The 63,668-nt window shown below is 40.0% G+C and overlaps 1 long non-coding RNA gene across 1 annotated transcript; it reads left to right on the top strand.

The window, feature by feature from the left end:
* Positions 1 to 11,778: 11,778 nt before the first annotated feature.
* On the top strand, positions 11,779 to 37,387 carry LOC122558439. Its single transcript, XR_006314142.1, has 3 exons — positions 11,779 to 13,808; positions 35,557 to 35,674; positions 36,990 to 37,387. It is a non-coding gene; the product is annotated as an uncharacterized LOC122558439 (long non-coding RNA).
* Positions 37,388 to 63,668: the final 26,281 nt, after the last annotated feature.

The raw sequence follows: 63,668 nt of genomic DNA, 5'->3' as shown, positions 1-63,668 counted from the left end.
TGGGTTGGTTGGTGCGGGTGTCCCAGAGGTGTTCTCTGAAATGTTCCGCAAGTAGGCGGCCTGTCTCCCCAATGTAGAGGAGGCCACATCGGGTGCAGCGGATACAGTAAATGATGTGTGTGGAGGTGCAGGTGAATTTCTGATGGATATGGAAGGAAATCTTGGGGCCTTGGAGGGAAGTGAGGGTGGAGGTGTGGACGCAAGTTTTGCATTTCTTGCGGTTGCAGGGGAAGGTGCCGGGAGTGGAGGTTGGGTTGGTGGGGGGTGTGGATCTGACAAGGGAGTCGCAGAGGGAGTGGTCTTTCCAGAACGCTGATAGGGGTGGGGAGGGAAATATATCCTTGGTGGTGGGGTCTGTTTGGAGGTGGCAGAAATGACGAAGAATGATACGATGTATCTGGAGGTTGGTGAGGTGGTAGGGAGGATCAGTGGGGTTCTGTCCTGGTGGCGATTGGAGAGGCGGGGTTCAAGGGCGGAGGAGCGAGAAGTGGATGAGATGCGGTGGAGAGCATCATCAACCACGTCTGAGGGGAAATTGCGGTCTTTGAAGAAGGAGGCCATCTGGGTTGTTCGGTATTGGAAACGGTCCTCCTGGGAGCAGATGCGGCGAAGGCAAAGGAATTGGGAATATGGGATGACGTTTTTACAGGGGGCAGGGTGGGAAGAGGTGTAATCTAGGTAGCTGTGCGAATCAGTCGGTTTATAGTAAACGTCCGTGTTGAGTTGGTCGTCCGAGATAGAAATGGAGAGGTCTAGGAAGGGGAGGGAGGAGTCTGAGACGGTCCAGGTAAATTTAAGGTCGGGGTGGAAGGTGTTAGTAAAGTGGATGAACTGTTCAACCTCCTCGTGGGAGCACGAGGTAGCACCGATACAGTCATCGATGAAGCGGAGGAAAAGGTGGGGTGTGGTGCCAGTGTAGCTGTGGAAGGTGGACTGTTCCACAGATCCAACGAAGAGGCAGGCATAGCTGGGGCCCATGCGGGTGCCCATGGTAACTCCCTTGGTTTGGAGGAAGTGGGAGGATTGGAAAGAGAAGTTGTTCAGAGTGAGGACCAGTTCAGTCAGTCGAAGGAGGGTGTCAGTGGAAGGGTACTGGTTGGTTCGGCGGGAAAGGAAGAAGCGGAGGGCTTTGAGGCCTTTGTGATGGGGGATGGAGGTGTATAGGGACTGGATGTCCATGGTGAAGATAAGGCGTTGGGGGCCAGGGAAGCGAAAATCATGGAGGAGCTGGAGGGTGTGGGTGGTGTCCTGAACATAGGGAGGGAGTTCTTGGACCTCCACTCCCAGCACCTTCCCCTGCAACCGCAAGAAATGCAAAACGTGCACCCACACCTCCCCCCTTACTTCCACACACATCATTTACTGCATCCACTACACCCGATGTGGCCTCCTATACTTTGGGGAGACAGGCCGCCTACTTGCGGAACATTTCAGAGAACTCCTCTGGGACACCAGCACCAACGAACCCAACCGCCCCGTGGCTGAAAACTTTAACTCCCCCGCCTCATCTTCTGCCTAGGAGCCCTCCAACCACAAGGGATGAATGCAGATTTCTCCAGCTTCCTCATTTCCCGTCCCCCCCACCTTTTCTCAGTCCCAACCCTCAGACTCAGCACCGCCTTCTTGACCTGCAATCTTCTTCCCGACCTCTCCGCCCCCACCTCCCTCTCCGGCCTACCACCCTCACCTTAACCTCCTTGCATCTATCGTATTCCCAACGCCCCTCCCCCAAGTCCCTCCTCCCTACCTTTTATCTTAGCCTGCTTGGCACACCTTCCTCATTCCTAAAGAAGGGCTTATGCCCAAAACGTCGATTCTACTGTTCCTTGAATGCTGCCTGACCTGCTGCATTTTTCCAGCAGCACATTTTTCAGCTATGAATAACATCAGCATATCTCCCTCAGCAAAAGAAAATAAAGCTTTCACCAACATTGATAAAATTTACATCAATACATTCCGGTGCTTTGAATTGGTAGGAAGTCACAGATGGAGTAAAGGGAAGGCCTTTTAGAACGGAGAAAAAGAGGAACGTCTTTAACCAGGGAGTGGTGAATCTATGGAATTGATTGCCACAGAAGGCTGTGGAGGCCAGGCCATTGCGTATATTTAAGATGGATATAGATAGGTTCTTGATTGTCAAGAGGATCAAGGATTATAGGGAGAAAGCGGGAGAATTGTGTTGAGAAACGTATCAGCCATGTTTGAACGACAGAGCAGATTCGATACGTTGAATGGCCTAATTTCTGCCCCGATGTCTTATGGTCATATGGTTTTATAGATAAAGTATATTGTTCAATGGTTTTCCCACTTCTCTATTACACTTTGTTATTACTAAATCAGACTTGCTATTTGTAGGCATTTTGGAATTCATTCTTAAATGGGAGCACCACACAAAATATTTTCTCCTTTTACTTTTTCATGCGATGTGGGTGTCACTGGCTTGGCAAACATTTAATGCCAATTTGTAATTGTCAGACAGCAGTTCAGCTTTAACCACATTGCTGTGGGTTCAATAAAATTCAACAAAATCTGCAATGGAAAAATAAGTCAGTCTAATGGTGACTATGTAATCATTGTCGAGAGTAGGGTGCTGGAAAAGCACAGCAGCTCAGGCAGCATCTGAGGAACAGGAGAATCGACTTTTCAGGCTGTTGCCTGACCTGCTGTGCTTTTCCAGCACTCCACTCTCAACTCTGATCTCCAGCATCTGCAGTCCTCACTTTCTCCTACTATATAATCATTGTCAATTATTATGAAATTCATCTGGTTCACTAATGCCCTTTTGTGAACATGATCTACTGGCCTGACCTTCACGTGATTCTGCAGCAGAATGATTTTTTAAAATTGCAGACTTTTATTAAATTTAAATTCCACCAGTTTCCATGGTAAAATTTGAACCAATGTTTCCAGAACATTAAAATGAATGTTCTGAAGAAGAGTCATTGGATCCAAAATGTTACATCTGATTTCTCTCCCTAGATGCTGCCAGGCCTGCTGAGCTTTTCCAGCAACTTCTGTTTTTGTTTGTGACATTAAAATGAGGCTTTGGATTACTGGTCCAGTGATATTAGCACAATGTCATTGCCTCCCTGCCCTTGAGAATGTGGTGCATATCACAAAATATTTACGGGGAATTTGTGAATGAACTATGTAAGATTTTATCACTGCAATCAGAATTGAAGGACAAAGATTTGCATGTGCCCTTATGTAACTTCAAGTTTTCCAATAATTAAAACAAATGGGTAGAAAAGCAGGCATACTGCAAACTGAACAGATTTATTCCTGCAATGTGTTCCCATTGAAAAATCTATGTAATAGGAATCAAGTCTTACAAAAGGGACCTGTGGTGCATGTGGAGGAGGAGGGAGCTGAACTTTGAGCAAGGGCTGGGCAGAGGCCAAAAGAAAACTTGCTTTGTACCAATTTGGGGGCAGAAGTTTCTATTTTCCACAACTGCTCACCTGTTAGATAGGGTTTGTGGGGCTATCTACTTAGTTTCCTGTCTGAAGTCTTGTTTCCAAAGCACTCCCCCACCACCCCTACCTCATGTTTCCCACTCACACACACACACACACCTTTGTTCTGTCTCACTTCTGAAATATTATGAACATATTTATCTAACTAGGACAGAATGGTGTGACTGAATCAAATGCAAATACACTATTTATTGATGATGGATTAAAATTAAATCAAACCAATAACAAGTAAGCATCAGATTTGGGTGATTAATGTCTTTTTTAATTCCTACAGTAATAGTCTTTTACAGTCTGATAAAAGATGACCTCCAGAGCTGGAACTGAATACTATGCAAGTTGAACTACAAAGTTTGGCATGCCTAAGTGACACTTTAAAATACAGTATATGATCTGTAATCCAGTAAGAATGCTAATATGATCTTTCCCACATCATTCTTCCATTATTTAGCTGTGATTCCCAGTGAACCTTTGTCCCCTAAGCTTAGATTGTAGGAAAACAGAAATAAATCATTTGCTTTCAAAAAGAACACTGCAGTACATTTTAAGCAAATTTGACTAGCCTATCCACGTTCCTTATGGAAATATATTTTACAGATGAAATATCATTTAATGAAAACCTCATGGAAAAACTAAAATGTAATAGCTTAGGTTTTGTGGTGAGCAGCGAAATGATGGTGTTCCCCACTGAACTGACTGAAAAGTGTCAACAAGATTCTCGTGACCTCTGTGGGACGGACATTAATTTTATTCTTATATACGCAATAGCAATTTTTCTGCATCCAAAAACAATGATGTGTTCAACAACATTAAGCAACCAGTCACATTGAAGGAATCTAATAGACAGCAAACCAGGAAGCATTATATTTTACGTATACACGTAGGAAGAAGCTGAAATAACATGAAATAATTAAAGAAAGATGAAAAATCTATGCAATTTTGATCAAAATGCAGGAATTTAGCATTCCACAAACACCCAATCAGTTTTTGCAGAGCCATAGTGCTTATTCTGAAGTAATTATAGCTTTGAATGCTGAAAAATACAATGTTACACTTTAATGATTTTGACAGTGATACTGAAAATATAAAAAGTAGGAGTTCTCCAAAACTTGAGTGTAGTTTTTTTAACAATGCACTCTGTGGTAGGGCAAGGAATCACTGCCATTAAACTTTGGGTTTCTCCATATAACTGCACGTGGATGACCGATAGAAGTTGCTGTCAGTTGGACAGTTGCAATGAAAACAAATGGCTGACAGTTTTTCAATGATTACAAAGCAAAATCTGAAATCTGGAAAATGAAATTTCTTTCTCACCTCATTTAATTTCCTCCCACAGTCCCACATTCCTAAAGACTAAATAAATATTGGCAGAGAATGACCACATGGGATGCAAATGAACACTTGGATTTAGCTGAAACTTGTATTCACAGGCAAGGATCTGCCAACTAGTTAAATGTGAGTGTTGTCAACCACATCACTTGCTCAAAATAGAGTTTGTTTAGAGAGAGAGAGAGAGGGGAGGAATAAGTGGGAAGAGATATTAATGTAATGAGCTCCTTTAGACAAATTGCGTAGAATTGACTATCATTTTTTTCATGACTTTAGCACTTAAAAGGAGGACTCTTCTATTTCTTGAAATGCCAAAAACCGTGAACAATATGGTTTAATGGGTTTATAATTTGAGACAATAAGACAAAGTCCAAATAGGGTAGATCTTATTTTTCCAATGCTCATTTTTTCTCACATTACATGGTTTTAGGCTTCCTCTCTTTGTTATTCGTAGCTTTCTTTCTGAAATACATCTTGCTTTCGGCTGACAAAAGTAATCCACTTTACCTTTGAATCACTGAATAAATGCAATACTATAGTTCTTTTTTTTGAGAAGGAAAATCTGTTATTTAGGTCAATTACATTCCACAGAATTGGCTAATCTCAATTCTCGCCCGTTCAGATTATTTGATGGTTTTGCCAAAAGTTGCAACACATTTTCAGTTAGGCCAGGAAATTGTTGTCTATCACTTGATGCCCAGTTCCATAAATCTAACCACAAGAAAAAAGTTTAATTCCTTGTAGAATTGTAAATCTCTCGAGTTGTGTATAATCATATCCAGCAGTTCTGCAAGTCAAGGCAACTATTTGTCTCGTATGGTCTTAAGAACTTGTTAGGCTGGTTATCATACCTCCGTCAGTGAGCACAGGGTTAGAACAAAAATGCACTACACCTGTTCATCAGATATACCTTGGGCCACTGTTTGATGCTTTTTATAAAGTTACAATAATCCCTGCTTGTGTGTAAAGCATTATGGACTAGACTTTGACACCTCGAGGAGCCAATCTTTGGCACAGTTATCCTGTTATTTGGCAGGAAAAAATCCATTGCAGACACCTTTATTTTTCCAAATGACACTGTTTTAATAACTGCTACAGTATGTGGAAAATACTAAAGGAAAGAAAATAAATGACTCTACTCACTGAGACCTTGATAAAAAATCTTTGATTGTAATTATTTGACAGCAATTGGATGAAAGTTGAACATGTCCTTTTAAGAGTGAGCAATCAGCCCTGGAATATTATTGTCCAGGTGATAAACTTGAGAAGTATGCATATCATTTGAAGCATAAGTGTAAAAGCTTTGTTACTCATGTTTAGGTATTTAATCTTTACCATACTCTGACTTTTGTAGCTCTCAGAAATTGGTTAATGTTTTCTGTACTATGCATTCTAACACACCTCCTTTCTTAACAAACTAAAATTAGCAGGAAACATGTACTTGCCTTTATTATATCGAGGCTTGAATTCTAACTCTGTTCAAATTGACATATTCCTTTCAAGCAAATAAAATCAAATTACTTAAGACATTTGAGCTGAATAAAATGGAGCTGTTCAAATGAATTAGCCTTCAAGTGCCAAGAACAAGAAATAAATCCTATAATCCTTTCATAGCTATTTTGTAATATTTCTTTAATTATATTTTAGATCTGACAATCTTCTCATGTTCTTTGTTTACTTTCCAGGTCCTGTCTCTGGCCTTTATTTGCAAGACAAAATTGGATGGAAAATTATGTGAATAACTACAGAGAAAAGGGAAGTTTCCAAAATAAATTTTTAAGTATCTGTTAAAGTTTAAAAAAATCTTTTGAATAGATGTATCGCTTAGTGTGAATAATTTAAAGATACTTGAAGGGCAACTGAAGCCTAATTGTGTTTGAAGTTACAAAGAATATTTCCATGGTTAGAAACAGTTTGAAATTTACCTGCAGTTTAAGAGCCTAGCATAATAACAGCACATTCACTTCTGAGAAGGTCATTTGCTTTTGACAGACTTATTAAAGTAGAATTCCCTGGTAACATTATTGGTAATACTTCTTGCCAATTTCCACATATCTTGAAGCTGTGCTATTTTAATTAAAACAGTACTTCACTTTTTTTAAAAGGAAAGCAAAATTTCTGGTATTTCTTGAAGAAATATTTTTGTCTCAGTTTGTGTCTCTTCTCTCTGCCAGTGAGGGAGGATGGTCAAGGGGTCACAAGCTTCTTTCAGTTCTCCTCAGTATTGATTTTCTAACACCAGGAGAGATTCTCAAAGGGAAAGTCATAGAGAGTTTTTTTTTTCCATTCTGCCTTTTCATTGGCTTACCTGAAAACTAGTGTAAGCTCTATGACTGAATGTTTCAATACTAAAGAGCTTGGAGATTAAGGGTCAGATCTTGGCATGGTATCAAGCAGGAGGAAATTTGATAACTGGAGTATGGATTTAACATCCTGCTCCCAATTCTCCCTTTCACTACCTTCAGCAGAGCAAGAAAGGTGGAAGTTTGGGAACCCCATTCCCTCCTATAAGAAAGTTGCCAGTGCCATTCTGGAAGCAGAGATTTCAGAACTTTGACAATTTTCAGCGAGGTCACCATATTTTAGAGGCTTTCATAACTTACATCTGATGAATGGAAATGTTAGGGATGAGAATTGGAAAGAGTCTGAAAGATAAGTCAAAAAAGTGTTTCCCATTTTACAATTCATCATGAAATACAGTAGCCAGGGTTATATCTCTGTTTGGTAAAGCAAGTGATGACAGGACCATGGCTGGCAAAGGCAAGTGACCATTAAGTAATGAGGTTGTCAGACTGTTCCAAGTGACAACTGACAAGATGTCTGTGAAAGGACAGCATTGTAAGAGTAGCAAAATCTTTGGATGCATTACGATAGATCATCCACTGAATTAAGTACTATTTCACAAAGTGCAATGTGGAAAACATAGCTGAATATGAGATCAATGGTTACGTTCTAACACAGTACCCATGGTTTTACAAAACAATTTTGTTTGCTGTTTGAAAACGTAGAAAGATATTTGAGGTATTAGCTGTCTTCAAATGTGCTAATGGATTGTGAATGCATGGCTTGTTTATGTAGCTGTCCTGGGGAGTGTACAGTTGTTTATTTTGAAAAGTTTATAATTCCTAAGAAGATGCTCATTTTTCTAATGCCTGAGGAAGTGATGGTTTTCATTTTGACAGATTTATTGGCATTCATATGTCATAATAGGTTCATGAGTTATGTTTATAAAGTGGATATTGGATGAATGGTCTCAGGTAAGGGGGTTTGGAGTTGGAGGGGTTAAGGGGTGTTGAAAGGTGATGAAACAGGGAAAACGGTTGAGGAGTGAGAGGCTGAAAGGGGATATGAGAATCTGTGCAAGGTGAGGAGGAGTGAAGGATTTGAGGCACTTGGGGAGGTGAGGGCATGAAAGGATGGAGCAAACAGATGGAGGCTTAAGGGAGTGAGTGGATTTGAAGTGAGAATGACCATAGTAAGGGGCCATGACGTGATGGGATTTGATACTGATCTGTACAAACTGGGTTGATATTTCTTCAGATGAAGTGGGAGTCTTGCAGATCTGATTCCAGGTTATATTTGTAACTTGTGGGTAAAAATACCACCAGCCAGCAAGATCATGAAGTCAGGAAATTTCTAAACTTCCAATTCCACCTTCTGATGACAAGCATGCCCTAAAGTCCAGTACTATAACCCATTCTGACTTTTGTTGAAAGACAAGAATAGCAAATGCAGGGGAATGCCAGCATCTCCAAATTCCTCTCTGACTTGGAATATAATGAAGCTCCTTCACTGTCACTGGGTCACAATCCTGGAATGAGCACTATACATCCCAAAGACTGCAGCAGTTTAAGAAAACACTCAAGTCCACCTTACTCAGGACAAACAGGGATGGATAATGAATGCTGGCTAGGCAGACAGCATATTCCATACAAATACCTTTGGAAAATATTGGTCTCTCATTTTGTGATATCAAAGCAAAAGGGGATAAATACCTTTATTTGAACATTATATATATGCAGTGCATTACATTGTAATAGTATTGCACTGTATGTCTGATATTGTAATCTCTAAAGTGCAAAGCAGAGCTGCTAAAGTTTGCATTGTATTGTGGACTGTGACTTGGAGCTCATCCGCCAGAAAAAAAATGAAAACATGTATGTAGTTGCAGCACGCACAAAGTTTCACTCCCCCAGCAACAGTTTAGGCTATCAGCCCAGACTAGAAAGCACCAACTAACTTCTAAAAATTATTGGGAGCTATCTTTCTGAAAGGGTTGAGCATATTTTACCATCTGGCTTTTCACTGAACTTGAATTTAGAAGAGTGAGGAGTGATATATGTGACCCTGAATCATCTTGACAAGATGGATGCAGAAAAGACCAATCCTTTTGTGGGTTTGTCCAGTACTAGGGAACACTGTTTTAAAATGAAGAATCACATTTTTAGAATAGAACTGCAGACAAATATTTTTGCTGAGGATTGTGAAACTTTGGAACTCTGCCTCAGAATGTAATGCACGCAGGACCATTGAAATTTTTAAGGCAGAAGTAGATAGATTATTGTTAGGCAATGGAATCAATAGGTTTTGTAGGTAACTGGGAATATGAAATTTGAAAGACAACCACACCAGCCATATTCTAACTGAATGGCAAAGTTGGCTATAGGAGTTGAATAATCCACTTCTGTTCCTATTTCATGTGCTCACATATGCACATCCTAAGATACCTTTTACATTGTCTGCAAAGTGAAGATAGCTGCACACCACCTACAGATTCATTTTCAGGCCAATGCTCACTACTGAAATGGCCCCTGTTGCTGCGGATCTTGTGTCTCTGCAGGCTGGACCACAGCCTGTTCCTGCTGTTGTTGCGCTTGCTGCTGCCTTCTTCTGTACTGGGTCTTCCACAAGTACAAGAGAGTCAGGTGAAAGGCAAGGTGCTGTTTGCCACTGTGCTTTCAGTTTCAGGAGATTTGTGAAGACAGTTCATTGATGCATACAGTCATCATTCTCTTTGAGGTTTGCCAATCCAACCTTCCTCACGAGCTCTTGGTAGGTTCCTCATCTGGCCTCCTCCTGAAACAGCATGCTCACCATGGTAAGACGCAGTCTGCTCAGTGCCAGTGGACAGCACTTTGCAACTAAACATTTATTTGCATGAAGTTGTTACACATTTATCATACATGGAAAGCACGTCAATATACCTTCTGGTGCACAATCGACAGCTGCTCTTCAGGGAGGTTGCAACAGGACAGTTTTAAGCTGGCATAATAAAGTTGCTAACAACGAAGACGGTGTGATTTACGTAAGTTGTTCAAACAGATGTACTTGACTCCCCTTGTCACCTACCAAGATCCTACCATTCTTTTATTTCCAGATTCCCTGTTGTCCTGTTTATCTTTAAACATTTCCCAGCCAGCACCCACACTTTCTGCCAATCCCATAGATGTTTATGTTGGCTTTCCACTTTTGCCTCTGGAAACTCAATCATCCAGGTCTTAGTGTCACTCCTTACCCAGAACTTTGCATCCTCAAAACTGCCTGCACCATGACCTATCTTAAAGTCCCAACCCCCACCTATGAAACTGTACTCTTCTCAACCATGATCTCCTATCTCTCACCCTACCACAGCCCATTCTGACTGTCAGCATACCCTCTGTGACCTAGAACCACCAGCAACATCCCCAGACGTGAGCCATGCCCTAGACACCAACTCCCTGTGTCTTTTTTGTCAGGAGTCACCCTACAATTATTCAAGGTCCATTTTTTTCACCCTCTGGGTGGACTGTGCTCCGTTCTTTCCCCACAGAACCTCCTTCCCTTTTGCTACTTTTCAGATAGTTTATAAAGACAATGTGTTACAAGGATGGATGTGTTGGCTGACTAATGGCTGGAGTGTGGGGGCAAATCATCATGATCTCTCCAAGAATACATTTAGTCATAGCTGGCAACCCTATTCTGGTGTAAATAGTCTTAGCATCTTCTCCAGTGTCTCTGTATCCTTTATCTGATATGAGCAGAACTATGCACAATGCTCTAAATGTCTACTTTGTTTCTCTTCAATCACTTTTTTGTTATCATTTCTTGATGCTTAAATATCTTGTGATTTCATCTTCCAATTTAATCACTACACGTTGAGTATTCAGGACTAACAGATTCCAATACCATAATAGCCATCTGAAATCCCACTCCAAATGTGGAAGGACATAACACCCGTGTTTCAGATGCAACTTTGATTTGGGGTTGCAAAAGGCAGCAGATACATGTAGCATCGCATAATTGTTCTACCCACGTAATTTGTTCTATTACAAGGTTACATTGTGGCAATGCAAATTTGAGGGATTTAATCAGTTCTTCCAATGTTACAATATGTCGTGGCTACATTGTGCAATTCATAACATATTTTGTCAAAATGACATCATCAAAATGTGTGCAACCTTACATTGATACTGTTCAAAGGGAATGTCCGTTCATTCACAGCTGCTTTCATTGGCCATGGATGCTACGCAGTAGCTTAAATAAAACAGTACAAAGCAGGTTCAATATGATTCACCTCCTCCGGTACACCTCATTAAACCATAGGATATTTTATCATTGAACAGGGTAGTTTTGACCACTTCTCCATGTTAGCTGTCTGCTCTAGAAAGCTAAGAGAAACATTACTTAAATTAAACATTGGCCCATTGAGAAATACTACCCTTTTTTTACCATTCTCCTTTCAAAATGATATTGTATTTGTGTTCTTATTGTTTCAAATAAGGTAGCCTCTTAGAATGTTTGCAGCTAATCCAGCAATCTTGCTCCATTTTAATTTTGATCATGAAATTGGCCATGTAGTGTATATGAGGAGCCCTCCTGAAGAAGGGCTCATGCCCGAATCGTCAATTTCCTGAAGAAGGGCTCATGCCCAAAACGTCGATTTTCCTGCTCCTTGGATGCTGCCTGACCTGCTGCGCCTTTCCAGCAACACATTTTCAGCCATGTAGTGTATATGATCTGTTTTCAAATTTTTTTTTGACTTATGTAAATCTGGGCTGAAAGCAATTAGTTTTAGCTTGCATAAATCAAGGTTATGAAATGCATTTCTCATGCTGAAACCTTCAGTTCCTGAACTGAAAAATTGAAAAAGTGGAAAGTTGTTCGCAAAAATGATAGTCCGTGCCATAAAATTAATATCAAGCCACAGTATCTACTGTTATTTATTAATTTATTTTTAAAACAGAATACTGATAGCTTGTTTTTGTTGCAAGTGTTAGATAAATAAATTGATATAAATTATTCATCAACCAATAAATGACACGCTTTTCATGATATAAACAATCTGACCAAGAGAAAGGAACTGAAAGTGTTTCTATTTAAAAAAATAATGTCCAAATAGAAACAAAATTACAGCTGCTCTTTAAAACCTCCAACATTTATTTAAGGTTCAGTTAAGCCTTTGGCAAAACTACAATACAAACTACAGCTGTGACAGTAAGTGAGATTCACTATTAATTCTATTAAACTCCTGCATCGTTTATTCTGGAAACTACAAACACAAAATGTTTTGTTTGCTTGCAGCCAGAACAAAATAGAAAAAAAAATGATTGGAGTTGTATAAACATTTGTATTTCCACACTAATAATAAATACCGTGTCAAGAGTTACAGGGATAAGGCAGGAAAATGGGATTGCGAAACTTATCAGCCAGGATTGAGTGGCAAAGCTGACTCAATGGGGAAAAATCCTCTAATTCTGCTCCTACATCTTATCGTCTTAGAGTCTAATGGTCTAAATAGCCCTCAAAAGAAGAAAGCCACATCTGAGAAATTCTTTAGTGCTGCATCTATTTCACAGACATGAACTCAATTCCCAAGTATTGAGTATGGTAGTTGACAGTCATGTATAATATGCTTGAAGTGAATGTTTCATCTTCTGGTTGGTGCAGTAGGGACTTTTGTTGTCTGTCAAATGTTTAGGTACATTTTAATAACAACTGCTTATTTACATACTAACATTGTATACAGTTATTGATCTACACTAGCTCAGAGTCTCTCCTCCATGAGATCTTTCCCTCTTAGGAGAAAGTGAGGTCTGCAGATGCTGGAGATCAGAACAACACATTTCCAGCATCTTTCCCTCTTAGTCATATAATGTTACATCATCATTACACCACAATTCCATAGGCTCATGCTGTTAAACCATGTTAGACCACACTACATTTCACCCTTCCCCATTCTTATTTCTTGTTATTTTCAATATGGTCCCAGAAGATTCAAAGAGACAGTTTAATAGCTTTCACCAATCTGATTTATATTGGCATCTGAGGTTCATGGTCTGTTGCACTCCTCCTTAACTCTGTTTGAGTGGCTCTTCCTTGGGCTTGCGTGGAGCTTTCAGAGATTCCTCTGTCTTCTTCAGGATCAAAGTAGTTTGACCCTGTTTGTACTGTTCTCTCTTAGGACAGTTTCTCCTTACATCATCTGATGATGATTTCATCAATGATCTTGGCTATTCCATCTCCTTAACAGCAATTCCTTATTTGCCGTAGGTCTTGGATTCTACTGCTTTTCTGGCTGAAGAATTGATACTTCTCTTGCTTGACGGCAATGATGGAAGTTCCTGGTGTTTCACTCTTTGAACTTCTTCTTGTCTCACTTTATCATGGCCTTCCTCGGTAATATGAGGTTTTGATTTCTTGGACAATGTTCCAAACTGCACTTGTGGACTTCTCCCCATTAATAATTCTTCTGGCAATAATTGATCTTGCAATGGTGACAATCTATGACTCAATAGAGCCAATTATTCTTCTTCAGAAATTTTACTATGGGTCTGACTCCTCCTTTTGCTTCACCATTTGGTTGTGGGTAATTTGCTGAAATTATTATGTGCCTGCATCTATGTTCCCACGGAAATTCTGTAAATAGCTCATTTGTGAATTGTTGTTCATTGTCAGATACCCCCATGTCAGGACTATTGTGAGTCACTCACTCACCAGACCAGAAATGAAGAAAAGTCAACTCCAAGGGTGAGTCAACAGAATTTTATTACCAACTACACCAAAAAAAATTGTAGGATGTTAAAATAAATATACATCAGTCATAAGTAAGGAACTTACAAAAGGAGGGGTGGGATGAAGATGTTTTGGGTAAAGACAGGAAGACAATTATTTTTGCACTGGAGTAGACAAAGTTAAAAATTATACAACACCAGGTTATAGTCCAACAGGTTTATTTGAAAATACTATATTTGGAGCGCTGCTCCTTTATCAGGTAGTTGTGGTGCAGGATCATAAGACACAGAATTTATAGCAAAAGATCACAGTGTCCTGCATGCAACCGATCCGATACATTGAACAAACCTAGATTTCTGTTAAGTCTTTCAACTTTTAGAATGGGTTGCAGGTTTCAGCTCATTAATATGTAAATCCCAGAACTTCTTTCAAATTACATTCTCAAGATAACTTGTATTTTATATAAAAAAAAGGACACCTTAGCTCAGACAATGCATTAAAAGTGTGATGTTAGAGTCTGTCTGCATCTCAAACTTGAGTTAGACTGGTTCTGTTTCCAAAATAGGAATTTATAAAATGTTACATCGATTAACTGCCTACATTGACTGCCGACAGATTGTATGCTTTTTGTAATTGCAGATACATTCTATTTTGTTCAAAAAGCACACAATCTGCAGGCAGTTAATCCATGTAACATTTTATAAATTCCTACTTTGAAAATAGAACCAGTCTGACTCAAGATTGAGTATTGACTCAAGATGTAGATGATGCATTCAGTCCTATTATTGTTGGTAATGGTGGGCTGTAATGTGCTAGTATCTTTGAGGAAGTTAAAACATAGTTAATGTTTTCAAAATAATTTATTCGATCAACTTTCCAGCACCACTGTTGGGCTTGTCTCAACAGCTCATTGATTGCTGGGGGTGGGGGAAGAATTAATTTTGCTGCTTGATTGATCATTCCTGACAATCTTTGCATCTCTGCCATTTTCTTTGTTTGAGGAGATTCTCTGATCACATTCATTTTCCATGTATCAAACCTTATGCTTATAGTTTACAATATATGATCTAATAATTTAATTATGTGTTTCACAAATTCACACTTGTCATTTAGTATTGAGCCTGTTTTCTCTAATGTTTTCAGAACGTCTCTAACTCTAAAATTGTGTTTTTGCTGAACCATGTATGAGGAGATCATCCATATGGCACACTATTCCTTCCTGCCTTGGATTGTATTAGACTTGCTCTTCTGAGTATATTAGGTGCTGTTGCTATTCCAAATGGCAGTGAAATAAAACAATACCTCCTGAATAATGTTATAAGAGTGGTTAACAATCTTGACTTCTGGTCTAATGATTCTTGTTAGAATTCATGGCTTGTATCTGATTTGGTGAACAGTATGCTCTTTGTCAATGTTGCTAAGCTGAAGTTGTAAGAAGATCTGTGCAGATTCAGACATTCCTATTTGGCTGAGGAACAGTGACCATACCTGAGAACAACTTAGTGTGTACTGCGATTGCTGAAATTACCATTTGATGCTGTACTCTTTCAATTCCTTCACATAATCCACTTGTAGATATGGCTGCCACGTAATGTGGTACTAATTTTTCAGATTATTCAGTCCTGAAAGTAAATTAGGAAATTATTTTTTAAACTCTGTATTGCTATCACCTTTAGCAACTCGGTCTTTTCAATGATCACCCTTAATCTTGAGCATGCTGATGGGCGAGAAGTGAATCTTTAGGATTCTGTAAAATATAAATTCTGATTCTGAGGTGATTCTGTTATTTTTGTGCATTTACACTTTAATCTTGCCATGAGTTCACTTTTGACTTTCAAACTTGTTCTTCCTGCAACTTGCTACTTGATTGAAGAAAGTTTAACTTGATCTGTTTTAACCATTTCAACTGATCAGATAAGGTACCACACCTTGCACAGTGTCTAATTTATATCAAGACTTTTTTTTTTCTTTAATAACTCCGTGGGGAGGCATGGTGGCTCAGTGGTTAGCACTGCTGCCTCACAGTGCCAGGAACCCAGGTTCAATTCCAGCCTTGGGTGACCATCTGTGTGGAGTTTGCACATTCTCTCTCTGTCTACATGGGTTTCCTCCAACAGTCCAAAGATATGCAGGTCAGGTGAATTGATCATTCTAAAATTGCCCATAGTGTTGGGTGCATTAGTCAGAGGGAAATGGGTCTGGGTGGGTTACTCTTTGGAGGGTTGATGTGGACTTGTTGGGCTGAAGGGCCCATTTCCATACTGTAGGGAATCTAAAAAAAATTTACTGTCTGAGTCATTGATCTCTCCTAGGATGTCCAATGTTTCTTGTTTTGATTCTCCTACTTGTTGGAACTTATTTTAAATTTGGCTATTGTTTATTTTTGTCACTTGAAGATTTAGAATGATAGCATCTCTTAAAATGACCACATTTATCTGAACTGTGGCATTCAGTTCACTCTTCTGTTGTGTAGGAGGAGAAAGTGAGGTCTGCAGATGCTGGAGATCAAAGTTGAAACTTTATTGCTGGAACAGCACAGCAGGTCAGGCAGCATCCAGGGAACAGGAGATTTGACAGGCCCTTCTGTTGTGTCTCAGTTCTGCTTTCTTCCCACAGGTGCTGCCAGACCTGCTGAGTTTTGCCAGCCGTTTCTGTTTTTGGTTCAGGTCTCCAGCATCTGCAGTTCCTTGTTTAATTTTATGTAAAGCTTGAAGTTAGGTTGTATTGTCAAAGCAGATGAAAGGATTTGCTTTCTTCTGTAACTAATTAAGATGCTAACAGAATGCAATAAAACGTGAAAATTAATATCTTACTTAGCAATTCTATGTTATAAACACCAAAGTCATTTTAAAAAAGCATTAAACATTTTGGAATAAAAATAGATGCCACATTTAGTGTAGTATTCACAAATAGCAATGTGTCGCCTCAATATCCAGTCTCCTTTTCAGTCGAAATGGGAGGATGATTACACTTTTATCTCAGGTGGAATTTGAACTCAGTGCTGCAGCAAGCAATGGTTATGTACAAGATGGAAGTATTTTCTATGCCAGCCACAAAGGCCGCTGAAGAATTATGTGCAGGAATGCTTTGTTCAGATTTAATGGTTCAGCCAGTGCTTCACATGCCGTCTTTATGTTGCAAAGTTGATGCTGGGTTTACAGACGTAAATTTATAATGTAAAAGCAGAAGAACACATTGTCTGTTGTGAATAGCTCTTAATGAGTTATTAGTCACTCTTAAACCTTTACTGTTGTGGAGGTTGAAATGCTAACAAATTCAGGGCATTGAACCTTTCAAGGATGCAGCATTAGTTTGTAACAATTGCAAATATGACTAAAACGGGGAACTGCATCACTATGCTCCTGAGAAGATAAACAGGGCTGATATGTGCGAGCGGTGCTGAGGAAGGGTTGATGTGCCATCTCCTGGAGAGTCAAAGTCATTTGGCAGAATGCCTCATCACCAGAACTTTCAATAAAGCACCAAGACATGGCTTGGCTGGTGGTGAGAAGAGCTCTGCCGGTGAGATCCTTTCCGCATGCCCGGACTCTCAGCTCCACAGCACGCTGCCCTCGAAGCAGCTATGGAGGGGATGAGAGTGTCACACACCTCCTTCTGGAATGTGCCTATGCAAAAAAAAGCCTGGAGAAGTGTTTGTCAAGGTTCGTCCGAGCAGCTCTGTGACGCGGGACTCCGTGCTCTACAGTCTGTTCCCTGGGACGCACACCGAGACGAATATCAACTGTGCCTGGAGGATCATCAACTTGGTGAAAGATGGTCTTTGGTCTGTCCGAAACCTGTTGATCTTCCAGCTGAAGGAGTTGACCCCGATTGAGTGTTGTGGACTGGCACATTCCAAGGTGCAGGACGATGTGCTGAGGGACAAGCTGAAGCTTGGGGCAACTGCCGCCAAGACACGGTGGGGAAAGACCACCGTGTAACGTCTACCTGCCTAGGAAGAACAGGGGGCCCACCCAGTAGTTGGGCTCCACTGACGCCTCAGCAGAATATCTGGATAGTCAATGTACAGACTTGTATACACAAATGATTAATTCCAATCTCTGTATGTAAAGAAATGGAATGTATATGTATGTATGACTTCACCAATTGTATAGATATAAAAATAATTTTTATGAATGAAGTATATTTTTGAAATATAAAAAAAATCTCTTGAGAGAGTTGTTAGACTGAGGCCTTGACTGTCTGATCAGCTGGGCATAAAAGATCTTGTGCTTTCTTCAAAGTATATGCTTATCTCAACCATCACAACCAAAAAATAGTCTACTGCTCAACCACACTGTTTGCTCTTTGTTGGGCCTCACTTTCTGTAAAAGTGGCTGTCACTATTACTAATACAAAATGATAAACTCCTTGGCTGTGAAGTGTTTTGGGACATCTTGACAACAATATGCTACTGCAAAATTCCAGTTCTTCTTCCAGAAAAATTCTATACATGCCTGAGAGCAAGGCTCCTCTTCTGTCACAGGCTGAGACAGATTCTCTTCATCATTTGTTTGATAACACAGAACTCATTGCAGGGTAAGGCTACATATGACAAGCAGCAGATACTTACATTATTTTACACAGCTGTTATTTCTTCAGAACCTAGCAGTAGAGTCTGGAATGCCTAATCACATAACCCCAATGCATAAATGACACTTGGGATGCATCTATAAGAGGTTGTGCACAGCTTTCTGTGCAGAAACGCAACAGCACTTTGAAAGAAATGTTGAAATAACTGACTCGACATTTGTTTGATGAATTACAATGCAGGAGCCAGGATCAACATAGCTGAATAGTCCAATAACCCAGCACCCTTATTTACTGCTACAGCCAAGTTCAAAAGGAAGGAATTAAATCCTTTTCCCTCCACCATGAGGTCGGTTACAAACAGTTTGACTTCTGTTATAAAAAGATAGGACTTTTTCCGATTCATTATGAACTAGACGATGCAAAGCTATGATGAAACAAGTCAGCCATATCTTAGAATAACAAAAATGAGGAGTTATTTTTAATTGTAAAACCCTACTCATGTAAATTATTAGGATTATTAGAAAGATAAAACAAATCCCACATCCATGATATGCACATACATGCTAGCATGCAAAACCAGAACACGTTAGAAGCAGGAGCTAGGAAAATAAAGGGTAAAGTTCACAGGTAAAAAGAATTATATGTTTTGATTAATTCAGAGACGTTAAAGTTCTGGTGGTGTTGTGGTGTGTGCCATGGAGTTAATGGTTAGCACTGCTGCCTCACAGCACTAGGGACCCGGGTTCCATTCCACTCTTGGATGACTGTCCGTGTGGAGTTTACACATTCTCCCTGTGTCTGCATGGGTTTCCTCTGGGTATTCCAGTTTCCTCCCACAGTCCAAAGATGTGTAGGTTAGGTCATGCTAAATTTCCCATAATGTCTAGAGATGCATAGGACATGCTTGGTTAGCCAAGGGGCAGGGTAGACTGGTGGGTTTGGGTGCGATAGTCCTTGGAGTATCTGTGTAGATTTGAAGGGCCAAATAGCATGTTTCTACACTATGGGGATTCTATGAAAAGAAAAGTAAGGAGTTTTTCTGAAACTGCACTCGATCCCTTTTCATCTTGGATACCATGGCACTCAAAGTTTCTATCCTTCCAAAATGCAATAGAGATAGGGTATCAGACTTGATTTCCAGAATGAAAGAGAGATGTTGTTATATTATCTGCAGTCACTCCTAGATGTTCCTATCTAAAAAACAGCTTTCCTGTTGTTTTCAAAATTTGTCAGAAAAGTGACTTTCGTCATGTGATTGGCATGCAAACTGAATGGTAGAAGTTCCATCAGGTAGTAGGAGTCTCAGTTACCTGTTGTTAGAAGCTCTACAGTTAAATGGTTGTCTTCACCAGTGACAGTCAATGAATCCCTTGTGTCCAGTGACCTGTCGTGACAGCCAAAGGTGATTGATTATTAGTGTTTCAGTCCTTTAATGATCTGTCCTCCATCAAGGCAGGAAGAGATTATGCACACCTCGAGAAGGTCATTAACTAAACTCAGTGCTTTGACAGAGTATCTTCAGCCCTATTAGCAATGTTCTTTTTACTTCCATTTTGCAATTCCCTGTGGAATTGAGTCAATTTACAGGTTAGGTGGCTTCCGCTGCCATTTTGAAACAAAGGCTCCTTGCTATATAAGGTTGTTTTCTTTCAAATGGAAGTCCCAGGCATTAAGTTAGTCTATGCAATTATCATGACATGGACCAGAATCTTCCAGTGCATCTGTACATATTGAATTTTCAATTATAATGTGGGCATTATATAAAGAAATATAGAAACTAGGAATGGGAGGGAGTTATTAGGACCTTTGAGCCTGTTCTACCTTTCAATGTGCTCAGGGTTGACCTCTATCTCCATGTCATATCCCCATTTTCTCTACTGAATGCTTTTGATTTCTAAAACAAAAAATCTCCTTCTTCAATATAATCAGTTAATTCTGCCTTTTGTGGCAGCAAATTCCACAGATTGATCACTCCGAGTGAAGAAATGCTTTCACTTTCTGTTCTAAATGATTTTGCACATATCTTGAGACTGTGGCCCCTGGTTCAAGACTCTGTCTTAGTTTCTAGTCTGTCCTGCCCAGTTAGGATTTTATATATTTCAGTTGGATCCCCTCTCATCCTTCTAAGCTTTACTGAATACAGGCCTGATTGAACGAATCTTCCGTTTTAGGACGATGCTGCCAATTCTGGTATTAGCCTAGTGAACATTCACTGCACTCACTCTATAGCAAGTTTATCACCAATTAGATACTCCAAGTCTGATCTTATCAAAGCCTTGTATAACTGCAGTAAGTCATCTGTACATCTGAACTGAAATCTTCATACATTGAAGGCCAACAAACCATTTGCGTTCTTAATTAGTGGTTGCACCTATCTGTCAACTTTCGCTGATTAGCATACAATGACATCCAAATCCTTTTGTATTCCACATTTCCCAATACAATACTACTTAAATGATACTCTGTCTTTCTCTTTTTCACATTGAAGTGTATAACTTCACATTTATCAACACAAATTGCATTTGCCATGTGTTTGCCCACATATTTAATTTGTCTAGATTGCCCTAAAATGCATCCTCCTCATAACTCTCAATCCCACCTAGTTTTGTGGCATCAGCAAACTTCCAAACATTGCATTTGGTTCCCTCATCCAAATCACATTATAGATATTGTAAATAGTCAGGCTCAGTACTCCACTAGTCACTGCCTCTCATCTGGTATTTATTCCTATTCTGTTTCTATACGTCACTGCTTGAGGACATACAGCCAAAAGATGACAGTGGATATAAATTCAATGGATATAGAACAGTACAGCACAGTATTGGCCCTTTGGCCCTTGATATCTGAAGAAGAATCCTTGATATCTGAAGAGACCCAAGGAACTTCAAACAGCAACCTTTCAAAGTGAAAGGAACAAGTCAAAAGTGACCTGGACTGTGATCTCCTGTGACTGTAATGTTAATAAGGTGCTGACTACCTCCCCTTAATTCAACAGAAAACTGTCTGCTGCAGACATGTTGTGTTTTGTCTTTCCTGGAATATATGAAACAGTAGTTAATAACCAACTGTAATCCTTCATTTATTTGCATGAGTGGATTGAAGTGCTGTGAAGGACACTGTTTGAGGATAGCCATTAAACGTCTCTAATCTGCAGGTATAAAAGAAAAGACATGCTTCTACTCTGACTGCAGCAAAATCTTTCCATTTACTTTTCACAAAACTGAGACACAGACTTTTATATATTTTTAAAACATTCACCTTCATTTCTAACTCATTTCTAGTTTCTAATGTATGCACAATGTCTTATTATATCTTCTCATGTTTAGAAACTAGTAAACTCATTCATTTGTTGACCCAAGAAAGCCTAATTACATTGGCTCATTTTAAAACGTAAATTAATTTGCTCTTGTTGTGACCAACCAAGGGACAGATCAACAAAGATGGGAAGGCAGTTCATCTGTGCTCACCTGGGATAATAACAATTTGGAATATCATGTCTGGAACTGGAATATACTGAGGAATCCAATTGGGGATTGGTCATAACAGAATTAAATACTCCAGATGTTACAACATCTTGGATTCCAAAGATTCTGGCACTATATTGTGGGACAAGGATCTCATTAACATTCATATACTTAACAAACATAAGATATGCTTTGTGCAGCAGGGCATAAATCCTTCCTCACCAATACCATGCAACTCATTCATGACCAATCTCAGACCTGCTGATGTGGAATGCCCATGCCACTATGTATAAGCATGATGGACACTGAATACTTACCATTGGCCCCGAATAGTGTAATCCCAAACTCAGCCAGAGCTCTTGCACTTCCCCTACTTTGAAATTACAAGCTGCTGAATTGTAACCACAAGGAATGGTAGAGAAACTCAGCAGAATTGGCAGCATCTGTGGAGAGAGAAACAGAATTAACTTTTTGAGATTTATATGACCGTTTTTCAGAACCATACCATTGAGAGTCAAACAGGTATACCATTGATTCTTTGAGCACAGATGTTTTCACCAGCAGTCTCTCTGCTGGTCTCAGGTTTCCAGCAATCACAGTATTTTGCCTTTATTGAATTGTAACCACATTCATTTCAACTAAGGAACTTTGTTGACAGTAGAGTAAAAAGGAAGTATAGCCTGGCATCAAATTCAGATTCCTGAGCACTGGAATATGGGATCAGGAGATAGCCTTTCAGTCCCTCAATTGTTTTTATGTATATTTAATGAGTAAATGATCTATATCCCACCCCTATTTATTGCCTTAGGTTTCAAGAAGACTTAATATGTTTTCTGACAAAAATCTATCAATGTCAATTGTAAAATTTTCAAGGTGGTATCAGAAAGAACATGGGTATTGGCAGTAATAATGGAAATGGACCAGGATTTCAGGAGAGAACAGATACTCCTCCATTCAGAGACAGAAGGCAGTCTGGTGATTCACACTGGAGGCAACATTGTTTTTGTCTGAACAGTTTACAGGTTCTCCTTCTTTAAGAATAACCTTGCTCTGCAGAACTCTAAAATTTCTGTACAGATATTGATGATGTTTCTGCTTCTTTCATATCCTAAGGGAATGATCAACATCCCATAAAAATGTATTACACATTTGTTGGACAATAATATTATAATTCACACCAGAAACAGGTACCTTAGAAATTAATATTACCAAAATCTCCCTTTCAGTCTTTTTGGAATGGTATTTAAATAGCTTTTTAAAAAAAAGTTATAATCATAATGGGTAGAGAAAATACTTGGTCCAAACAGCAGGGAACAGTACAGTTTTTTAACCCCATTAGCATGCAGGATGCCAGGTTAATGAGGTTGTCAGTCAAAATGAGGCAAAGTAATTAGCAAGGCCAAAATAATGTACCTGTTGTTCGAGAAGTCATGAGCAATTGGTATCCCTTCAGAATTACGGCACCAAACTCGTATCTATTCATCTCAGGCAAGGGAAAAAATGTCATGCAAAAAATAGAGAAAGAGTGATATCATTGTTTGCTGTTTTCCTTAAAGAAATCAAATAATGGTGTGTACGATAGAACAGACTATGGATACCAAATCAATTTTAGTTGTGCAAACATTTTCAAGTTTTGTTGAAATAATTTATGCCAGTAACAGTAAGTTTGCTCCCTAGGGAGTGACAAAAACACATCTCCGAAATCTCATTCCCCTTCTTGCTATTCAGTATACAAACCCTCAGTCCCCCATCCCCCTCAAAAAACCTGGTTAGTCATACCTTCACATGCAGTAGTCTTATGTGGCAATTTTCTGTATGAACCTGTGAATACTCTAAACTGATGTCTGAGTCAGGATTGGGTGTAATTTTTCTTCCTGCCTGGGCATAAACATTGGCTTTTCATACCAAAGCAACCCTCCTAGAGCAACATGAGTTGGTATTAATGCAGTTAAATGCTGTTGTTCTTCAAAGGTTGGCTTCTTTGTAGACCTGCTGAAGATAATGCAAAACTGTTCAGAACAAGATCTTAAATAAGGATTTGATCTGATGTGGAAATGTTTTAATATTTTATTTCTTATTGCACCATGGGCAATTTAAGGATCTGTTGTATCTTTAAAAAGCCAAAGAGTTGACATGTAGGCACTTAAAGTATTAAAACTGGTATTTTAACCTTCGAAAGATAATTAACCTATATTAAATTTTGTATAATCTTGTTCAATCATACATTCTCTCTATATAGAGCAGTGTCAACATCACCATGAGACATTCTATCACAATAATGTTGTGATAAAAATTGAAGTTGCTGACTAAAAAAGCTGGTTGTGTCACCTAAAAATGTGGTTTGTTGATAAAACTTGGTTTAATTTTTCACATAGAAGTGTACTCAAGAATTTAAGCTGAAATCTCATGGAATGAGTGAATTATGAATTGATATAGACTCACTGTCCTCTCTCCACCAACTTATATGTTAAGTGTTTTCATAAATGCTGCATCTAAAATGATGGAATTTGCAATCATCGAGATAGAAAGCTCTTACTATGTTTGTTTAAGGATCCCAATGTATATTCACAATCCTTTTCCAAGGTGATGATGGAAGAACCTAATTACAGGATTTTCCAACAAAAGCTACAAAATGGATCCTAGTAATCTGTTGTATCCGAGAAGTGAATTTGAGAAAGGAGTGTAAAATAATATGCCACCTACAAATGAGGAAGAAGAACATGGATATTGCAAAGACAGAAACAGATGTTTCTCAAATAGCAAGGCCAGGAATCAATACTCTATTGGGTCTGTCAAGAGATATTGGCAGCAAACAGCTTCATGGCATCCTCTAAATATGTCTTAAATAAACTTCCCTTTGTGGTTGGAGGATCAAGTGTTGCATTGCAGTTCTAACATCACAACTGAGATCTTCCCAAACCTTGGAATAGGAGCCTAGAGGGCAGAAGGATTAAATATTAAATTATTTTCAACACCATTGACTCCTGCGGCAGTTCCAGTCATTTACACATTTGGCAGCTAGAGGGCAGAATAGGAAAGCCAATAAAAGCCTACTTCACCCACAAATTGGAGATCTATGCTATACCAGATAGACTGTTCTCAGGTAGATTACAAGTCATTCAGTCAAGTTGGCTGTTTGACTTGTGATTTGTACACAATGCTAGGTTTGCAAGAGTGACTGTATCTGAAATACCGCAAAATACACACTGCATATTTTAAAAACAAAATCAAATTCTCAAGTTTCCTCAATATTCACAATAGCCACAAGTCAGAAGAACATAAATGTGACTAACAATAATCCTTGGCATAGACTTTCTCTCAGTCTCAAATTTTCAATCACTGCCTGACAAGCAAGGTCTATTTAAATCCATTTATCACCCCTTTCCTCATCAGCTGCCTTCTTTACTTATCTTCCTTAAATTAATTTTAATTGATCAAGTAATCCCTAATTTTTAAGTTCTCAGCTCAATTTCCATTTTGGTCTCCCAATTTTGGGAGACAGTTGCCTTGTGATCTTGCCGCATTGTTTTTGTTCCCTCTGAATACTTCATGGGTATAGGAATATTATGCCGTTATTACACTGTGAGATGAAGAGCTCTCAACCTCACTGACAGCTGACTGTAATTTTTCCTGGATGCAAACAATTTCATTAATTTGGCACAGCAGTGATATATAGTTTGATGAAGCAATGACTGTTTTCTAATGAGTTCCTTCAGGCCTTTTAGAAATTAATCCTTTTCCCTTAATTAAATCAATCGAAATATTAGGATTGATGCTTTGCTCTCATGCTAAAGAAGTTAAACTTGTGCAGCTGGACCTGATTAGCTATTTACACCAAAATTTTAATTATTTCTCTCTCAGAGGATATCAGGGTCCTAATTATACTACAGCAAGTCTTTGAATAAATAGTAGCCCCCTTCATCTGACTGGCACTTGTTGCATTGTATTGTCTTTTACTGTGCTTGTGACGTGACTTAATGCAGCAATGAGTGAGGGAGAAGGGGTGGTCATCAATGATGTTCAGTCCAGCACAGCTGTTGATGTTTTGCTGTTGGAAGCTGCAATTTCGAATACAATACCAGAAGGTCTCATCATGGTGACAGCAAATATTTTAAGTTTTCCAGCTGAGTAAGCGAGGAAATGGGACTAAGTGAGGTACAGCTGCTAAGTGTGACCAATAGGTCAACTATCTTAATGAGATAGATCATTTCTAATTCTTATATAAAACACAAGCAGCTATTAAAAAGCTCTCCCAAGGAAAGTGATTGATTTTAGTCTTAATATTTGTTTAGACAAGGATTCTCTTGGTCCAGAAAAGAGCTCAGACTACTTCATATTATCTTGGAAGGGTATCTCAATAGTTTGAGTAACAGGTAAGCAGATGCTTCATGTTATGCTGTTGTATCAACATGAGGATTTTTGCTACTAACAATTGTTGCTGACAAGCCAAAAAACCAATTTTGGTGGAATCTCACAGTGGGCCAAATTGAGATTTGTGCCAGAACTAGGTGAGAAGTCCTGTGAGGCTTATCTCAATGTTGGGACAAACTTGCTGCAACTGAGACCATTCCAGGCAGTATGATGAGATTCTTGTGAAAGTGGTGAGTTGCATATTTTGTGTGTGGAATTACAGTATGTGAATAATCTTATTAGGTACACATCTCACCACCAAAATATAGCTTCCCGTTCTGCAACCCAGCATGAGCAACCTTGATACTGATGCTCTCAGCATGGAAGCCAGAGTGATCTCCTAATAACTTCAACTTGTAGGCTGTTGGATGGTTACTGGCAGTGACTATGACTGGTCTCCAAGGGGAGCACAGAGAGGGGGGAGGACAGTTGGAGAGAACTTTCAATGTTATGGGGCCCCACTTGGGGAGGGATAGAGGAGTGGTGGAAATACACTTTCCGGGTAGTGTCAGTTGAAAAGGGTCATTAGGGGATCTCTTGGCAACCAGGTGGAGCTCAGTCAGTGCTGAAGGTGCCCACCACGAACTACATTTCCTGCCATCACTTGCCATTCACTAGATGCTGACTGCAACTGGAAAACATCTGGGCCAATGCCTAGAGTGGGCAGAGTCAGTGTCCACTTGATGGTGAAAGTGCAGATTCCTTCTTTACTGGATGTTGAAGGGGTAAATACGTGAAGCATGCATTTGCAATGTGCAGCTACATTTAATTTGCAATCCCTTCTTCATCCATTTGCAATGCAGACAGAGGCAATTAATACCATGCTATTGGTCCCTGCAAATCGACCGTTGGTGTATCAATGACATTAAACTTGAAAGTAATGACTTATAAAGAGGCCAATACTGGCCAAAGACAACTTTCCAGAGTGCAGAGGAAGGTGGAGACCATCATGTTATCCTCTGTCATTAATTATTTAAATGAACTCCACTGAATGCAATGAAAGGTTAAACAATTGATGTGGGTCCGGGAATGGAAGGAAGCTAAAGTGCAGACATTCCCTTTTTTTAAATGTAATGTGTTGGTTAGTTAGCTGGTACTGCACCTTCACCACTTAATGTACATGCTGAGACTCAGCTGAATGAAGGATAGTGACACTGCCTGAGGTTTCGGAGTACTGCATGTCTCACTACGTGTATAAAGTTAAAAATCACACAACACCAGGTTATATTCTGACAGGTTTAATTGGAAGCACTAGCTTTCAAAGTGCCTGATGAAGGAGCATCCATTTAAACATTTGCTTCCAATTAAACCTGTTGGACTGTAACCTGGTGTTGTGATTTTTAACTTTCTACACTCCAGTCCAACACTGGCATCTCCAAATCATCACTGTGTAGCCCTCACTGGCAAGAATTGCCACCATTGCCTGCTCTTGCAGCAAAGAATCTGTTCCGCTCCTTATGTTGCCAACAGTGCTCACTTCCAGCAAGGGTCCTGCACCCAGCTGCTCATGGAATGTTAATTGCTGTGGCAGCCTTCCTGAGAAGACTAAAGCAGTTGTAGGAGAGCAAGGCTGATGGCAATCCCAGGAGCAGCAGCAGAGGCTGAGGATCACCCTATTTAGGGAGAAATCACAGCCTCAGGGGCCCCTTTGGGCATGTCAGTCCGTGGGAGGATCAGAGGTCTTTGCTCCGACTCCATTTCCTGAGGATGAGAATGGGGTGGGACAGTGTAGGCACAGGCTCCATATGACCCAAGACACTGTGACCAAGCTGTGCCAAATGTGTGAGAATGACCTGAGGGCTACAGGAATGGGAGGCCATCCTCTCCTGTTGGCTGTGTAGGTGGAAACCACTTTGGACTTCAATGAGACTGGCTCATTACAGGGAGTGGCAGGACCTATGTGAGATCTCTCAGTTGGGCAGTCACAATGCATGAGGACAGTGATAAACACCATGTGGGCAAGGCCACACTGGTTCATTTTGTGCCCTGAGAGAAGGTCAGTGCTGATGTCCAGGCAGTAGGTTCCTGGAACATAGCTGGGTTCCCCAGGCATAAGGTGCCATTGACTTCACACACTTCAGTGAGAGGTTTGTATCACAACACTACAGAATTCATCAACAACAAGGCGTTCATTTGATTTAATGTTGAAATGATCTATGATCACCTGCTACCATTACCTATGTGTCCATTGTGCCCAATACCCTGGCAGTTACTATAACTCCTATATCCTGAAGCACTCATGGACCTTGCAATGCTGACTACTGGGAAATAAGGATTACCCACAGTGACCAACAACTGAGGACATATTGCACAACCCCCTAACGTATGCGGAGAGCAGAAGTTGTCTGTTCTTCAATGAGGAATATGTTGGAGCAGCTGCTGAAGATGCATTTCTATTGTTTTGGATCAGTCTTGGTGGGGGTGGGGGGAGCCTGCAGAATTTGCTACATCATCCTGTATTGCCCTCTGTACAACTGAAGCTGGCAACAAGGCCATGTGATAGGCACTGAGGACGGGCGAGTGGGAGCAGACTTCTGAGGAAGAGAATGAGAATGTTGGGGAGTAGGAAGCTCTCCTTGTGTATGACAGAGTCAAGTGCATCAAGCACTACGAGGCAAACAGGACCTAACAAACAGCCGTTTCCAGAGGACAAGAGCTGGGTGCAATGGACCATCATGGAATGTTAAATAGCACTTGGTCATAATGTCACCAACTGGTTGACATTGTCAGAGTGAATTTCAGCTTTTACTTATTTTGTTTGCATCCACTTGTGCTGTCTGAATAAAAGCTCACCTTGGATGTATCTAATTAGTTGTCTGAATATAACATTCCCCATTGGATGCTGACAAGCTGCAGGTCCCCATTGGACATTGGGGAATTTGTAGTGCTAACTTGGAGAGGGTACTCAGACTGGATAGACCATAAGATGTAGGAACAGAATTAGACTATTTGACTTGTCAAGTCTGCTCCATTCTCCTGCCTTTTCCCTATAACCCTTGTTACCCTTACTAATCAAGAACCTCTCTCTTTGTCTTAAATACGCTCAATGACTTGGCCATCTTCTGGCTGAAGAGATTCCTCCTTATCTCAGTTCTAAAGTATCGTCCCTTGCCTCTGGGGCTGTGCCCTCTGGTTCTAACCTCTAATATTAGAGGAAACATGATTTGGACATGCCGGTGTTGGACTGGGATGTACAAAAGTAAAAATCACACAATACCATGTCCTCAACCACCTGATGAAGGAGCAGCACTCTGAAAGCTAGTGCTTGCAATTAAACCTGTTGGACTCTAACCTGGCATTGTGATTTTTAACTAGAGGAAACATCTTCCCCATGTCCATTCTATCTGGCCTCTCTGTATTCTAAGTTTCAATCTGCTTCCCCACCCCCACCCCCCCATCCTCCTTAACTCTAAGTACAGATGCAAAGTTCTCAACCATTCCTCATTTGCCAAGTCCTTAATTCCCAGGATCATTATTGTAAAATTTTTTGGACTCTTTCCAACACCAGCACATATTTTGCTATGGGGAACATAAATGCTCACGATGTTCCAAATGCAGTCTGACCAGAGCCTTCTACATTTCAGCAGTACACCCCTATTCTTGTATTCTAGTCCACTTGAAATTAATACAAAAATTGCATTTGCCTTCCTCTCTGACAACTACATCTGCATGTTAACCTGAACAGAACCCTAAACTAGGACTAATTCCTTTTGTGCTTCAGATTTCCAAAGCCTTTCCCTGTTTATGAAATAGCCTTCACCTCTAATCTTCTGACCAAAGTGCATCACCTCACACTTTCCCACATTGTATCCCATCTGCTGCCACTTTGCCCACTCTTCTAACCTGTCACAAATCCTTCTCAGCCTCTCTACTTCTACACTACCTGCCCCACCATCTATTTTTATATAATTTGCAATCTGAGCAACAAGGATCACTGGAGAACTCCATTAGTCACTGGCTGCCATCAGGAAGAAGGCCCCTTTATCCCACTCTCTGCCTTCTGCCAGTCAGCCAATCCTCTCTCCATGCCAATACCTGACCCTATCACCATGGTCTTGCTAATATTATTTAGCTGCCTGTGTGGCACCTTGTCAAAGACTTTCTGGCTCTCCTTTGTCTAACTTGTTTATTACCACCTCAAAGAATTTTGACAGATTTGTCAAACCTCCCCTTGATAAAGCCGTATGCTGACTCAGCCCTATTTTACCATGCATTTCCAAATACTCTACAATCTAATCCTCAATGGACTCTAAAATCTTACAAATGATTGAGGTCAGGCTAATCAGACTATAGTTTCCAGTCTTCTGCCTCCCTCCCTTGTTAAAAACAGAGATCAGCCATTTTCCAGTCCTCTGGAATTCTCCCTGACTCCAATGATTCCTAAAAGGTGACCACCGATGCCTCTACAAACTCCTCAGCTATTTCCTTCAATATTCTGCAGTGTAGCCCATCTGATCTAGGTGATATACCCACCTGCAGGCCTTTCAGCTTCCCCAGCACCTTCTCCTCCGTGAATGCTACTACACCCACCTCTGCCCCCTGACTCTGAAGTTCTTGCATGCTGCTGGTGTCTGCCAAGTACATATTCAGTTCCTCTGCCATTTCTTTGTTCCATATTACTACATCACCAGCCTCATTTTCTAGAGTTCTAATGTCCACTCTTGCCTCTTACCTTTTCCGACATCTTAAAAATTTTGCAAACTTCTTTTTATATTACTAATTAGTTTATTCTCACCTTTATATTCTTCTGCACTTCCATTTTTTAAGTTATTCTCTGCTGATTTTTAAAGGCTTTCCCATCCTCTGCTTCCCAACAAAGTTCACCATAGTGTATGCTTTTTGTTTTGGTTTTATGCTGTCCCTGACTTCCCTTGCCATCCATGGTTGCCTCATCCTCCTCTTGGTATGAACATCTGCTGTGCCTCTCTTTACATAATCGTAATGCTATTTTCTCTGAATCCAGCTTCTCCATCTCAAACTGCAGGGTGAATTCTATCACGTTATGTTCCCTGCAACCTAGGGGTTCCTTTACCTTTTTGTCTCCCTAATCGAGTCTGCTTCATTACACGCTAGCAAATCCAGAACTGCTTACTCCTTAGTGGCCTCTATCAGAAGCAGCTCCAAATAACCATCTTGTAGACATTCCATGAATTTCTTTTCCTGAGATCTTCTGCTCAATTGATTGTTTTCAGTCCGCCTGCATATTGAAGACCCCATGATTATTGTTACAGTGCCTTTCTACATGCCTTTTCTCCTTTTGATTTATTTTCTTCCCCACATCTTGACTACTGCTAGGAGACCTGTACGTAACTCCCATCAGGGTCTTTGTTTTTTCCTGTGTATCATCAACTCCACCCACAAAGATTCTATGCCTTCTGACTCTATCACTTCTTGGTAATAATTTATTTTCAATTCTTACTAACAAGACAACCCCCACCCTGCACCCATGGGCCTGTTCTGTCGCTAGGACATGTATCCTTGGATATTAAGTCCCGAGCCCTGATTCCTCTGTCATGTTCTTTGAGAATATTTGACAAAAAGTCAATTCTACCTATTGCTCCTGTGTAAATGATCAAAGTATCTTCCTACACATTGGTCGTGTTTGCATTTCCATGTCTGCCATGTGGTTTGTTTGGTAGCACTTGTGGAGTCATAAGGTTGGAAGTTTTCCTTCCAGAAACTAATTCACAAAACAAAAAAAATCAAACCTGACACTTCAGTGCATCACTGAGGGTGAGGCAGTAAATCAAAGTCCTATCTCTGCCTCCCACTCCACCCCCTCAGGTAGAGAATTCCACATCACTGTTTTGAAGAAGAGTATGTCCCTCCAATCCTGGCTAAATTTGTCTCAATCAATAAAACAGATTATTTGCCATTGATTTTTGTGCGAGCTTACTGTGTGTGAATTGGATGTGGCATTCCTTACAGTACAACAGGAGACTATGCTTCAAAAGTACCTTATCAGTTGGAAAATACTTTGTAATATCTGGTAGTTGTGAAAGGCACTATGCAAATGCAAATTTTTCATTTTCCTTGTTTCTGTGATTAGAACAACGACCAAGAAAAAAAACAGATGTACTAAGTTGTATTTCATTCCCCAAAGAAAAAGCAGTGTGTACTTTTCAGAAAAGATGTGAGTATTCTCAACATCCTCTGTGATTTAATTTGAGCCCTAAATAAAGGTTAATGCTGCTTATTGCAAACTTAATCTGACTTGACAAAGTTAAAGAAAAATGTACGTGTACAGGTTAGCAAGCATAGTTGTGATCCAGAGGTACCATTCAACAGCTGCCATTACAGGAAGTAAACTCTGCTATTATTTTGACTTACACCCTCAAACATATAAAATTTTCTTTTGTCTTTGCTGCCTGGAGTTTTGTTTTTCCAGTTTTTTTTCTTTCTCACCTAGCTTTCTTCAAGCTGCAAGCAACAAAATTGGAACTCGTGTCCACAAGTAAAATGTGCAATTAAGACCATTACTGGAGGCTAACCTCCCATGCTCAAGCAACCATGGATTCACAGAGAATGCCATATTTGCTTGGCTCACACTCCACACAGAGTTTCACTTAGAGATTCATGGAGCTAATCTCACTGTTTAAAAATTTAAAACTAAATTGCAATGTACTTTGGATTTTATTTTAATTGCTGACCTATGCTTACTCATTTATAATGTGTTTTAATGTCTGTATGAATATAGTTTCTCATTAATTTTATTCAGCCCACATCAATAATCTATATGACACCAAGCAGCGTGAACATTTTTAAAAAAAAGACAAAAGAACTGTGGGTACTGGAAATCAGAAGCAAAAGCGGAGGTTGCTGGAACAGTTGAGCAGAGCTGATAGCATCTGTGGAGGGAAATCTGTTAATGTTTTGAGTCTGAACTGGTTCTGAGGAAGGGTCGCTAGACCTGAAATATTAACTCTGATTTCTCTCCACAGGTGTTGCCAGACCTGCTGACTTTTCCCAGCAATTTCTGTCTTTGTTAAACATTTGAATTATTGATTTTCTACTCCCAGAATGTGAAAGAAAGTTAGATAACCCCTAAATTACAATATGAGCAAAGGAAGAGGTGTAGCCAGCTGCAGTCCAGGTGTACCTGAGATGGAAACTGTTGCTGAACTTTGTAAGGTTAACCTCTCATTCTCATTAAGTTCCTTTTCAGGGAGCCTATTAAAACACTGCTGCTTTCCCTTAAGGGGCAGTGCATTTCTGAATGTGGTGAAATGATTTTGTCGGCTACAGCCAATAGTTCTTGTACAGTTTTCATAAGTGTGTCATAGGAAGATTTACGGTAGGAGAGTTGGGAAGACTAAATTATTGACTGATAACACCAGGAGCTCCTGCTGGATGATGTGCAACAAAGAGGAAAAGGGGCAGGCCATAGAGCAGAGAGCAGCCTCATGGAAAAGCAGAGGATGTAAGCTGCACAGATGGAGAAGGCTTAGGAGGTGAAAATATGAGAACAAGTAAGGAAAACACTTACGTAGCTGAAAGAATGTAAGTATGTTTACCTGTGTTTTCAATGCATTCATCTTGAAGCATCACAACACATTCAACATAAACCAAGAATGTAAATTCATTCTGGACTTTAATAATGTATGGAAACAATGCCTTTATTAAAAATTAAGGGGAAAAAAACCCCAACACTCCGCAATCTTTGTGGAGCACATATTCCAGGCAGGTATCAGAAGTTCCCAGAAGCTATACTTATCTGCTCAGTTGTATACTTACAATTTGAATGTAAACTGGCTAACATTCTACATCCTATGTATTTGGAAACCCTGGTACCCAATGCAAATGTTGTGCCATGACCAGAGTGTCCTTTCCATAGTAATGATCTTCAAATCCCTACTGTGTGGAAACAGGCCCTTTGGCCCAACAAGTCCACACCAACCCTCTGAAGAGTATCCCACCCAAACCCATTCCCCATTACTCTACATCTTTACCCCTAACCTACACATCTCTAGATGTGTAGACTTTATGGGCAACTTAGCAAGGAATTCACATAACCTGCACATCTTTGGACTGAGAGGAAACAGGAGAGCCTGAGGAAACCTACACTGACATGGGGAGAATGTGCAAACTCTACACAGTCGCCCAAGGCTGGAATTGAACCCAGGTCCCTGGCAGTGGGGCAGCAGTGCTAACCACTGAGCCACCGTGCCATGATATTCACAGTAATATTTGGGAGACTAATCTTTAATCCCTGGAGATGCCAGAACTATTTGTATTGTTAGTCACTGTTGGATTTGTACCTTGCCTTGAAGAGAGGTCCTCTTTAAGGACTCCATGTGCTACATACATACAACGTTGTAACTCTCTGCCTGGTAGTTAGTCTGCTGTGGGGCTGCATGCATAAAAATCAGTTGGTTGTTGTAATGTCTGCTTCATAACTTATAGTTTAGCTTGTTTTAAACAGTAAAACACATGGAGTCAATCAATTGATTTCTGATTTTATTTTGAAACTATTGTCATTTAATATGGTGACAAACCATAAAAAATGCTAAATTTGCAGACCCACTTCACTTGAAGTGTAAATAAATTAATCTACAGGTTACATATCGGTTTAGCTCAATTGGTTGGATGGCTGATTTGCAATGTCAAGTGATGTTAACTGTGTGTTCAATTCCTACACTGGCTAAAGTAATTATGAAGGGCTCTTCTCAACCTCTCCCCACACCTGACATGTGATGTCCCTCCAGTTATACCATCAGTCATGCTTCTCTAATGAGAGAACAGCCTTATGGTCTGGTGAGACTGACAACTTTATCTTTTTAATCCACAGGTGAAACAAAGTTAACAGTCTTTTAAAATTATGCTAAAGTCCAGAAAACACTGGTCAATAACTTTATTTGTTACAGCGTCATAGCTTGCTCATAAGTAAACAAATCTAGAGTGAATGGCCAGTCAACTCCTTTGAAAAAGGCAATTGATTGGGGTTTGTGATGCCTTGTTAGCAGGCAAGGAAAAATGAAAGGCAAGATTGTCAAAATGTCCACAAAACAGTCTCAGTTACATTGGAACACAGCAGATCGCCTAACAAAATAATTCAAAATATATAAACTTCATTCAGAGCAATGGTTTCTTCAATTGTGTATGTCCAATAAAGAAAAGGAAACTATTAAGCTATACTTAGTAAGTAAATGGAGGTCTGCACAGACTCCATACATCAGGATTAACAGCTCAAGATCTAAGTGATCCCGTAGCTAAAAGATAGAGACCACTTTTGACGACCAATACAGAATCAGATGAAACTTTTATGTTTATCAATTAGAATTCATGTCACTTAGTGTATAGAATCCATAGATTACTTTGTAAACAGATGCAGAGAAAGCATTGTTATTTTTTCTCAGATGGGGAATTTGAAAACAGAACTGTTAAGCTAATAATTACATCCACCCAAATGGAAGCATTCCTGAATGAGAAGACATTGAATAACTACCAGAGGATGGATGTACAAGTGATTTAAAGGTGAAGTGAATAAATTATTTGTAGCCTTTTTTGATTATGTCCTGAATTAGAATTGATGGACTTCAAAGAGATTGGATTGAGATGAGTATCATGATTGCTTTGATTCCTGTTTGGTTCCATTACTGGTTAGAGCATGCTTAGAGAAGAAATCTACTGAACAAGCCAACTTATGTGTGATATAATTTAACACTCAATTGAAATCTTAGTCAAAATTAGACTGTTCCTTCTTTGCTAACACATGCTTAATATATAAAAGTAGAGGAAGTGGTGGAGGCTGGTACAATTGCAACATTTAAGAGGCATTGGGATGGGTATATGAATAGGAAGGGTTTGGAGGGATATGGGCCGAGTGCTGGCAGGTCGGACTAGATTAGGTTGGGATATCTGGTCGGCATAGACGGGTTGGACCAAAGGGCGTATTTCCATGCTGTACATCTCTATGACTCTAAATTCTATGGAAAGTTCTTCAATATGATTTGACTGTGAAAGTAATGAGTCCACAACCATATATCAGTTGAATTTCTGAAGGTATGATGTAAGATAATTTTGAAGTGCAATGTTTGGTATAAAAAGTCCTGTTGATAGCTGGAAAGAAAAGTTTGAAAGATTTCAGGACCTTTAACTGACTCAGTATTTGCAACATACTTCCAGACTTGAACATCAACCTTTGCAAGATTCAAGCTCAGGCCTACCACCTAATAAACTGTCAGGCCAAAACAAAACCTCAAATAGTAGGATCAGACATCCCTTGAGTACTATAAGTATCTGGTGTTCCTTGTGCTCGCATTAGACCAATCAATAATGTTAAAAGAGCCCGTCAAGAAGCTGTTAAAGGAACTGAATCCTATCAACTCAGTACAGTGCAAAGGGGCCAAAACACAATGGGAAGCTGAAGCCAAAATATTCTGGGCAGTCACTTTTACAACATGTGCTTTCTATATAGTTTGTCACCAAAGGAGAAATAAAAGCAGATGGACAATTCTCAACATCAACTAATTAGCCACATTTCACTACTCAAGTGGCTGAAGCCCAATAGAGTTTGGTTTTAAAAACTCCTTATCCTGAAATAACATTCTGGAAGGCTATATTTTGTAGTATAAGGGGTAATTGTAACTGGTACCATGCTGCAGTGATGTCATGCAATATCACATGATCTTGCTTTCTTGTAGACTCTCTTGGCAAGATAAAGCCACATTCAGATGTTTCTTGCTAAAGTTAGTCTTTTCCTCAAATAATCTGTATTAGCACACTTAAACTAATAATATTACATGGTGTCAACACATGACAGAAAATGAGAATTTCTCTATCATTACAGAAAAGCTTCCAGTTTGTCCCAAGTCCCAATCAAGCAGAAATCTGGTGGATTGATGCTGAAGATTTATCCAATATTGCACTGCATTGGGCGGCCTTACTGTGAAGTTGACAAGTAAGCAGGTCTGTACAGTATTGTATGGAATGGGTGCCTATACAGATGGTATGATCGCCAGAGAGGGGGTCCACAATAAAAGCATCATGCATAATGAAGTAATAAAAACATTTGATGCCATCTTCAACTTTCAAAAGTATACAATTGCTGAGCTGACTAAATTTAACATGTAGATTCAACTGCAATGGGAAATCATTGATAGATTTATAAATAAACTGTATGGACGTGTGGAGTGAATATGGCTGCTTAATAAATAATTAATCCTGTTAATAAAACTTTTTACCTGAGCTTTGACACTTTGTTACATTTGTAATTGAGAGATGATTTAAATCTAATAAAGGCATTTCAACTAAGTAAACCAGCTGAGGCCAGGTAGCAAAAATCAATGTGATTCAGGAAACTGGGAGACCCATATCCCTGAACTAAATGACTGAACATACTCCATTCAATTTAAAAGCAAAAGAAGGGGAGACAGGATAAGTACCCACAACCCAACCCAGCTAACTGTAATTGGTGTGGTGGGATAACACAAGCACAAACATTGCTCTCTCACACAGGCCAAATAGCACTTTTACAAAAAGAATGATCATTTCCAAGCTGTGTGCCACAGCAAGTGGCCTTTACAGAATAACTGAAGAGATAGTCTTTCATTTGTAGCAAAATCCATTAATTAGATGTCAATGACACTGAGGCGTCATTTCTTGGAGTGAAACTAGAACCAAATGGAAGTGACTGAAGTGCTAAGATTATAATAGAGGAACAAGACATACTTTCAGTTAGACAAGATGCAGCAGCTTGGATTCTTTCTGATTGACACCAAAAGGAAGCCAGACATTTTGGCAATAAAATTTCTCAAGATCACTTAGCTGCCCTCAACCTGATCAGATCTCACCCACTGGGATATATATCATCACCTCTACTGGGAAATTAATTGGTATGTTAAAGCAAATCTAGTATTAAGGTAGCTCCCATCTAATCTCTGCAGTTCACACTGACACTTAGCTATACAAAGCCGATCTGAAATTTGAAATCTGGATCTTTTAAATCCTTTCTTTCACTTCAAGTTACACTGATGGTCCTGTGCTGTTCACCTCTTCCTACATTTATAAATATGATAGTAGCAACATTGGCAAAATTGGCTGATTAATAGGAAATAGTAATGGCTATGTTATTTTTCATGCTGGAGACTATGTTTATAGTGAGGTTCCCCAGAAGTCAGTGCTGAGACTCTTGCTTGTCCTAGTATATAATCATAGAGAATCTGGCACTCTTCTTGGAAAAGAGAAGGCTGAGATGAGATCTGACTGAAGTATTCAAAATCATGGTCTAGATTTTAGGATACAGGGCTCAGTATAAAAATTTGTGGATGATACAAAACTTGGAAGCATCGTGAGAAGAATAAGGTAGAACTCCAAAATAATGCAAACCAGTTTTGACTTGTGGGTTGATCAGTGGTAGATAATGATCAGTGTAGAGAAGCATGAGGTGATCCATTTTGGCAGGAAGGTACAGAGAGACAATGAGATATAAGGTACAATTCTAAATGGAGTGTAGAAGCAGAAGGACTTCAATGTAATTGTACATAAGTCGTTAAGGATGGAAGGACAAGTTGAGAGCAGTCATTAAAACACAGTCTCCTGGGCTTTCTTAATAGGGCTATAGTGTTCAAGAACATGCAGGCTATGATGAACAAGACATTAGTTTTATAAGACACCAGTTCAGCATTAACTATAGTATTGCATCCACTTCTGGGTGTTACACTTTCTGTAATGTCTTCCCATCTTTCATAGAATGCAGAAGAGTTTTATAAGAATGCTTCCAAGGATAAGGAATTTCAAATATGAAATTGGATTAGGGACTTTTCTTCCTAGAAAAGAGAAGGCTAAGATGAGATCTGACTGAAGTTCTCAAAAACATGAGAGATCTTGAAATAACAAATAAGGAAAATATGCTTCTACTTATGAAAGAGTGGAGGATGAGAGGGCATGGAGTTAAAGTAATTCATAAAGGAAGGAATATGAGGAAAAGTTTTTACATGCAGCAAGTGGTTAGGGTCTGGAATGTACTGCCTGAGAAGCTGGTCGAAGTAGGCTCAATCGAGGTGTTCAAAAGAGAATTAGAAGGTTGAAAAGGGATAATGTGCAATGTTACAGAGCGAAGGCAGGAGAATGGCACTTAGTGAGATTCTCATCGGTAGAAAGGAGAAGACTCACTGGGTCAAATGGCCTTCATTTGCACTATAGACAATTCTCTGATTCTATTTGTCCAACAGTACAAACTAACTGACAGGTTTCCTACATTACACCAGCGACTTCATTTCAAAAGTACTTCAGTAGCTGTAAAGAGTTTTGTAACATTTTGAGTTCATGAAAGGCACAATATACATTCAAGTTTCTTTTTCTCTTCACTTTGGCTGCTTCTGCAAACATAATTGCACATCATTCTTATTTCTTCCAGTGCTCTACCCTAAAGAAAAAAAAACTGGCTATTAGTTCAGACAAAGGGCTGCAATCCAAAACATTAACCATCTTCTTTAATTCCAGTGCTGGTTAATTTGCTGTATATTTCTTGCATTTTTTTCTTCATGTGAAAGAAAATGATCATTTTCTACTTTGCAACATAATATACACAATTGTAACTGCAATCTATGCATTTTGTCTAGCGGTCAATTCCTCACATGATCACTTAAATGTTTGTTGACTTTTAAATAAAAGCAGGTTTTTAATAAGTGGATGAGATCAAATAGTTTCTAATTTAAAATTTCAAACCAGCACTGACAGCCAAGTTCCTCGGGCAAAGGCATAGATGCCACTGACCATTCCCACAAGATGAATTACTCATTACCCTCTGTTTATCTGCTTATAAAAGGTTCCTGCTCCAAGCAACTGAAACTTCTAATTTACAAAGATTGATCATTTTGCTCGCAGGCTGTTATTTACCAAGTGTCTTGGCTTATCTTTTCCTTTTGTAATTTTATCTTCAGCTAATTTGGGGTATTTCTGCAATTAGGTGGCCAAGTGATGTTCAGCCTGCCACAATCCTTTTTAGTCAGATCATGCCATTAAGTGTTTTGTGTCAAATGTTGATTGAAATTTGGCTTATTTCTAAGAAAAACCGACCACACTGATAAGCAAATGACATAAAGAAACATCCACAGATGTGTGACAGATGAGTGTAAACCCTCACTAACTAGATGGCCCTGAGACACTAACTCAGCTGCACAGATGCAGCAACAGGAGTCAACCATATATCTATTATCTTTGTACTTGAGAAAGTGTTCACTGGTTTGTTTGGCAAACACTAAAAGGGCAAAATACTGGCATCACAATCTTGAAAGCTTTAAAATGTACTATAATCGCTAAAACATGCAGTCATAAATTATTCTTTCAAACCTTTGAAGTGCTGCATACACATCAAATATTATAAACCATATAATAGTTCATAACTGTAATCTCCAGTTCCTATTTACTTTCTATCTTCATTTCAGAAGAATTAAATCTGAACGGATAATGCAGCTGGATTTGCAGTTTACTGATAAGCTGAAGTTGCAGGGCACAGCAGTGGAGGGCTCCTCTGAGCTTTCCACTTTAGCCTGTATCTTGAGAGATATCCATACTTCACAGAATTATTAAGGTGCAGAAGGAAGCCATTCAGCCTATTGTCAGTAATGGCTAACAGGGCATTTTAGCTTAGTGCTTGTCATTTCCCCATAACCCTATACATTAGTTACATAGAAACAATTATCCAGTTTCCCCTTTGAATGCCTCAACTGATGCTGACTCTTCCACACTTCCAGTAAGGAAGTTGTGAAACATGAAAGGGCTCATAAGATTTGCAAGGACATTGCCAGGGTTGGAGGATTTGAACTGTAGGGAGAGGCTGACTAATCTTGGGCTGTTTTCCCTGGAGCGTCAGACGCTGAGGGGTGACCTTATAGAGGTTTATAAAACCATGAGGGGCATGGATAGGATAAATAGACAAAGTCTTTTCCCTGGGGTGGGAGAGTCCAGAACTAGAGGGCATAGGTTTTATGTCAGAGGGGAAAGATATAAAAGGGACCTAAGGGGCAACTTTTTCACACTGAGGGTGGTTCATGTATGGAATGAGCTGCCAGAGGAAGTGGTGAAGGCTGGTACAATTACAACATTTAAAAATCTGAATGGGTATACAAATAGGAAAGGGTTAGTGGGATATGGGCCAAGTATTGGCAAATGGGTCTAGATTAGGTTGGGCTATCTGGTCAGGATGGACGAGTTGGATCGAAGCATCTGTCTCTGTGCTGTACATCTCTATGATTCTAACTATTTACTGTGAGATGGAAAAGAAACCTTTCAAACATATTTGCATCTTTTGCAAAATGTTTCTAACCTGTGCCTGCTTTTTTTAAATCCTTTTCCAATTGGGGACAGTTTTTCACTATTTACTGTGTCCCAATGCCTTAGGATTTTGAAAACTTCTATCAAATCTTCTCTTAGCTTTCCCTTCTCCAACGTAAATTGTCCCAAATATAGACAATAGAAAATGATAACAGAAGTAGGCCATTCGTCCAACAAGCCCACTCCACCACTCAACACAATCTTGGCCGATCTTTGATCTACCCCAAAAGATTAAACTGTATTGAAACAGAATTCAAGTCCACATTTTTAGTGTAAGAGTTTTTACTTCGATTCTCCATGCTTCCAAAAACTCTCACACTGATTACTAGTTTCCCTTTTTCTGTATTCACTGGGATTTGGGCATCATTGGGTGAGCTTGAATTTATTGCCCATTCCTAATTAAAAGTCAACCACATTGTGATGGGTTTGGGGTGTAGTGTTTAAGCTGGACTGGATAACGATGGCAGATTTTTTTCCTATAAAGGAAACAAGTTGATTTTTTTTTGTTGTTGTTGTTCTATAACACTTGAAATTGGTTAACTCAGTGGATGAGATTTGTTTTTATACTGAATTCAAATTTCACTATCTGCCCTGGTGGGATTTGGACCCATACCCCCAAGAACATCAGCCTTGGGTTTGGGATTATTAGTCCAATTATGACACGGCCTCCTCTCACAGATCTATAGAAACAATTCACACCCAATTAACACTTTAATACATCCATCATTTAATCCCTCATTCCATTACGTCTCAGACATTCATTCTGATCCTATTAGATGATAACAGGCTCATCTTTCTCTTTTTGTTAAAGATAAAACTATTCAATGACAGCAGGTTATATTCCTATATCCTGCTTTACACATTGCATTTCCAAGCATTTCCAACAGTTTCAGGGAACTTGCTGTTTCACAAACAAAGCAATCAAATAGTTGCCTGCTGCGATCCATCCATTTCAATTTGGAGATTTATCCATTCTCCATCTGTTTTAAAACAGAAATATTGAATCTCAGTCTCTTCTCTTTCACACGTTTCACTGACTGTATGTTATTCCATAGGCACTTACAATTAGTGTAGCACTCGGATAATGCTGCTGAATCCCTTTTCAGAATTTCTTCCAACATTTTCACTGAGAAAAATACCCTTTCTACCACCTCACTAAGAACGAGAATCTCCAGCAGTGTGGTACTTTTTACTACTCTCTTTAGCTTCCCAAGCTAATAATAAATTTGCCTCAATTTTGCATAAGAGCATTTATAAATCCTTTTCAACTTCAGAACACAGGTTTGCATAAACAGCATCACAAAAAAACAATTTTCACGTTCCTGGCATCGAACAGTTTCAAAACTATGTTCCAGTTTTAAGTTTTCAATACTTTGTATGCCCAAATAATATTTTCCAACTTGGGTTTTCTTGTACTGGTACTAAAGTCCAATAATTCACAGCTGGCATCTGGCCTTGTTTGTCAACTCAGCCAATTCAGCTGTCCAACTAGATTTCACAATTCCTTCATCTCAGTTTTGGAGATTGCATCTTTTTGTGAGGCTCTACTTTGACTAATAGTAATGAGGTTAATAGTTTTCAAATAAGATTGCTGATTTAAAGTGACACTTGATCCGTGAATGAATAAATTATTTTATTGTCACCTATATCTTAAAGATACAGTGTTGTCTTTTGTTGGCACAATCCGGCACTATTTTGAACTACAAAATCAATAAAAAGAAATTATTTAAGTAAGTGTTCATCTTCTGTTCATGTTGGGTTTCAAGCACTACTTTGGGGCATCTGCAAGTTCTCTGGAAGGTGTTGCAATTCTCGGAGTCTCGCTCCAGGAACAGCACTGACAATGCTGATGCTCCAGGAGATGCTGGCTGTACTGCTGCCTGACATTGCCAAGAGTCCAGGCTCCGGGCCTACCACCACCAGGAGTCTCCACTCCAGGTATCTCATTCTTCCTGATTTCTCTTCCAACGTAAAGAAACTTGACTTCCGATTTTGAATTCTGCTTTAAGCCTATATGTAACAATGTCTTCAAATTCACTGCTTCCACCTTATTAAAAAAAATTACATGCATCATAAAGATGCCTAAAATCTGTGCCTTTATAATGCCAGTAAAATGTGGCAGAGTCTGCTTTTAATATTAATATAGCCTAACTTTTTTAAAACAAACCTTACTGAGAAGTACAAAGCTCTAGAGGCATCCTTAAGGTCATAAACATATTTATTTAATTTCAGAGTGTATTTGGTGCCTCTTTTAGAGAACACAAGAATTTCTTCACTTTGTCAATTCCCATCACATGGGCTTCTGCTCCTGGTGGTAATCTTGGATTATACTATATTTCTAGTCCTTGTTGTATTGCACCCTCTGTCTTGTCTTCCATCTCTATCTGACTGTGACTATTTGACCTCCCCTCCTATTAATAGAATTTCTTTCAGTGGTTTGTGATCTCTTTCTCGGGGCATGTTTGCTTCTGGATCTGCTGTTTGAGGTTATACTGCATTTTCTTGCCTTTTGTCTTTGTACTGCAATTCATGGCCCAAAGTTTCTGTCCCTCATTCAGTACATTTCTTAATCTTTTATTTTCCATTGGCCTTCCCTGCTTTACTTATAATTTCTCCATGACTATCTTGTTCTGACAAAGAATTGACATTGGAGCCCACTTTTGGCGGTTGCCCTTTGTGACTAATATTCTCATGTTGACTGTCAGAACTGAGCTGTCCATTATTGGGCAAACTGTTAATTATAAGTTTAGTACAACGATTACATTTAGCCAAACATATTTGCTTCTTTTCTAAAACATTATAAATTAAAACAAAGCTAATGTTGTACATACCTGTTAAGTTTTTCCCTCCTTTCATGCAGTAAAATTCATTCTAGCTTTGTTTTATTGATAACACCAGACCCTTCTGATAAGGATTCAAGGAGATAGGATGATATATGCTCAATTAACCTCAAAAGTTGGGAATTCTTACAATGTAGCTCTGCGAATTCCCATGGTGCATTTCCCAATTGAAGCTAAGCAGAGTCACATGATATTAAATTCGTAAAGTCCACATAAGCAGAATAATATAATGTTGGGTTAATTAAATAATATACTTCGACATTTTGTGCTTAGTCATAATAACACAATCTCCCTCTTGTCCTACATAACTTCCCTTCTCTAATAGTCAATTCTGATTCAATGAGGAATGTGTAAGGGTATGTCAGGAATAGCTCTACCCATACCTAAAAAGAAAGTGTCAACTTGATAAATGTGCAAGATAGGGCTGCTTGCACACTAAACAATTGAAGCAGCAAGCTATAGAGTTGAGCAAGCTCACAACAAACATTGCCCAGAAATGTCCTATGCACATTAGAAAGGCAGGACAAATCCAACCTGCACTATTACCATCTGATTACCAGCAAAGTTATGAAAGCCACCATCAGCATAGCACTATCAAGCAGCACTTGCTTAGCAATAACTTGTTCACTAATGCTCAGAGTGGGTTCTACCAGCTCTACTCAGCTCTTGACCTCATAATAACCTTGATCTTAATATGGACTAAAACGTTGAACTCCAGAGGCAAGGTGAGAATGACTGTCCTTGATATCACAGCTGCATTTGACTGAATATGTCATCAAGGAGCCTTGGAGAAATTGGAGTCAATGGCAATCAGGTTGGAATCATACCTGGCACCTAGGAAGATGGTTTTGGTTGTTGGAGGTAAATGATCTCAGCCTGAGACATCTCTGCAGGAGTTCCTCAGGATAGTGTCCTAGGCCCAACCATCTGCAGCTGCTTTATCAATGACCTTCCCTCCATCATAAGGTCTGAAGTGGGAATGTTCACCGATGATTGCATAAAGTTCAGCAGTGCTTGCAATACCTCAGATACTGAAACAGCTTGTTTTCATAGGCAGCAAGACCTGGACAGAATCCAGACGTGTGCTGAGCATACATGGTAAGTATATTTGTGCATCAGAAATGCCAGGCAATGACCATCATGAACAGAGAGAGAATTGAACTATTACCATTGCTGAATCGTCCACTATCAATATACTCGCTGTTACGATTGATGAGAAACTGAACTGAACCAGCCGTACAAATATAATGACAACAAAAGCAAGTCAGAGGATAGGAATGTTGTAGTCAGTAACTTACCTCCTGATTCTCTAAAACTTGTCACCGACAATGCACAAGTCAGCAGTGTGATGGAATATTCTGCATTTCCTCAATGGATAAAGCTCCAATACATTGAAGAACTTGACACATTCCAGGACAAAGAGCCAACCTGATAAACACCCAATCCCTCAGTTTAAACATACTGTCCCTTCACAACAGATCCACAATGGCAGCAGTGTGTACCATCTACATGAAGCCCTGCATCAACTCACCCAGACTCCTCTGACAGCACTTTCCAAGTGACAATGGCAGCAGATGAATGGGAATGCCACCATCTGTGTGACACTCTCTAGGCCATACACATGCCTGACTTAGAACCATATTGCCATTCCTTCACTGTTGCTGAGACAAATTCTTGGAACTACCTCACTAATGGCAATGTGGTACCACCTGTACTATATGGACTGCAGCAATTCAAGGAGGCAGCTCACCACCACCTTCTCCATGCAATTAGAGATGGGAAATTAATGCTATTTCCTTCATTCCATGAGTGAATGAATAATAAAATAAATTAGTAATGACAGTATCAGGACTGCGCGGGAGTTCCTCATGGAAATATTTAAGGTTCAACATTTTTCATCAATGGCCTGACCACAAAAGATGTTTGTTAATTATTGCATAGCATTCAACACCAATTGCAACTCTGCAGGTAGTGAAGTAGAATATACTTGCATGCAACATGATCTGCTTAACATTAATGCTTGGGCAGATAAATGACAAGTAACACTTGCAATACACAAGAACTCTTCCAACAAGAAAGAAACTAACCATTGCCTCTTGTTAATTAATGGCACAGCCATCACTGAATCCCCTGGATTATCGACATCTGCCAGTTACAACTGATTGGAAACTTAACTGGACTAGCCCTATAAAGTCTGTGGCTAGAAGAGCAGGAAATTCAGAGACCGCGAATACTCCAGCAACTTATCCACTCCTAACTCCCTAGTTCCTGCCCATCATCGACAAGGCACAAGTCAAGAGAATGACAGAATATTCTCCACCTATCTGGGTAAGAGCAGCTCCAATAGCATTCAAGAAATTCAAAATCATCACAATAAAGGAGCTCACTTAATCAGTATTCCATGTTCCACCTTAGACATTTATTCCCTCTATCGCTGGCTCACATCAGCAGCAGTTGTACTAGATGTAAGATGCACTGTCGCAATTCGCCAAATCTCCTTGGGGGAAACCTATCAAATGCTGAGCTCTACCACCTAGAAAGGGCAGCAGATGCACAGAAATACCAAGGGTTCTCCTCCAAGCTACATATAATCCTGACTTGGAACTATATTGCCATTCCTTCACTGCCACTGAGTCAAAAGGTGGAACTCTTCTTAATAGCATGGTGACTGCATCTTATAGACCAAAGCAGTTCAAGATAGTGACTCAACATTGTTTATTCAAGGGCATTTAGGAATGGACAAGCAAAGCTGGCCTTGCCGACAATTCCACATCACACGAACAGCAGATAGTGTAGAGTAATGGGATCTGATGGATTTGATGATGTAACAGTGCCATCAGTAGTCATGCTTTGCAATCTGAGAAAAGAGAATGAAAAGCCTGTACCGGAGAGAGAGAGAGATATTTACCCTACAGTGTAGGCTGTCTGACAGTGTAAATAAAGGAGTTTGCAGAAATCTACCATAGTCAGATCTTAGTTACTCTTTGGTAGAGAGAGGCCACAAAAGACCTAACAGATATCTAAGTATGATAAGAGGAAGAATCAAACCACAAACTAGTGAATATGTGGAATATTAAAGTTATGATACATAAGGCTATTTCTGCAACAGAAAGAAGTTGAGATTTCTATTGGTCGAAACACAAGGATGGATTAAGTTGAAATGTGCAACAGTGGAAGAACATTGGGTTCCAAGAATAGAAATTTAAGTTGGGGTAAACAAGCAGAGCCACATCAGCTGCCTGGTGTAAATAAAGTAGGATATTTGGTTCCATAGGTTTTAATGAAACTGAATATTGGACACAAAGTACATATGGTGTCTCATTTTGTATTAACGCCCTTGCCCAATGTATCTCCTATGTTATACATAGAGGAATCTTGATTATCTGAACAGCACGGGCAGAGATTATTTTATTCGGATAATTGAATGTTTGGATAATCGAAATCCGGATAATACAGTTTAGCCAAGCATCCTGACCATGCGATCTTGTCTGTATAATCTGAAATTCAGAAAATCAAATGCCGGATAATTCAAATTCTTCTATAATAGTTTTTTTTCAATCGAGAATGAATATTTTCAAACACTTGATGGAATATTTTACAAAAGTAATACTGTAATAACCATAGTTAGAACTGAAATATGTAAACCGATAGAACAGATTTGTTACAGTAATGCAAAGCTGCATAGAATTATTGTTGAGGCGGGGTATCAGGCTCATTCTACATAAAGCTAAATAAAGCAATTATAAGATTTGGATTTGCTTCTGTGAATTGTTGCCATGAATTAGCCATGTGTTTTCCACAGACCCTATCTATTGAAAGGTTTTTGACTTACCAGGCAGTAATGTTCAAATCACACTGCTGGCCCTGAAATATTAGATAGTTTGGCTTTTGTACAAGGAATACATTTGCTAACTTGGTAAGCTGTTTAATAAATATTGAACCCAAAAGAGAGAATGATGGTTCAGATGCCAGTTGCTGTTCCTTGCTTTCATTACATGCAGACAGACAACAAAGTAATTTGCACAGACCAAACAGCTATTTTTTTGCAGTTAAGGCTATAGTTCCTCAATTGAATGTGTTGACTTAACAAGAAGGTCCACTTTGGAAGATTTTATTTAATAATGTTGGTACCTAATTTGTTCTCAAATATGGGAAGATTGATTTCTTGATGCTATTCATACAACTTGGAAAAGCACATTTATGTATTCCTGTTCCATCAGAATAGTTTATGCATTGCCCAATCTTTGTTCAAGTTTTGAGTAATGGAGCAATGATTTTCATATCACCAAATGTTCACAGACTAGTAGAAATATAGAGGATGCAACTTGTTAAATAATTTTTTAAAAATGTTACTTTTCATTGTATTTTTCCTTCACCAGCAAAATATGAATCACTTTTCATTTTGAAGAATTAGAATCCCTACAGTGTGGAAACAGGCCCTTCAGCCCAACAAGTCCACACCAACCCTCTGAAGAGTGACCCACTCGGACCCTTCCCCATACCTTATATTTACCCCTGACTAATGCACTTAATCTACACATCCCTGATCACAATGGGCAATTTAGCATGGCCAATTCAACTAACCTGCATATCTTTGGACGGTGGGAGGAAACCAGAGCACCCAGAAGAAACCCACACAGACACGGGGAGAATGTGCAAACTCCATGGTATCGAACCCGGGTCTGTGGTACTGTGAGGCAGCAGTGCTAACCACTGAGCCACTGTGCCAACTGTGAAATAGCCTCAGTAAAAAGAAAGTCTTTTGCTAAGTACTCGAGTGTTAATTCCAAGATTGCTTTCTGGCAGAAAAGCTATGTAAATTTGTTTAAAGTAATGGTTGACCTTCCAGATGTTTTAAGATGGAGAGAAAGGTTCTTGTTATTTTCAAGGATGTAGAATGAATCATTTGAACTTTTATCTATATGTGATCTAGTTCACATTGTATAGGCCTAATGCAAGTAGTATCTGATATTTTCACTGTATATTTATTTCATTCAGTACCTTGTGAGACTTTCGAAACAGCAGTATCAGAACTACAAAGTTTCTTCCTAACTTGTGGTACAAGAAAATAACTTGTACCTTTAAATCAGCAAACCTGCTAAATGACTCATTTGGCTTAACTTGAATGCATTGATGAATCCTATTTTACAACTGTGAGATTTGAAACTGTTTTTCAAGACTCTAATATGATTTACTGAATTATATCACCTTAAATATAAATCCATTTATTATGAGGCCTGTTTTGTTGAAATCTGACTTGGCCATCTAAGTAGAGACAAGAGTAAGGAGATCACTTCTAGCTAGTGAAACCATTCTCCTTCTTTGTTAAACTGCTTATAAATAATGTATGGGTATCTAATAAGCACTCAACCCATTTGCAAAGGTCATGCTGAACAGACATAGAATCTAATTGTACTAGTCTTCTCATATATTAGATCAGAGTCAAAATTTAATGTACTTACCATATTTACACTGAACTCGTTCCCCCATTGAGGTTCTGATGCAGTTTCAAACCACTGAGGACATTCGCACATCATGGGATATAATAAAAAATATCATGCGATGCATTATGACATAGAAAAAATAATGTTCTCTGTTTGGCAGTCAAGCATTTGTGTGATTTTGTGCCAGACTTAACATCATAGATTCACATCACATTACTCGAACATTTGCAGCCAACTTTAATAAAAACAACATGAAGCATTGTTTCTTAAAGAAATGCCAGCATCTGAAACACAAAAGCAGAACCAGCTGGGACAAGCAATGTGAAGATTCTGGAACTTCAGATGCTCAAGCTGAAAGTTAAATTATTAAGAGGAATTTTCATTGTACCAATATTTTCCCTACTTAATATCTTGGATGAAAAACTGCAAACGATCAGTTTAGTCCACTACAAAGCAAAACTATCTGTTCTTAAAACTGGGCATAGTCATTGATTAAACTACTGAAGTACTAAAAAAACTTCTAAATTTATGCAGTAGCAAGTTTATTGGTACTAGGACTAGAAATGAGTGACACTTGTTTGGGCAGGCAGAATGGCTGGCCACATGTGATCACAAAATAACAAAACAAAGCAAAGAGAGCAGTGAATCACGTGGTGGGGGCAGGCAAGTAATTGTCACCCTTATCTTTACCTCACACGTTGTAAGTCTACATTTCCTGAAAGTCTAGGACTTCAGTCTGGCAGTTGTTCTGGAGATAGTGACAAAATTTCAGTGCCATGGTAAACCTACTTCTGCTTCCAACATCAACCATGTCTCAGAGTGGACAACGACCAGCCCATTAGCACAGTGGTTACTCACTGCAGGTTCTCCTCCAGGCTGTTGGGGAAATCTGAAAAGTAATATTTCCTAGAATGGCAGCAGAAAGTCTCTCATCTGTCCAATGCAGCCTGAGCAGATGTGTAAATGAGGGTCAGTACATGAGATATCCTCCTCATAACATAGGAGCAGTGCAGGAAGAGGATGAATAATCTACCACAACGTGACAATGGCAATTGAAACTGTGTAATTACTACAAAATGATTGTGTAAGTGTGTGTGTGCGGAGGAACTTCAATACAGTTCCAAGTCAGGATGGTATATGGTTTTGAGGGGAATTTATGGGTGGTGTTGCTCCCAAGCATCTGCTGCCTTTGTTTCTTGGTTGCAGGTTTCGTAGGTGTTGAAGGTCTGTCTAAGAAGCCTTTGTAAGTTATTACATTGCACCTTACATTTCATATACACTGTTGCCACTGTGTGTCAATGGTGGAGGGATGAAGTATTCAAGTTAGTGGACAGGGTGAGGATCAAGTGGACTGTTCTGTCTTGTTCTATGTTGAGCTTCTTGAGTGTTGTTGGAGCTGAACCCATCCAGACAAGTGAGGAGTACTCCATAATCATCCTGACTTGTGCCTTGTAGCTGGCAGACAGACTTTGGAGAGATAGGAGGTGAGTTATTTTCCTCAGAATTCCCAACTTTAGACCTCCCCCTGTAGCCATAGTATTTGTATGGCTGTGGCAGTTAAATATCTGATCAATGGGAATTCCCAGTATACATGATTTGGAGATGCCGGTGTTGGACTTGGGTGTACAAAGTTAAAAATCACACAACACCAGGTTATAGTCCATTTTTAACTTTGTACACCCCAGTATAGGGATTGTTGGGCATTCAGCAAGTGTAATATCATTGAATGTGAAATGAGAGGTTGTGAGATTATTTCTCACTGATGATGGTCATTGGCTGCCCCTTTAGTGGTGCCAATGTTACCTATCATTCACCAATCCAATCTTGAATGTTGTCCAGATCCGACTGCAATACAAACACTCTTTTGGAGTCACGCATGGTGCTGAATGCAGTCTAATCATCAGCAAACACGCTCATCGTTGACTTTAGCTGTGACCACCCGTCAGAAACCTGAAGCAGAGTGGGTATTTTTTAACTTGTAGTTTTAAAATGTGTTTTTTTTAAAAAAGCTGACTCATTCAGACATGGCTGCAGATGTAAATTAAGTGGATGCCTCGAGAGAGAGAGAGAGAGAGAGCGCAATGGAATTTCACACCGATGATGCCAAGTGAACTATAAACAACAACACTTCAAAGGGTAGATAATGTATATCAAAACAAACTGGACTATGATCTCTTGTGATTGCAAAACTAATTTTGACTGATGTCTCCTGCTGAAAGCAAGCCACCTGCACTTTTTCCTTCCTTCAAAGAATACACAAGGATGGGGTTAAAAAGCCAGTTTCAATTCTGCTGGAGTGTACGAATAGTACTGAATGGTCTCATGGATATCAGGCTGGATTTAAGGGTCAGTGTGCTGTGAAAGTCACAGTCAAAGAACTACCATCTAGTAAACTGTGTTTCAGGTAAAGACACTCTCTTGCACTGAATGAAGAAAACTGATTAAAATGGAAATAAGCCAACACTAAGGCTTTCTGTCGGCCTGAATACTGGAACTCAATGATGATCGAAATGAACCAGAAGCACAGAAACTCAATCAGTCTGCAAAACAAGGGCGCTTGAAGTCAGTCATTCAACTATCAAAACCATTGCAAATGGTAACCTGTACCATAACAGCTGCAAAGTTTACCTATATATACTTTGCAAACAATTCGAAGACTGATCTGTATATCTTCCTTTCTCAGCTTTTACACTTTCACACCCACACTTATTTCTACCCTCTGTGAAAGTGTGTTGCATAATTTGCACATTTTAGTAATTAACAAACTCACTGTCTTTGTTAATTCGTTGGTTAAATTGGATCCTTTTAAAACATAAGTCCACTGGAGTCTGGGAGGAAGGTATCACAAGAAAAGGATCCAGTTTTGAACTAATCTTGTTGTGAACCATAGAGAGGCCATGGGAACAATGAAGGGGGGGGTGGGGCACATCATCACTGCTCATCTGGAAGTTTAATGGTTAGGAGTAGTCCATCTGGAACAGTTTGGAGAACCCCATTTCGAGTCTAATTTTAACTCGCCATGCTGAAAGGATGATTATTAATGATGTCATTGTAGATAGTTGGGCAAAAGATACTCTCCTGCCTTACGTTAACCACTACTTCTTGTTACAGAATGATGTGGGGCTCAGTAAAGATTTTTCAATATGATTGGCTCAGGACATTTGCAATTGCAGCACTGCCAGAAAATAACGTTTAATGATCTTGATGAGAGACGGAAAATAACTGTGAACTTCTACCCACATGTAAACTTTTCTTTAACCCAATGGCTACTTGATAATGTTTCCTGTTACGCAGTGTTCAGAAAATAATCTTTTAATGAACCCCACACAGGTTTAATCTCAAATCGATGCTTGAGAGACTTACAGTGCAGAATATTTGGCTCACTTACCTGTGCTGACTCTTAAAAAACACAGTTCTTTTAATTCCACTAATCTGCATTTTTCGTCATAACTCTTAAGGTTTTGATCTTTCAGAACCTGTTAAATTCCCTTTTAAAATTATTCATGAATCAGCTCCATTCAGTTGGAATATTCCAAATCCAGACATTTTGCATTAAAAGAAATCTCCTCAGATCCTCTCTATAACTTGAGTCAATGATTTTAAATGGATAGCCTTTCATTATTGATCCATTCTTCACTGGGACTAGTTTCCTCAGTCAAACATTCTCATCTCCTTGCACTGGTCACCTCTTAAACTTCTCTCTTCTAAGGAGAACAGTCATAACTTTTCCAAATTGTGCTCATAGCTGAAATCCCTCATTGTCGAAACATTTGGTAAACTTCCTGTGTATCTGTTCTAAGGTCATCACAATTCTTAAAATGTGGTGTCGAGAAAGATAGAGAAACCTCGATTATCCGAATACCAATTATCCGAAAATCGGATTATCCGAAGGAGATCTGGAGGTCCCGATAGAAACATTACATCAAAGATGTGTTTCCAACAGTGATCGCGTCTTTTCTTTATTGTGATTAAACAGGCACCGTCTCCAAATGACTGACCTCCTGCCCTCTCTCTCCCCACAGTTTCCCTGGAGTTCTACAGAGGGGTGTACCCTAACCTCCTTTCCCCAGATAATCTCTCCAACATTGTTCTGTACAGAGGTAGAACCTGTTGAAAAGGTGCAGTAAAAAACTGTATGTGCGTGCATGTGGTATTTGGAGACTTACCCCACAAAGACAGCAGCAGCAGCAGTCTTGTTGTTGGTGTACAGTCTGGCTGCCCCAGATAGGGGGAAGGGGTGGACGGGGGCAGGGTGAGTCAGGGGCCGGTGTTGGACGGATTTGAGGGCTGGGGGCGGTCTCGGGTGCGGGGGTGGGAGGATGCGGGGTGAGGTGTCGGACGCGGTTGGGAGGGCAGTGGGTGGTGTTGGGGCAGGGTCTCACACCCTGTGTGTTGCTGCGTTGTCTCCTGAATGAGGAGCAGACTTTAAAAACTCCGAGCCCCAGAGGAAAGGCATTTAATCAATTAACCGAATAATCAATTACCCGAACGAAATAGTGCCTGCCCATCACATTCGGATAATTGAGGTTCCCCTGTAACTGCAATGTTTCACATGAGCCTAAATCCATGATAAATGAAGTTCTCAGATGATCATCTCTAGAATTTTAGCTTATGGTTCCTCTATTTACAAAATCAAGTAACCCAAATCACTTTTCAGAGACAGTATGTTCCTGTTAGGGTGAAGAACAAGGCTGGTAGGTATTGGAATGCTGGATGACTAGAGAAATTGAGGTTTTGCTCAAAAAATAAGGAGGCTGTATATGTCAGATATAGAGATCAGAGATCGAGTAAGTCCCTAGAAGAGTGTACAGGCAGTAGGAGTATGCTTATGAAGGAAATCAATAGGGCAAAAAGGGGACATGAAATAGCTTTGGCAAATGGAGTTATGGAAAATCCAAAGGGATTCTACAAAAACGTCAAGGTTAATACAGTAACTAGGGAGAAGATAGGGCTCCTTCAAGATCTGCTTATGTGTGGAACCACACGAGATGGGGGAGATACTAAATGGGTATTTCATATCAGTGTTTACTTAGCGAGATTTGAGAAGATTTATAGCTCAGGTTGAGGTTCTGGATGTAGTTTTGCTCGCTGAGCTGGAAGGTTTATTTCCAGACGTTTCATCACCATACTAGGTAACATCTTCAGTGGGTCTCCGGACAAAGCACTGTTGGTAATTCCTGTTTTCTATTTATATGTTTGGGTTTCTTTGGTTGGTAATGTCATTTCATGTGGTGACATCATTCTCTGTGGTGATGTCATTTCCTGTTCTTTTTCTCGGGGATGGTAATTCGGGTCTAAATCAATGTGTTTGTTGATAGAGTTCCGGTTGGAATGACATGCTTCTAGGAATTCTCGTATGTGTTTCTGTTTGGCTTGTCCTAGGATGGATGTGTTGTCCCAGTCGAAATAGTGTCCTTCCTCATCTATATGTAAGGATACTACTGAGAGAGGGTCATGTCGTTTTGCTGGCTAGTTGATGTTCCCGTATCCTGGTGGCTAGTTTTCTGCCTGTTTGTCCAATGTAATGTTTGTTACAGTCCTTGCACGGTATTTTGTAAATTACATTAGTTTTGCTTTTTGTCTGTGTCATCAATAATACCCTTACTGGCATAAAATTCACTCAAGAGGAGGAAAACAACAACAAATTGCCATTCTTAGATGTCATGGTAAAGTGAACAGGCAATGGGGAGCTTAAAACCAGCATCTACAGGAAAACAATATATACGGACCAAATATTGAGCTACAGAAACAATTACCCCAACATCCACAAACAAAGCTGCACCAGAACATTATTCCAATGAGCCACCACACACTGCAGCACAGAGGAACTACGCAGAGTAGAGGAAAATCACCTATACAATGTATTCAAAAAGAACGGGTACTCAATGAACACAGTCCGCAGATTTCTCAGCAACAAACCTAAACAAGCAGACAAGACGTGTCCAGAAGCCTTAGCCACTCTCCCCTAGATCAAAGACATCTTGGAAATGACTGCCAGACTACTCAGACCCTTGAGCATCATGGCAGCCCACAAACCCACTAACACACAAAAGCAGCAGCTAATGAACTTGAAAAACCCTATACAGACAACATCCATCAGTGTTTACTGTGAAGTAGGATATGGAAGATAGAGAACATGGGGAAATAAATAGTGACAACTTGAAAAAATGTCACATTACAGAGGAGGAAGAGCTGGACGTTTTAAGATACTTAAAGGTGGATAACTCTCCCCAACCTAATCAGATGTACCCTGGATCTCTGTAGGAAGCTCGTGGAGTGATTGTTGGGCCCCTTGATAAGATAGTTGTATCATCAATAGCCACAGGTGAGCTGACGGAAGACTGGATGTTGGCTAATGTAGAAAAATGGTAAGGAAAAGCCAGGGAACTCTCTACCAATGAGACTGACATTAATTGTGAGTAAGTTGTTGGAGAGAATCCCAAGGGACAGGATTTACATGTATTTGGAAAATCAAGGACTAATTACAGATAGTCAACATGCTTTGTGTGTGGGAAATTGTATCTCACTGTCTTGATTGAATTTTTTGAAGAAGTAACAAAGAGGATTAATGAGGACCGAGCAGTGGACATGATCTATATGAACTTCAGTAAAGTGTTCAACAAGGTTCCTCATGGGAGACTGGTTAGCAGGGTTAGATGACATGGAATAGAGAGAAAACAACTATTTGGATACAGAACTGGCTCGAAGGTAGAAGACAGAGGGTGGTGGTGGAGGGTTGCCTTTCAGACTGGAGGCCTGTGACCAGTGGAGTGCCACAAGAATCGGTGCTAGGTCCACTACTGTTCGTCATTTTTATGAATGATTTGGATGCGAACTAAAGAGGTATAAATAGTACGTTTGCAGATGACACCAAAATTAGAGGTGAAGTGGACAGCAAAGAAGATTACCTCAGATTACAACAGGATCTAGATCAGACAGGCCAATGGGCCAAGGAGTGGCAGATAGAGTTTAATTTAGATAAATGTGAGGTGCTGCATTTTGGAAAGGCAAATCAGTGCAGGACGTATACACTTAATAGTAAGGTCCTGGGGATTGCTGCTGAATAAAGAGACCTTGGAGTGGAGGTTCATAATTCCCTGAAAGAGGAGTCCCAGATAGACAGGATAGTGAAGAAGGTTTTTGGTATGCTTGCCTTTACTGGTCAGTGCACTGAGTATTGGAGTTGGGAGGTCTTGTTCCGAACATACAGGACATTAGTTAGGCCACTTTTGGTATACTGCATGCAATTCTAGTCTTCCTACTATAGGAAAGATGCTGTGAAACTTGAAATGGTTCAGAATAAATTTACAAGGATGTTGCCAGTGTTGGAAGGTTTGACCTACAGGGAGTGGTTGAACAGGCTGCGACTATTTTCCCTGCAGCATTGGAGCTGGAGGGGTGACCTTATAGAGGTTTTTAAAATCATGAGGGGCATGCATAGGGTGAGTAGACAAGGTCTTTTCCCCAGGGTAGGGGAGTCCAAACCGAGAGAACATAGGTTTTGAGCTGAGAGGGGAAAGATCTAAAAGAGATCTAAGGGGCAACATATTCATGCAGAGAATGGTGCGTGTATGGAATGAGCTGCCAGAGGAAGTGGTGGATGCTGGTACAATTACAACATTTAAAGGACATCTGGATTGGTATATGAATTGGAAGGGTTTAGAGGAATATGGGCCAAGTTCTGGCAAATGGGATATCTCCTTGTCAGGGACGAGTTGGACCGAAGGGTCTGCTTCCATGCTGTACATCTCTATGATTCTATAACTGCCATATTAACTTGCCATGTCATATTTAATTATTCGAGGGGAAAGTGAGGACTGCAGATGCTGGAGATCAGAGCTGAAAATGTGTTGCTGGAAAAGCACAGCAGGTCAGGCAGCATCCAAGGAACAGGAGAATCGATGTTTCGGGCATAAGCCCTTCTTCAGAGGAAGGGCTTATGCCTGAAACGTCGATTCTCCTGTTCCTTGGATGCTGCCTGACCTGCTGCGCTTTTCCAGCAACACATTTTCAGCGCATATTTAATTATTTGTTCATTTTGTTTACAAGGATACCAAAATTTATTTTTCTTTCCTCCACTTTGAAGTTTGCAATTATATGGCCTTGCTCACAATGCCAGGATATCTCTAGCCACTTTCCAGACAATGAAGTACTTTGGAAGTGCTAACACAGTTGGAATATAAGAAATACGATCACCAGCTTGCACACAGGAGGGTCTCACTAAAAGCAATGGGATAATGATCGGTTTTAGTGATGTTGATGAAGGGTAAATATTGACCAGACATTGCAGGAAAACTCAAATGCAAGTGGAAAATGTTGGAAATGCATAGGAAGTCTGAGAACATTAGAGGAGAGAGAAACAGAATGAAAGGCTTGGTCTTTCATCATTGAGATCAATAGTGAGAGTCAGGAAAGTTTCTTGCACAGGATGTCTGCCTTGGGAACAAATGCCAGTAAAATAGAGGAAAAAGGTTCAGAGGCAATCAAGGTCTGGAGGCTGTGTCAGCATATGTTGATGATGTGGGACTTCATCCCAGTCATAATGAAAGAGGTGTAACTCTCTCCATCTCTCATCATGCACACACTCCTCAATTCAATCATCTGATATTCACTGCTACCGATGGATGTAGAGAGGGCTTTGATTGAAAATCTTATCCAAAATTGGTACCCCTGACAAAGCAATATTCATTACAATAGGAACAGAGGATGACACACAACTTTCAAGGAGTAGTAGGCCATTTGGTCCCTCGAGCCTGCTGCACCATTCAATAAGGCTGATCTGGTTGTGGTCTCAGCTCCATTTTTCAATCTGTCCCATTCAGAACCTTTGAATCACTCGTCAACGAAAAACTATGCGGCTCAGTCTTTGCTACCTTCCAGGGAGTAAAATTTCACATTCAACTGACAGAAATGTAAATCTCAAAGTAGAGCTCCAGTATGATCAGTACATTTGTTTCCAAGAATAATTGGATTTCATATTTATTTGTCTTACTTTTAAACTAAGCTTCCCTAGTTTTAGTCACCCACACAAGCGGAAACATCCCCTTGATGTCTAAATTATCCAATCCCGTCAAGATCATGTTTCAGTAAGATCACTCCCCATTCTTCTGAACTCTAGCGGATATAGGGAAAGCCTTTCTTCATAAGTTAAGACCTTCATCCTAAGAATGTATTGAGCAAACTTCCTCTGACTGGCTTCTAAAGCAATCATATCTTTTATTTCAAATAAGGAATATCAAAATAACACACTGATGGAGACAAAAGGAGCTGTTAGGATTAATGATAGCTAATTGAGAGTTATGGGGGTCAGTTGAAGGTTTTGGGAGGCAGTGAAATGACAATTGAGTTCCAGGTAGACCAGAAACTCCACATTGCACTCCAGATGTAATCTCACCAAGAAATTGTACAGCTGCAGTAAAACATGCCCACTTTTATACTCCAATCTCCTTGCAATAAACACTTTGGGCTGAATCTTACCCCTTTTTTTGGCAAAGTGCAAGTTACGTTGAGCTTCTGGAGAGTTTTTCATCATGAGGTATCATTAAATTTATGGCCAAATCTTATCAAACTTATCTCATTATCAATCGACTCCACACATATTGCATTCCTCCCGTCCTAATCTAGCCCCATCTCACCAACGTACCATTCCTGGAAGATCTGCCCACTCAGCAGATACACACCATGGGGCCAGCATTCCTGATGCCTCTGCCACCTTTAAAGGGCCACTGTGTACCCAGATGAGTACCGGCATTCCAAAGCTGCCCTGATTGGTGACAGGTGCAAAGATATCAGAGAAAGGGAAGACGGTGCTGCAATTCTCTGACAGGGCCTACCATCTTCCACAAGCCTCATACTCTGCCACTCTCACTATTGCCTTCAATGTCTTCCCTCACTTGCTCTCATTTCCCCCCAGCCTTCCACATTACCACGCTACATGGCCCCAGCATTGCCTACCTCTCCTTCACCTGCACCAGCAATAACTCTCCTAATTTCACATTGCTCAATCCCTTCCTTTCTCTCATTCTGGGGGAAGATCTGCCCACCATAAGTCAAGTGGAGGGTGTGTAATATTTGACTGCTCAGCCCTCAGAGAATCTTGTCTATTACCCATTGGATATTATGAAAATTAAACTACAGGCGCTGTAATGATTTGGCGTCTTTGAAATATACGTGTTCTCAAGTACAAGAATCCCCACCACTCCCCTCAAATAAAAAGTATTATTTATTAATGATACAGTGGTTAAAATGTGTTATGAATGCCAGCCTCACACGCCAGTGTAAACAGGAATTAACAGCGTATCTCGCCATCTCAACCCGCCTTGCTTCAAGGATCTTGCTTCCTGCAAATATTTCTGAAAGTGAAGATTTGGGCCCTGGAACTACCTGTGCAAGTTAACTCAGATCTGCATCTGCTTCTTATCAGTTAATGAAGATTTAAGGACCTGAATGTCAAGAACGTAAATTGTCAGAGAATGAAAAGTCACACAGCCATTTGAACTGCCTTCATCAGTGAAGAAGACCACCTCCCTCAAATCCAGACTTACACCCAATCCTCACATTCCTCAACTGTCATAATATCCAGAATTTGATTGGCCTCCATCTTTAACATACTCATCAACCGATGGGCTCTTGGAGAGGGCATTCCGAAGATTCACGACCCTCTGAGTTCAGACCCTCTGCATATTAGTCCTAAATAGTCAACCCCTTAGTCTGATGCTGAGCTGGTGACCTTACTTCCAGATTCTCCACTGAAGGAAACAAGTTTCCATTTGAATCATATTAATCCTATTATAAATCTTTTACATTTTATGACAAGAGCCTTTCCTTCAGCAACTTTGAGCATTTAGTTCAATTCTGTTCACCCTTCCCCAGAGGATAGCCCCACCATCTCAGGAATCTATAGTACACTGCCTGTAACGTAAATATATCCATGGATAAGGAGATCAAAATTAGATGTGCACATAACATGTCTGTTTAGTCATTAAATACTTCTCAGTATTCCCTGATTGCATTTAGGGCACTTTCCTGCAAGTGCAAATGAGGACCAAAGACTTGTTATTCCAAGGGGTTTTGAAATCAGGTGGTGGCTGTGCAGGAACAGAACTGACTGAGGGAGATAGTGAAACTACAGAGGCTCACAGGGAAACAGACAGAGACAACAGGACTGCATTAGAGTGATGCTGGAAAAGCACAGCAGCTCAGGCAGCATCCAAGGAGCAGGAAAATTGACATTTCGGGCAGGAGCCCTTCATCATTATTCCTGATGAAGGGCTCCTGCCTGAAATGTCAATTTTCCTGCTCCTCGGATGCTGCCTGACCTGCTGTGCTTTTCCAGCACCACACTAATCTTGACTCTGATCTCCAGGATCTGCAGTCCTCACTTTCGCCGAGAGACAACAGGACTGTATGGGGAAGATCAATGTCCATAGACAGTACATGAGTCAAGCATGATTGTGGGAATAAAACGGAACGTCAATTGGGAGACAGAGTCATAGAGATGTACAGCACGGAAACAGACCCTTCAGTCCAACCTGTCCATGCCAACCAGATATCCGAACCCTGTCCTACCTGCCAGCACCTGGCCCATATCCCTCCAAACCCTTCCTTTCATATACCCATCCAGATGCCTTTTAAATGTTGCAATTGTATCAGCCTCCACCACTTCCTCTGGCAGCTCATTCCATATATATATATATATATATACCACTCTCTGCGTGAAAAAGTTGCCCCTTACTTCTCTTTTATATTTTTCCCCTCTCATCCTAAACCTATGCCCTGAAGTTCTGGACTTCCCCACCCCAGGGAAAAATACTTTGTCTATTTATCCTATTCATGTAGCTCTAAAAGTTTGTAAACCTCTAAAAGGTCACCCCTCAGCCTCTGACGCTCCAGGGAAAACAGGCCCAGCCTACTCAACCTCTCCCTATAGCTCAAATCCTCCAACCCTGACAACATCCTTGTAAATCTTTTCTGAACCCTTTCAAGTTTCACAACATCTTTCCGATAGGAAGGAGACCAGAACTGCATGCAATATTCCAACAGTGGCCTAACAATGTCCTGTACAGTTACAACATGACCTCCCAACGCCTGTACTCAATAGTCTGACCAATAAAGGAAAGCCTACCAAATGTCTTCTTCACTATCCTATCCACCTGCAACTCCACTTTCAAGAAAATATGAACCTGCACTCCAAGGTCTTTTTGTTCAGCAACACTCCCTAGGACCTTACCATTAAGTGTATAAGTTCTGCTAAGATTTGCTTTCCCAAAATGCAGCACCTTCCATTTATCTAAATTAAACTCCATCTGCCACTTCTCAGCCCATTGGCCCATCTCATCAACTGAGGTAACCTTCTTCACTGTCCACTACACCTCCAAGTTTGGTGTCATCTGCAAACTTACTAACTGTACCTCTTATGCTCACATCCAAATCATTTATATAAATTATGAAAAGTAATGGACCCAGCACCAATTCTTGTGGCACTCCACCGGTCACAGGCCTCCAGTCTGAAAACAACTCCCCACCACCATTCTCTGTCTTCTACCTTTGAGCCAGTCCTGTATCCAAATGACTAGTTCTCCATGTATTCCATGAGATCTAACCATGCTAACCAATCTCCCATGGGGAACCTTGTCGAATATCTTACTGAAATCCATATAGATCACGCCCACCGCTCTGCCCTCATCAATCCTCTTGGTTACTTTTTCAAAAAATTTAATCAAGTTTGTGAGACATTATTTCCCACGCACAAAGCCATGTTGACTATCCCTAATCAGTCCTTGCCATTCCAAACACATGTAAATCTTGCCCCTCAGGATTCCCTCCAACAACTTGCCGACCACCGATGTTAGTCTCACTGGTGTATAGTTCCCTGGCTTGTCCTTACCACCCTTCTTAAACAGTGGCACCATGATAGCCAACTCCAATCTTCCAGCACCTCACCTGTGACTATCGATGATACAAATATCTCAGCAAGAGGCCCAGCAATCTCTTCCCTATCTTCCCTCAGAGTTCTAGGGTACACCTGATCAGGTCCTGGGGATTTGTCCACTTTTATGCATTTCAAGACATCCAGCACTTCCTCCTCTGTAATATGGACATTTTTCAAGATGTTACCCTCTATTTCCCTACATTCTATATCTTCCATGTCCTTTTCCAAAGTAAAATACTTATGAAAAATACTTATTTAGTATCTCCCCCATTTTCTGCGGCTCCACACAAAGGCCGCCTTGCTGATCTTTGAGGGGCCCTATTCTCTCCCTAGTTACCCTTTTGTCCTTAATGTTTTTGTAAAAACCCTTTGGATTCCCCTGAACTCTATTTGTCAAAGCTATCTCATGTCCCCTTTTTGCCACCTGATTTCTCTCTTAAGTATACTCCTACTTCCTTTATACTCTTCTAAAGGATTCACTCGATCTATCCTGTCTGTACCTGACATATGCTTCCTTCTTGTTCTTAACCAAAACCTCAATTTCTTTAGTTATCCAGCATTCCCTATACCTACCAGCCTTTCCTTTCACCCTGACAGGAATATACTTTCTCTGGACTCTTATTATCTCATTTCTGAAGGCTTCCCATTTTCCAGCTGTCCTTTTACCTGCAAACTTGTGTATCAATCATCTTTTGAAAGTTCTTGCCTAATACCATCAAAATTGGCCTTTTTCCAATTGAGAACTTCAACTTTTAGATCTGGTCTATCCTTTTCTATCGCTATTTTAAAACTAATAGAATTTTGGTCGCTGGCCCCAAAGTGCACCGCACTGATACCTCAGTCACCTGCCCTGCCTTATTTCCCAAGAGTAGGTCAGGTTTTGCACCTTCTCTAGTAGGTACATCCACATACTGAATCTGAAATTTTTCTTGTACACAGTTAACAAATTCCTCTCCATCTAAACCCTTAACACTATG

Source organism: Chiloscyllium plagiosum, chromosome 17 (genome assembly GCF_004010195.1).
Source record: "Chiloscyllium plagiosum isolate BGI_BamShark_2017 chromosome 17, ASM401019v2, whole genome shotgun sequence".
Classification (NCBI taxonomy): Eukaryota; Metazoa; Chordata; class Chondrichthyes; order Orectolobiformes; family Hemiscylliidae; genus Chiloscyllium; species Chiloscyllium plagiosum.
This window is presented reverse-complemented; position numbering and strand designations above follow the sequence as displayed.